Below are 72,089 nucleotides of genomic sequence, written 5' to 3' on the forward strand. Positions count from 1 at the left end.
GATAAATGTATGTAAAAAAAAATGTTGGTGCTCAAGTGTCTGATGTGCTATGCTCTAAAAAGATGAGTTTACTTTATAATTAGAAGCAGTATTGATTTCAAAATAGGTAAGCTAATGGAATATCCAAATGTTACCATAATGAAATTCTACAAACACTTCACATACAGACCACTCTTTGAAGTTAACTGGATTTCTTGTAAACCTTCTGCATGTAGTTCAATCCCCAAATTTCTATCAAAAAATACTACATTCCTGAAGTTACTAATAGCTATGATCAATGCAAAAGTTACTGCAATAATATGTTATTTTTGCTGAAAGTCTTCTTTAGTTTAGTTTTTTAAATATATTTTATTATAAAGAAATTGTTCAAATCTAATATTTTAACAATGTTTGGTGTGCCAGGCCATGGCTTATCTACTTTTTTTTTTTTAATTCCTTAATCATCCCTTTTCAATGCACATATTTGTTAAAACAATATTCCCTTATTTGAATATTACTCTAACAAGTAAGAAGTAGACACCTAAGGAAGAATCAGTAAAGAGGGCTGGGTTGAGAGAAAAATGAGAAATACTTTTCATCATATAAAGTTGTCTGGAAAAATTAGTTAAGTATTGATGGAGTCCAAAGGAATATAGCAGGGAAGGGAAAAGTGGAACTACTGCTGAAATTTTAAAAAATGGTGTTTTTTTATAGTTGGTACAAAAGACTTTAAAGTGTATGTATTCTGAAGGGGGAAGTTAGATAGATGTCCTCAAGGCTGACCTTGTTAACTTCACAAAGTTCCCAGTGGAACAAGAGAAGAGACTTTCTGAGCTTTTGTTAAATACAAGAGCTAAGGGGCAAGAACTAATTGCCACAGCAAACTCACACTCTAAAGGTCTATTAAAACAAACAAATAACAGCATAATTAATATTGCATATGCAACTTCAAAGCAGTAAAGCCTGCATAAGTAGTTTGAACAAGAGTTGAAATATGTTTGAAAGAAATTATCTATACAGAAATATATCTTCATAATTCAGTTTATGATTCAGTTTGGACATGCTTGTTCACTTCATAGGTCATCTTCCTAAGAAGATTTACATACAGGCTTCTGTAGTTAGGAATGTTGTGGCAGGACCATTACAGCTACAGAAACCCGTAATTCATACACAACAATATGTTTTACTAAGTCACACTATTTCATTCTGAGAGGCTGAGTCATCCAATCTGGACAAGAAATAGTAAAATGCTATTTAGAGGGAAAACCACACCAACCACAAAGTCCCAGTATTAAGTCCCTAGGTAGGTGAACTATAGAGAAGGTGCAAGTAAACACACTTTTGAATATGCAGGGGTCCCACAGAGCCTGATGGATCGTCCATCAAATGAGAAGAACCACAGCCCCTTTGTACAAGATGTATGAAGTCCTTGAACTGCTGGGTCTGTGCAAAAATGGGATCAGAAGCTGTTGCTTTGTGTCATGTTAAGGCTACAGCATTTTGAACATGTCAGCCAGCACTGGCATGGGAACTTTTTCTACTGAACACTAGGGCTAATTCTGGACAGCCACTGTAGCTGCAACTGTTAGCATTAATTGGAGCTATTTAAAATATGTTTACTTGATAGGGTTCACCCCTTGGTGACTACAACAGATGTTATTTTTGCATGGAGGATCCCTGAAATATGCACATGAGAAACCATAACTTATTTACAAACCTGAGCAAAAAAGCAAGACTGGTCTCACAAAAGAAAGGAAGCTGATACAAAATGACCAGCATCCATGTTATTTCCATAATCCTTTGGGGGAAAAGGATCCAAAGGAGGCAACAGAGTATATATGTATCATTCTAATTTTGTTTCCTCCTCAAAGTGCTATTCAAGAAAGCATCATTCTAAATAGTTAACCAGTTCAAACAGAAGTTAACTTACTCAGCACGTGCTTAAACCAAAGTCTGTTGACATGATGGATTTTGCACTTTCACACACTTCATTTTATATATGTGTATGTTGTAGCACAGGCCCACTTCTAATCAAGCTAAAGGCATGTTCCTAAGATCTGCAAGTTATGAGACTTCCCATCTTGGTATTGCTGCTTTCTGTACCTGTGTCTGTAGGCCACAACATGGAGTCAGAGCCTTGCAACTTCCAGGCAGAAGTTATGTAGCATTGAAGGTTATTACCAGGCCTTCTACCTCACCCACGATGACTATAGAACATGCAGTTAGTAGATAATCAACAGCATTTTGAAGAATTAAGACAATAAGGCGACATCATTGGGTCACTGATAACTGATACAAATAACTGATACAAATAACCTCATTGTAAATAGTTAAACAGCTCAAAAAGAAACTAATTTACTCATCATATACTTAATCCAAAATCTATTGACATCAATAAATTGTATTACTTCCATCCTAATGGTGTTCTTTCTTCATATATGGACTGTATAAAGATGTCATCCCTCTTCTAAAACAGTGTGTGGCCTATTCCCATCCAGAAAACCCAATACTGGCTTTAAATTTGGCATTCTAGTACAACATATCTTTTCTATTATTTGTATTATTGTGGTGCCTACAAGCTCTATTCAGGGAGCAGGACCCCATTTTTTGTAGATCAAAAAAAAATAGTCTACACCCCATACAGTTTACAAGGCAAGCAGAAGATAAGAAACAGCAGGTGGGTACAGAAAGCAAGAGAAGTACAAGGGAAATATTGGTTAGCATGACAATCTCAGTATAACAGAAGCTGACCTGTTGTCATTTTTTGTAGGCATAGGAGGAAAGATCTTTAAGGAGAGATATGAAGGTGAATATTGAAGTGTCCTACCTGATGCATTTTTGTTTTTTATATCCCTCTGGCTTCAGTTAATCTGAGGTACACAAAATCATTAAGATCTGCAAAAGGAGTTTTCGGAGCCATTACAGATAATTTATTCAGGTGGCAAAGCTGCAAAATGAATAATATTTGTAAACACAAACGAGACAAGGATGTAAGTGCTGATTTGGTCCGTGCACATCTAACATCTGCTTTTCAAAGCAACTCAAGTTAATTCAGCAACATTCAATGAATTTCCATTTGCTATAAGTAACATAAATGTATCTTATTCTAGCCAGTAAAGCTCTTGAAGGCAATGTTGGGGGTGTTTAATTATTGCTGTATGATGTATATCTGGCCAGTAATATCTTGGTTGTATAATGGGTAGAATATGAAATTAGTTTTATGTCAGATGCGTTAATTGTTTGGTGAGTCAGCACTCTGTAAAATGCAAATGTTCTACCATAAACAAGTACAGTACAGCTTGGAACGACTGCCTGTTTATTCTCATGCGCCCACTATATTCTTAGTTGTCTTCATTTTGCAACTTTGCAGGATTTTTATATATATATATATATATATATAAAAAACACACTTTGCTTTCAAGTTGTAGGGACCATACTGAAGAACTCTGTTCCCACTCTTCCTTATAATTATAAACATATGATTTCATTCTAATACTAAGAAATTAAATACAAAGCCAGGCTTTTTAAAAAATTTTTTTGGTGGTTAAATACTAGGAATGGCATGTCTTCATCAAATGAGCAGCTATAAAGCTTTTCTGAAAACTTTGCCAAGAACAGACAAATAAAATCAATATCATCAAGGAAAAATATTATTTCAATAGTTTTGTGACTTACTTTCTGCATTTTTGGTTTATCCTTTATGTATCTTAAAATATTGCATTGCTAGTAAGGCATAAACTCCACTCCTGATGGTAGAATTCAGGTGGCTCTTCTTTTGTTTTTTAAGTTACAGATAGATAGATAAAGATATTTTCACACTGTTGATTTCTTAAAATATAAAAAACGACCTCTGAAAGCTTTGACCATCTTGATATATTATACTTGCATAATATACCCAGGAGGCAGCTCTCTTTACCAAAAATAAAAACATAACAGCAGAGATAATAAACAGTACCAACAGTGCAATCCATCCCACTCTCAAAACTAGTCAAATACCTGTGAGAAAAGATTAAATTATCCTTTATACTCAAAAGATCCACTGGCTAGGCTTTGACATATTGAGGAAAGACACAAATCCCAAAGCCAAGTGTCCCTCAGTGAGCGCATCTACACATGCTACGGTGAAATAGCATAGTATCATAGTTTCATAGTAGCTAGGGTCAGGAGGGACCTGAACAGATCATCTAGCCTGACCCTCTGCCACAGGCAGGAATGAATACTGGGTTCACAAGACCCCAGACAGGTGATCATTCAACCTCCTCTTGAATCTGCCCAAGTTGGTTCGAGATTTTGGCCACCCAAACAGTAAAATATTGCCTTCTGATCTCTAACCTAAACCTATTCTCCATCAGTGTATTACCACTGTTCCTTGTCACCCCAGGTGGTGCTGGAGAGAAAAGGGCTCTACCTATTTGCTGTTGATCTCCCCTGATGAGTTTGTAGGCAGCCACCAGATCCCCCCTCAACCTCCTCTTGCTGCAGCTGAATAGGTTCAGGTCCCTCAGTCTCTCTTCATAAGGCCTGTCCTGCTGCCCTCTCACCAAATCAGTGGTCTTCTTCTGAACCCTCTCCAGGCCGGCCACATCCCTTTTGAAGTGCAGTGCCCAGAACTGGACCCAGTACTTCTCTGGACCGGCTTGAGATGCATCTTTGGATGTACAACAAGGTATGGCTGGCCTTGCTGGCTATGATCTGGCATTGGAACCTCATGTTCATCTTGGAGTCAATGACTCCAGGATCCCATCCTGCCTCTGTGCTTTCAAGAGGGGAACTCCCCAGCCTGTATGGTGGTTACAAACTGTGATGCTCTAGCTGTGTCACCATAGCAATGCACTCCTCGTTATAGTGCATTGCTACAGTGATGTAGCAGCAAAAGGAAGTGCTAAATGATGGTACAGTAACAAAGGTACCATGGAGACACATGTAGGCATGCCCACAGAGATAACCTGCCAGAAGACAATACTTCCAGTGTCTTCTTACATATAGATATTAGATATAACACATAATTGTGTCATAAGGCATAGGATTTATTGTAATGGGATTTCTATACCTCACTCACTGAGGCCACAGTAGCTGGAGGATAGCTGTTGGATCCACAGGATCTTATACTGTGTCCACATGATCATGGATGTTTGGTTTACTGGGACAACTAGCAGTGGGACACTATGTCCCACTGCTAGTTGTCCCTGGGGAACGCCTATGCCACACATCCCCTGGATGTGCAGGTTACCCCAAGCAGGGTAGGGGAGGCTGGGGGCAGCACTGTGCTTGCCTCAGCAGCCTTACCTGGGGTCCTGGGGGCCTCCTGGGGCTGCAGCAGTGGTGACTCTGTTGCTTGGAGCCCAGCCAGTGGCTAAAGCATGGTTCCAGCCAGGCAGGCTTTGATTTTGAGTAGCGTACACTGTCCCCATGTTTGCCACTCCACTTTTTTTTTTCACTGTTTTTTTTTTTTTGACACCTGGATATCCAGGGGTCAAAGAAACCCCCTGCACTGCTCCCTTGCAGCATGGAGAACAGCTGAATGTGCGGTATGTGGCACCACAAATATGTCTACAGCGCCACATACCACACAGCCACCTCACTCATTTGGATGCAGCTTTAAAGTGCTACCAAGTTTTTAATAGATACATGGGAAAGGGAGAGGGGTACCAGCTCTGGCTGTGACTAAGACCTCATCCCCTGATGAAGTCACTAGCATAGAGGGGATTTTCCAGCTACTAGTATAACCTTTCGGGAAAAACTGGCCACTAGGGAGCAGCAACAACTGAAACAACTGCTCCAGTTCCAACAGTGTTACAAGCCACAGCAAAATCAGCTGGACATGATACTAACCCTACTATGAAGATTTAGAGCCTTCATAGTGTGCTTTGTATCTGATGTTAAGGACTCACTCTCACAGTGTAGTTGGGGGAGCAGGTGCACATTGATCAAATTGGTCCCAGATGATCTCTTGCCTGGGCAAATTCCCAAATACCTAGGCTACTTGGCTAAGTGGTGGGAGCCATCAGGTACATTCAATACGTGTGGCTCTGGTTTTGGACAGTTTATACTGCTGCCATGTACTCCTCCCTGCTTTTTTTCATGCAAATGTCCATGCATACATGCTATTTCTGGAATATTCTGGAATGTTTCAAAAGCATATGGGGAAAACCAAGTACTATTTTGTACCCATACAACCCATAAAAGGCAACAAGTTGCTGTGTGATGTAAGCAGGACTGTATTACCCAAACATCTATGCCTACACAGTCCTCAGTCCACAGGGATGTGGAAGCAGAAAGCTTACCTATCAGTTTCACTCCTAGTACAGACCCTGGGTAGTGGGGTTCCAGGCTTACTTGGGGAGGGTAAGGTAGGAGTGGAAGGGTTGTCAGGTGCTGCAGGTGGCTTAGTGACCCTTTGCTTGTGATATCTGGGGGATGCAGAACTCCATGGGCCCCACAAGATTTCCACAACTTTTCAAACCTGGAAGACACTTTGTCAATTTCACCTTGCTGCTACTGCCCTTGAGTGATAGGGTCGCAGGCTCATTTGGGGCACAGGGTGGGAGTGGAAGGATTTCTAGGTGCTGGGAGGGCTACATGGCCCCCTACTTCAATTTCCGGGGGGGCTGGGTGCTGCAGACTCCCCTTCACTGCCCCCAAGAACTCCACAGCTTTTCCAACCTCTGCTCTGGAAAATGACTGACTTTCTCGATTACACCCTCCCACTACACACTCTCCAAGAGTGTGGTCCATTTTGTGTGATGGGGTCCAGGCTGTCCCCTGACTTCCCCCCCCCATATATGGACATCTGTGCACCCCAGTCGGGGTACCACCACATAGATTTGGGGAAAGTGTAATCTATTAGTGCTGTTTCATTTTAATCGGGGAAAAATGTAGATTTGGGATTACTTTTTTAAAGCTGAATATTGGGGATTTTTTTTTATCAGAGAAAACCAGGGTCCCTGTTAATAATTTCTTTATTATTTTAACCAGTACTTTTTAACTCAATGTTTATGAGGAGCAGAAAGTTGGGATATTTTCCTCTTTCTTAGCTTCTAGCCAGTCCTGATCTTCCTTGTTTCCTAGATGAATCCTGGAAAAACTCCAGGCACTGACCCCTGGAAGGCATGCTGCTCTGGGTGCTCTACCATCCCCTGGTGGCAGGCTGACAGCACTACAATCTATTTAGAACCCTTAGCATTGTGTGTCCAGACACATGTGACTGGAGACATTTATGATGCCATTCCCAATTGCTATCATTCTTAGAGTAACAAGCCTTTTTTGTAGGTATACAAATATCCAGTGAATGGAAAATGATCTCCCAAGTTCTGCAACATTTTTAGCATGAATACTTTGAAGTCCTTTTAAAAGCAAATCATACCCAAATGAAAAGTAAGCAGCAAGGAAGGTTAGCTGTTGCTATATGTAGTATTGTTGAAATTCATAATATTACTATAGTTAAAGATGAAACTGTCATTGTTCTGTGATTTGAGCTGTGATAATAAACACATACATAAAAGAAGGGAGAACTGTTTCTTAAGAAATTGAGAACAAATTTCCATTGCCCCATAGAATGGATTGAAATCATGGACAGTGATAAAATTCTGCTGGAGAGTTTTAAACTAATGGAGTAATTTATTTAAGAAGAATGGATGCTGACAATGCTAAAGCTAATTCCTTATGTGAGTATGGGTAGTGAGACAACACAGTGAGCTCTGTTATTTGTGTGGCAATGTGAAGGTGGATTTTGGCCTGTAGGTGGAGAGCATCCCAGGTTATCAGAGATCCATTGCAACAAAATAAACTTCAGCCTGAGAGAAAGAAAAAGTACTCTGAGCACTCAAACCTACCAGTTTTTTTCAAGCAAATGTTGAAAATGATTCGGTGTTAGGCACTACAGGGAGTAAGCATATTGGGATCTGACTCACACAAGGCTTGGATAAATGATTAAATAGAACTGTTGCAAGGGATCCATGAGTATAATGTGGAGAAAGAGACCTCCTGAGATGCATACTCTAAAAATGACAAAGACCCAACAGCTCTGAGAATGGGAGGAGACAACTGAATAAAGCAAGGAGTACTGGAGCCCATCCCAGAAACACTTTGAGAAAGCTTTTGAGGAATGCTGTCAGCAGCTACTCAGAGACAGATAAGAGACAGATTTTTGGACTCCAGAACTAAGGGAACCAGCAGAGACAAGCATAGTTCTGATCTTTTAATTTGTGCATCTAAAACATAAATCTTAAACTCTGTTTTGCAGGTGATCCAGACTGCCATCTGAAAAATCATCAGAGGACCGCAAGTCCAGATGAGTGCAGATGTGCCTCTTGCAGTATTCCAAACCAGTTTGAGACGCTGAAGGAGGCACTCTGTGAATGAAAAAAATGTTCCCCATGCTGCATATTTGCAGTGCAAGCTCAAAATTTGATACCTGGATATCCAGGTATCAAAAAAAACAAACAAGCTGGGCAGGCCTCAATCCTGGACTATGCCCTGAGGTAACCTGGAAGCTGGTCCTCTGGAGAAACACTTTGGTTTCTGGCCGGAGCTTTTCTCTGTGCTTCTGTTGCCCCAGCATGTGGGGCATGCACCCTTAGAATGCTGGAGCAAGCAGGAGCATGGTAAGGATCCAGCGTGACCAGGACCCGGGCAATGTCAGGGATAAGTAGGGACTGGGGATGTGGGGGGCTGTGCTTATGAGGGAGGATTGTGGGGGGTTGTGTGTGGAGAGGCTGCTTGGTGGGGCACGGGTTCCCCGCAGGGCCCACAGCCCCACCTCCACAGTAGCAGCAGCAGGGCACTCAGGACCCACTGCTGTCAGGGTCTCTGCATGATGTGGTGTAGCCCTTGCCTCCACAAAACTGACCCAGCCTGATAGCACATGGGGCCCATGCAGGCAGTACCTAGCCCAGCATGACACACGGTCCCTGTGAGCAGAGCCAGCCCCCGGTTGACAGCCTGAGTAGCATAGAGCTGCAAAAAGGTGCATGTCCATGTGTGGCATTGTGCTGAGCCGGGCCACATCTGCACTGAGCAGCACAAGCAGCACTGGCTCTGAGGCCATTAGGGCTGTACCATGCCATGGGGGAGCTCCAACAGCAATGGGCCCTGAGCACACAGCTGCTGCTGCTGCTGCAGGGGAGAGCTGTGGGACTTGCAGGGGGGCTGTGGGCCCTGTGAGGGAGGGCCTATGGCCCTGTGGGGGCAACTGGGCCCTGCAGGGGGCTATGGCCCTCCAGAGGGGGCTGGTGCCCTGTGGAGGTGGCTGAGCCATGCATGGGTGCTGTGGCCTTTGGGGGGTCTAGGGCCCTGCAAGAGAGCTGTGGGCCCTGCAGGGATGGGCTGGGGCCCTGACGGGTAGGGCTGAGGCCCTGTGGGGGTGGCTAGGCCATACAGGGCTGTGGCCCTCCATGGTGCTACAGTCCTGTGGGGGGGAGCTGTGGGGCCTGAAGGGGGGCACTGGGGTCCTGCAGGGGAGGATCTGTGGGACCTGTGGGTGGGGCTGTGACCCTCCAGGTGGGGGGGTCTGTGGCCCTGCAGGAGGGGCTGGCGCCCTGCAGGAGGGGCAATCCATGTGCTCTGTGGGGAAGCTGCACCCTGTGGAGGGCACCCTTCCTGAGCATCTCTCCAAACACAGTTTCCCCACAATCCCCCACACCTACCCAACACCCCCACATCCCTCCACATCCAACCACTTGCATCCCCACCACATCCTTCCACACCCACCCACAAACCCACCTGCATTCCCCACACTTCTTCCCACACCCTCCTGCAAACCCTACATCTTCCATCAGATACCCATCACGACTAGCTGCTAGACAGGATGAGACCTGCTGGCAGGAGCTGTAGCTGCAGAGTCAGTGTCTCCACGTCCTGGTTACTGAAGGGGGTCAAGGGGACCTCTAACTGTTCTATAAGAAAACCAAAAGCAAACACCAGAACATATAGATATTTAGAATTTATTTTATTATGATGATAGAGACACTAGTAGGCTTCCAAATTGCTTTAAAATTGTAAATATAGCAATAAAACATTGCCCAACTGATTGGCCTCTCTCTCTCTATATATATATCTATCTATATATAGATAGATATAGATATAGATATAAATAGTAGTCTTTTGTTTTAATTATGAAAGAACATGGATTTTGCAGTATTTTATAGAGTGAATTTGGGATTTTTTTTATCAGAGATTTTGCAGTTTTTAAATAGGGAACACCAGAATTCCTGCTGGTGAGGCAAGGGCAGGACCCAGTCAGAGGAGCCTGTGCAGAGCTGGCACCTTGTACCCAGCTGGAGGTGATTGAACTCTTGGCTACTTGGCGCCAGAAAGACGTGCTTCCACAATTCAAAGCAGGCTGCCATGCTGAGAACATCTTCCGGGCTATTGCTACCCAGATGGCAGGGTTGCGGCACACATGGCCATAGTGCTGCACAAAAGCCAACTGTGCAGCCACAGCCCACTGGCAGCTGGCCCAGAGGTCCAGGTACCTCAGCTGTGGCCATGCAGTCCCCATCCGGATCTGGCAGGCATGGAGCCTTGGGACCACATGCTGTCACAGGTGGCAGCAAGTCATAGCCAGGCAGCAACCCCCACTGCCAGACTGCTGCAGTGGGTAGAGGGTGCAGGGAACTCCCAGTTAGGGCTGCTTCAGCAGTCCAGCTGGCACAAGGGGCAGTGTCCCCAGATACCAGTTGGACAGGCCTGAGAACCTCCAGGGAGCAAGTAGTCCTGAGCTGCTTGCCAAGGCAGCTGTTTATACTGCTGGGGCCAGCACAGGTGCTGGCCCCAGGCTCTAGCTATCCCTGGATGCAGATCCAGGAAGAGCTGGGCAGGGTTATTTTGCCTCAAATGGCACAACTTGCTCCACAACAAAGTGCATGTCCAGGCACATGCACTAAGACAAAAATCCCCAGCTCAAATTTGTGCTGCTCCTATTTGAGCTGCCGCAAACATACATGCCTGCATATGTGGACACATCCTACAAGTCAAAACAATTGTTTAATTTGTCAGTCATTACTTCTACATTGTTTAGAGATTGCCTAAAGTTGCAGAACTTGCAGTAAATGCAGCAAAGAGAAATAAAAGACCAAGAACTGATGATTATTAATGCTCCAGCCCTATATTAATTTTTCAGGTTTACCAGAAATACTAAACATCTGTACCAATTATTTTGGATGGACACTGACTAAAAGCTTGATTGTTTGGTGAAAGAAGAGAGTTATCAAAGGACATTATTAACCTGTTAGAGATACCAATATTAATGTTTATGGGTAAGTCTTGCAACCACCATTTCAGATATAATCTGAGTTAGTTAAATAAAATTAAATGATAGGGAGACAGTTTACTAATTAATTGTTTAAGGCTTGGAACTTGCTGAATATAATGGTTGTAAACAAAAAGTATTAAGGGTTAATTTAAATTTCTTTTATAAGAAAAACACACTTAAGAATGCTGGTTCTCTTTTATAATGAGTGCATGGTTTAGAAATGAAGATACTGGTAAATTAGAACTAACTACCATAGAAAAAAGTGAAAATCACCATATTTTTCTAAAAAAAAAAAAGTTTCTGACAATAAAATGTTACATTTTACCAAAACTATTAAAAATATGTAATTGTTTCCATGGCATAGAATTTCTTGCTGGATTTTTTTTTGTAATCAAAACAATTTTATTAAAACACAAATTATTCTGAAAACACGAATAACTTCCATGAAATCAATTAACAATGTTTTTCCTGGAAAACATATTTTAAAGATAACTTTTATTTTAGAACATTTCCAAAGAAAAAAAATCTGGCTGGTCCTCCAGGTTCAGCTCCAGGTGATTTCAGATTTCTATTTAAGAAAACAGCTCAGATTAATTGTTACAATCCATACAAAGAAGCTGAGTAAAACTTAGCAAAACTCAGATGTGAAAACAAAGTGAAGGAAGAAGCAAAAACCAAAAACTAAATTTTAAGTGCACTGCATGAGGAATTTCATGCATTTCTAGTTCAATAACAAGATTTGGGCATGAAACTCCCTACATGCTGAGACAAAGATTTACTAGTAATGTCTAATTTGATTTCTTTATCAGACAATTAGTGGATTATTAAAAATTCACCGCAGGGTCAGTCTCCTGTTGATTTATATAATCAAGTTACCTAAATTCAGTATAGAGGTTAGGGTGCTTTGTAATCATTAGAATACATGGCCCCCTTCCTACGATTTCCAGTACATGTACTTTACCTCTATGGACTTAAGCAAGACAACTCACTTGACTTTACTCACATGCATCAGTGTTTGTATAAAGATGCCTACAGACTCCCATGATGACAAAAATGTCCTAACTCCAATAAAGAATAATGGTAAATGAATTATATGACTCTAAGGGGGGAATAATCACCATATAGCCGGAAATTATTTTTTTTATGGGATATGATAATAACAGATCAAATTATAAGACTCTAGAAGAAGCTTACCCTTCTAAAAATAAATACTTAATTCTAAATTCTTGGCTAGAAATTTGACTTTTTCATGGACAGATAAATAAATGTGTGGTGAACAAGTTTCATGTTTGACTGAGCAACTTTTGAGCCAAACCTACAGAGCCTGAAGAAAACTTTCTTGTAAGACTTCTGGTACTTCTTATTGGGCTAGAAGTAAGTCCTGAGCTAAATCCTATCCCAGTCGTGGTTAATGAAAATCTGCTTTCCATGAGGCATGATTAGGTCTTTGGAAATTGTACCATATAGTAGTAGGATTTTCAACAGCTTCCAGCACTAGCATTGCTCAGCTGCCATTATAGGAATTGGAACAAGTCAGAATAACTTCAATAGGGGGAAAATCAGTCTGACACTGAGCTCTTCTGAGAATCTCATTTGGAATGGCTATGTCTATATTTTTATGGACGATATCTCCTTATGTCACCAATGTAATATCAAAGCAAATAACTTGCTAGCATACTGGGAATTCATAGAAATGATGTTCATGTGCATTCCATGCTATTACTTTCACATCACTTTCTCTCCTTGGTAATCTTTCTTTCATTATCTAGGGCACAGACTTTTCTGACCAGGAATCCTTGATTGAAGGTTTTAAACATTGTTTGTGCCATAACTATAACAGCAACTGCAAAGGTCTTGAAAATAGAGATAGGTGAATAATACACAAATAGTCTGTAAAAAATCATTTCAATGTTTTAATAAATTCAGCATGCCCACATTTATCTCTTTGTGTGTTAGTTTTTAACAAAGTATTCAAGCAGTTGAGTTTTACTGGCAAAACTGAATTTTAAAGACAAGCATTTGCAAAAAAAAAAAAAAGTTAAGCCAGGCAATATTGGTTTTATTATGCAAGTTTATCTAGTCAATCATAACTCAGAATTATATCTCAAATGTCAAATATATCTGGGAAGCTCAAAGACAAAAATAATATTCATGGATATTTGGGGAAATAAATAAGGTGGAAGTAATTAAATCCATTTTTGCCAACTACCTGCTTAAATGAAGTGATAACTACTATCTTTGGAGGAGCGTTTGTACTAGCTATAGACTACATGATTTGGGTGAGGGTTTTTTTAGGTTGTGATTAAACTAATGCTTAACCATGACATTTCCTTATGTTCCAACTTCTGCTGGAGTGTTCAAAAACTTTATTTATTTTGATCTCAAAAGGCCACACTTTGTTGAAAACTTAGAGAAATTCTGTTTATTATTAAAAATGTAGATGGGAAAAATAAACCAAAATACAGTATAAATATAAGGGATTATGAATAACACCGAAATTAAAACCTGTTTCAGTCTTCCTTTTAAATCTCTCATTATTTTCTTCTTTTTAAATTTCAGTCATTAGTGAGAGTCCCCAGCAGATGAGATGGGGACAGAAAGAATTTCTGATGAAAAGTCAGGGGCATCCCTTAAAGGTATGTCTAGAAGACTGTGCATTTGAACTGGCAAAGAGTAAATGATTGACACAGTGCATAAGTACTTTGAAGTCCAAGGCTTTGACCTGTCATTTGTTAGAAACCCTATTATAATAAATGACATCCCTAGCTAGCTCATGTACCACTGAGACATGCCAATTTTTTCCCTACAAACATTAACTATGGTGAATTTTAAAATGAAATGTTCTGCAGAAGGAACTGATATCACTTGTTGTTGTTGTTGTTGACAAGTGTGGGACTATGGGCATTATATGCAAAATTTTGATGCCCTCAAAAATTGTCAGCAATGTCAGAATATATCCAGTGTAACAGGTGACAAATGAAACAAGATTGACAATGTATGGACAACAGTATGCAGGGAAAAGCATGAATTCTAATGTTCTACAAATGAAAGCAGCAGATTTCTATGTGAAGTTATGCAGTAACTGAAACAACTTATTAAAATCAATACCTTTTTAATTTAATATCTATTATTTCTAAAAAACTTTAACTCTTTTTCAAAGCTTTGGATGATGCAATGGATAGTACATGAAGCATATACACCATCTTTCTACTTCCCTGACAAAAAATGTACAACTCTTTTTTTTACCTGTTCTATTTGATAGACAAAAATCAAAGTTGCCCACCTCCATATGGAAACAGACAGGCAAGTGTTTACTTTAAAATAGTAGTGGACAAATTATTTAAAAATAAAACACCTTTTCAAATATGATGTGATTTTGAGCTAGTGCTTTAACAGAGACAATGTGCCAGAAAGCTTTAGATGCAGGCAGGGCAGATCCAGATGTAGGGCAATGGTGCAGCTAGCTGCACCTCCACCTTTTGGACTTCACCACACCACACCACACCACACCACACCACAGAAGTCTCTGTGGATGTTTTTAAAGATTCCCTCCCCTCACCTGCTCAAAGGGAGCCCCAACTGAGGTCAGGAAAACAGATCTCAGAGGTCAGGAAAACAGATCTTACGATGACAGGCTGAGAGCCATGGGACTCTTTAGCCTGGAAAAGCGCAGACTCAGGGGTGATCTGATGGCCACCTATAAGTTTATCAGGGGTGACCACCAGGATCTGGGGGAACATCTGTTCACCAGAGCACCCCAAGGGATGACGAGGTCGAACGGTCACAAACTCCTGCAAGACCGTTTCAGGCTGGACATAAGGAAGAATTTCTTTACTGTCCGAGCCCCCAAGGTCTGGAACAGTCTGCCAGCGGAGGTGGTTCAAGCACCTACATTGAACACCTTCAAGAGTAAATTGGATGCTTATCTTGCTGGGATCCTATGACCCCAGCTGACTTCCTGCCCTTTGGGCAGGGGGCTGGACTCGATGATCTCCCGAGGTCCCTTCCAGCCCTAATGTCTATGAAATCTATGAAACTTCTGCCCATTGATGCCGCTGTCCCTGTTCCCAGCTGAACCCAACCTCACAAAGCCCAGGTGAAGCGGGCAGGACAGAGGGAAAAGCAGTAGGGGAAGGTAGGAGAGCCGAGGTGCCTCTGAGCACAGAGGAAAGGAGGAGGCTTCTTAGCTGCTTTGGAGACTTTTTAAAAGTCCCCAGAGATTCCTGCAGTGCAGTTTGTCCACACTGGTGGGCAGGAGGAAGAAGCTGGGACCATGAGATACAGCCACCTCTGCAGCATGGGTGGCTGATCCCTCAGCCCTCTTTGCCAAATCCTACAATCACCCCTGAGCACCGGTGTATAACTCTTCCTAGTCATTTCTTTCTGATAGCTCCCATGAGATGCACCTTCCAAGCATTCAAGACTGACAGAGCTTGCCACAAGAAGCTCACAATCAAAGACCAAACATGTAAAAGGAGAACAGTAAATGGAGTCTTCATGCACATCAGTTAGGTTCACTACGGACACAGTTACATGTGCCATTAGGAGGCAGTAATAAACTGTGGAGCTTATTGTTCTGTAATTTATTGCTCCCAGGTGTGCATCTGCATGTGTGCCCAGAGCCCAGCACATTGAGTCAGTTCCTCCCAGCTGGCAGGAGCTCAGGGGGTCAGCCTGCCAAGCCCAGGGCTGCTCCAACCTGGCTCAGTGTGCTGCAGAAGGACTGACTGGGGCACAAGGGTACTCGGGGCTAGCTGGCAGACAGCCCTCACACTGAAGCACCATTGTGCCCCAGCCAGTTCTGTCTACACGTGCACTGCTTCGTAGGAAAAAACTCTGCAGCAAGGTAAATACTGCTCCCTGCTGTGGATTTTATTCATTTCCTGCACCCTAATAGGGGCTCACAAGTATATGCTGAGATGTTTACTGTGCAGTTAATTAGTCATCTGCACACTAACATATATGTAAAATAGATATGATGTAAAATGATGCTGCACTGATGTGTCACAAGACTTCAGAAGTAAAACCAAATCCTAGTCTTGCCATCTGTTGTTCTGTGGCTTTGAGCCAATTAATAAAGCCTTCAGTTTCCTGGATGGCCCTATCTTTTTTGCTGCCACAATATAGTACATTTTGCTTTTCCTATCCCTCTTCCTTACGATCACATTTGTACATATGCTTGTGCCACAATCCTGGGTGCTTTTAAAAGCGCCTGGCGCTGCAGCATGTCATGGAAAAACTTTAAGTATATGCTGCCAGCACAGAAGAGGTTAAACTGACATGCGCGGTTTGAAGCTGTGAGTGGAAATTTCCAAGGCTCACCCAGTCCTTGCCCCCTGGGTGACCTGCGGAGCTGTCAATCATTGTTGACCTACTTTCCCCACAGACGCATGCTCAGATTGTGTCAGCTCCTGACTGAGAGCATGCTCAGTCAGAACCTGACATGAGGTAATCGGACTAGAAATTTCTCTGCGGAGAGCACGCTGATTGGCTACCAAATTGATATAAAAGTTCTGTGAGCCCCTCCCTCGGTGTGGTGTGTGTGGAGACCGCGTGGACTAGAGACAGAGGCTGCTGCTGCAGGGACTGTCTCTGAGTCAGGCTTCAGGGCCTATTGATCTCCTCCATCAACTCTGTTGATACTTGCTTCTGTACTCTTCTGGCTTCTGACTTACCTTTGAACGAACTTACGGCTTCCGATTTTGGATCACCCTTTGGACTTTGTTTAACCCGGCTCCGGGCTATCGACCTCGGCTTTCTTTTTCGACTACGACCGGCTCAATCCTTCTAACCTGACATCTTCGCGGCTTCATCTTCTGGCTACCGACCTCGGCTTTTCATATTCGACCACCCGATTGTCCACTGCTGTGGACTGGCGTCACGCGACTCGTCACCTACGCGTTACAGTTTGTTTTATGTTATACCCATTTATGAGCTGTTGACCAGCCCTTGGACTAGGTCTTCGGACTGAACCTCGTGGGCCAACAGACCCCCTTGTTGTCTGTACGTTATCACTGTAACCGAAGAAGCAACTGTGTGCCTCCGCTTCAAAGCGTGAGTAAAATAAACCATCTTTGTTAAATCACTACGCCTGGGTACTTCTCAGACTCCAAAGCCGCTAATCCCACCTGCCCGTGCCAATAGCCACCACCCGGCCAATCCACCGTGACCGCGACCCCGAGCTTGGCTTGCCAGCTCTGCCGGGTTCATTGCGACACAGCACATGCATTTGTACAAATGACGAAATGTGCGTCAGCACTGAGAAAATGGCGGCAGTGCTTTTTTGAACTAAAACATATTGAAGGTGTTTTAGTTCAAAAGCGCACCACTGCCATTTTGTCAGTGCTGACATGCATTTCCCCATTTATACAAATGCGTGCGACACAGTGCCAAATGCACCAGCTCACGTGCAGAGTAGACTCAATTAATCAAATGTATGTGTAAAAATCCCCATTCACAAGAACCAGTCAGAAACTAACAATGATGAATCAATCCCAGAAATGCTGGCCCTTCAATTCTGCCCCCCACCCTGAGCAGCAGCCCAGTTTGTCCGTTGGATAAGTTCACCCTGTAGTTTAAAAACTATCCAATAAGATAGGGTATATCTTGTATTGGGAACCCAACTGGTCACAGCAACCATTTAATTTCCAAAAAGAGAACACACTGAATTAGAAACACTCTAAAAATGTCCTTTGAATTTCTTTGTCTTAGTCTCTTTATCTGTAAAATGAGGATAATGCTCCTTAAATTCCTAGTTTCACTGGTGCTAGTCAAACATAGTTAATGTTCATACACACACACACAAAATTAATGTTATAATTTATCAGTATTTGAACAATATTCATTTTATTCAACAATGTCCCCACATGATTAATAAATGGTCTGACCTAGCAATTATGATGATTTCAATAGCTGTTATAACCCTAACTGAAAACTCACTGAAATTGATAGGATTTCCTTTCAATGACTTTGCTTTCAATGACTTCAGTAAAGTTTGGTCTGGTTCTACATAAGGCATGGTGATATTTGTGGACTCTCTTTGGGATAAGGAGGAATGTGTGTGCCTCTTATGTTCACAGTAATCTTTTCAGTAATTGTGGATATGTGAAAAAATGTAAAATATATATATACTAACTTCCAATTACAGTATTTTATATAAAAGCTCACAAAGACGAAAAAACAATTAAAATATCTAAACAAAAAATTGCCATTAACAAAGAAATCATATTACTACAGGCTGTACAGTCAGAACACTTCCATATCAGTTGCATGGAATTTCAAGTCAGTCATCAGAATCACAATTAGTGGATTACCCTATAGTGTCTCCAGTTAGGCTAATTTAGGCTGGTTTAGTGGCCATAAAAATGTGTAACTAATGTTTAATTGCAAAGGAAGGATAGATAGATGGAGGCACTAAAGAATTAGAGCACCATTAACTAAACAGACCTTTAGGAATAATAAAGGCCAACTGCCATGTCAGCCTGCAGACTCTAGAGGCAGCATTGTACTGTACCTTAAGAATCAATAAGAAACAAAACCCACTATGTTCTTAATAGGTGCAACAAGGGCAAGTTTTCCCCATCCTAATTATTAACATCATGCCATTAGAAGTGCAAGTATTAGAAAGATAGCTTGGTTCAGATGCTGACTACTGTTTTTTTTTAAATCAAGCACTGCAAGTAGCAAAGCATTTTTATAGAACAACAGTGACATCTATTACCCAATTTCAATCTCAGGTGTATATTTTTCATACATTAATTAAATAGTTCAGAAGGTAATTTTTTTAATGTATCAAGTGAATTCTTTACTTTCTTTGTTAATGCCCCAGATTCACTAGCTTCATGTACTTAAAGAACAACTCTGTCAGTACATTATTGCAGACTGCAGGAATGCTACTTCTAAACTTAAATATTTACAGCTAACAGTTGTCTTCTTATACAGCGTCATCATTTCCTCACAAAGTGAATCCAAATAACTAGTGAGATTTGCAAGCAGACCTGTGTATAAACTGAGAGAGTCAACTGCCTGCAGCCTGATAAATCATAGCGGGAAGATTAGCACTCCTCTAAAGATGCAATGCAAAGTCAGAAATTGCAACAATTGCTGATGTTCTGCCTTGTAAAACAAAAAGAAATATGACACATTCTCAACCTATTGAAACAAGTATTTTTATGTTACAAAGAGAAAGGGTTAATCTGTCTAGGAAGTTCAGGTTTTGTGCAATATACTATAATCAAGTTTCATGTATATATGTCTTGTCCTCTACAATTTGTTTCTTTTTAACCAATATACCTATAATCAAAAGCTCCAAGTTCATCTGTAGCTGGAAATGAAATATCCAGAAAACTTATTTGTTATGTATACAAGCAAAAAAATGCTATTCCTAAGGGAGCATGACCAGGTAGCCAAATGAGGTGTACTAGGATTCTACCCTCACTGCTGCTTAAGCCTTTGGCATTAAATAGTCTAGAATACAGATCTCATTCTAAGGATGAGCCCCAAGCCACTCCCAAGCGGGTTCCATGTGCAACATGGGTTATAGATCAGTTGGAATGGTCACTGTATGCAGTATGTCCTGTAGGCATCACATGCTGAAGCGAGCACCACAGATGACGGATTTGACATGGGGGGTAAGGGGCATCTCTTTGGACCCAAGGTAGCCCAATAGGCTGGCCATGTACCATTCTTCCAGCCTGTGGATCTGTCCCACACCTCTCATTTGGCCTGTGGGGCCAGATGAGTTTGACACCTCTGCTCTAGGGCATAGAACCATTCTCCTTCTTATTTGCTGTTCCTCTTGGTTCATGACTTTTCCACTCCTTGCCACCTACTGGCCCAGTTTCAACAGAAGGAAATAAAGATATCACCAGTCCTTCCTAGCCTGTATGCTGGTGTTAAGATACTACTAGAGGAAGTGCCAGATTCCTGGGCAACTGCTATAACTACTACAAAATTGGGCAAAAGGATGATACTTCCTCTCCCTTCTTCCTACCATCCATATAAGTGTCTCTCTAGAGTTGTGATGGAGACAATGAAGGTCAGGCCAGAGTCAGACACCTAACTGGGGGGTGTTTATACATGTCTATGCCTGGCATTTCCAGTAGTTCTGTATGTTCTGGAAACACGTGCAGCCAGATCCTATTTTACCTATTTGCTGCAAAAGTGAACCTAGGCACCTAAGTGCCATTGTATTCTACCCTATTCAAGTCCCTGAAGATCTATATTGCCTACTTTTGTAACACTCTTAAATCTGACCATAAGATTGTGTCACAAGAAAGCAGGAAAGAGGAGGAGAGCCCACTCACTTTGTGCATTAATAGTTTTTCAGGAACCGAAGCAGGGTGGAATACCTTTTCACTTATGTGCTTAAGTCTCCTTCTATACCTAATAGGTGGAATATAATCACACCTGTAAAGTACTCCAGCATAGAAGTGATTTGTGCATCCATAGGACAGAAGTATCTTGCTCTTCTAAAGTAAGACATTTATCATTCATTTTTTTGCCCAAGCAGCCATATAAGCAAAACATTTAGTAGACAGCGTAGGATCTGAATCCAGGTGTCCTACCTCCCAATTGAAAACACTAATCACATTATTCTACCACTCCTAACTATTTACATATTGTATACAAAGCAAATCAGCTTCAGCAGGAGACACTGAGGGAGTCCCCATCCGGGAATGTTCCATAGTCTGGCAATTAATGCACTCACGTAAGTGATGGAAGACCTGGGGTTAAAGCTCTGTTCTACATCAGGCCTAGAGCAGATTTGAAATTCATTCTTCCATCTTCTAAGTAATTGCCCTAATACCTAGGATACAGGCTTCTGATATCTTGGTAATGTTGGCACTGGATTTATGACCCGGTCCTGATATCTTGTTCTGGGTGGACCCAAACCTCAGACCAACCACACCTCTTTTCACTTTGTAATAGGCAAATTTTATTAATACAGAATGACAGCAGATAAGAGAATGCAGGCAAGGCAAACAAAATAATGCACTGCCCCCACACCCACCATTTCTACTTATCTATCAGTTCCAGGGTTCACAGAAGGGATGTCAGCAGTCTTGGAGGTCAGGGGTTGAGGCCCAAACTCCCCTTTTCCCCTGAGCAGGGTGGGTAAGATGGGCTGGTAGTGTGCTCTCTTCCCATGGTGGCCTTAAGATCTCCTCCACCAACAGGGTGGGTGTGACATGCCAGTGGTATGCCCTCCTCTCGTAGTGGCCTCAGGATCCCCCACACTGCTCTGAAATCCCTTCTTTTGTATTCTTTCTCCTCTGATGGCTCTTCATTTCTGAGAACCATTGACTGGTTTCCCTGGGCGTTTGTACATGTGAAAGTCATTGCAATGTACATGTGACGAAAATGTAATTTGTGTGGATAATGGCATCACACATTGCATGTGCATCAGTTTTGGGAGTTTTAAATGAATTTGCATCATTGCAAACTAAACTGTATCTGGATGTAGTTTAGTTTGCAATGTGACAAATTTCAAAGATGCAGCTGTCAGCTAACGCCCTGGCAAAGGGAGAGGCGGGCAGGTTCTGCAGAAGAACAGAATCGGGCCCCTCACTACTTCTGCCTTCAGCAGGCACTGCTGTGGTGAGGGGCCTGATCTATTTTTGGGTTTTTTTTAGCAGAGTCTGCCCACCTCTCCCATAGTCAGGGGATGTGCTACTGGTGGGCCAAGTGGCTCCTGAGCTGTGGGGGCCCTTGGTCCTTCCCCCCATTGTGGCAGCCCCTGAGAGCCACCTGGGCAGGCTCCTAGTGGGCTGGATGCTGCCCCAGCTTGAAGGCAGCACCCAGCCGGATCTAACTCTTGCTCTAGCCTACCTGCTGGAAGCCCACCAGGTGCTGCTCCCCATGTATGCTTGGGAACAAATGAATTGGGCCTCTGAGCTGGGGCAGCCACTGCCCCAGTAACAGCCTGTCCAGATGGCCCTAGGGGGGTGCTGATGTTGCAGAGGGACGGACCAGGGCCCCACGCACCTCAGGGGCTGCTTAGCCGACAGCTTGCCCCCCACCCATGGGCAGGCTCCAGCTCTGACAAAAAAAGAAAAAGGATTGAGCCCCTCACCATAACATGACAGAAAAATTGAAATGGTGGGTTTCAATTAAAAACTCACTGTTTCAATTTAGGGAGCATAAAATAAAACCTTGGGGGTTAAACACCCATCACATGTTCAAGCACCCAGTGGTCATCATACTGTCCATGTTCTTCTGTCAGCATATTCCTTTGTTTCCACAAACTCATCACATGCATACATCTTAATTTGGTCTTTTTTCGGGTATTTTAATTTGGGTGTGCCCAACCTCCTAATTTGGTCCATCCACCAAAAACAGAAAACCCAGGAGCTTTGCAGCTAGAAACTGTGACCTAATGCCAACACTGCAGAGTGCCTTACCTTTGTTCTGGGTTTTCAGGGAACAGTGTGGTACATATTTGCAATTTCCCCAACCTGTTTGTCTGCTAGCTTCAAACATAGTGGGGCTTGAAAGAAACTTGGTCACGAACAGGTTTTTAGAAACCAATTAACCCTTGCTGTTCCCCTGGGCCACTGTTCTAATGCAGGCCAAGAAGATCGTGATCATGGACGTCACCATCCCCTTCAAGAACCGGCACCAAGCCTTCACCGACGCCTGGGCTCGCAAGTGGGAGAAGTACGCTCCACTGGCCGACATCCTGAGGGGCCGCGGCTACGACATGACGGTGGACACGCTCATCGTGGGGACGCTCGGCGCCTGGGACCCCAGCAACAAGAGCATCCTCCATGCCTGCCGCGTTTCCCACCTCTACGCCAAGCTGATGTGCTGCCTCATGGAGTCCGACACCATCCGCTGGTCCCGCAACATCTACGTGGAGCACATCACGGGCCACTGCCAGTACACTGACCCCTCCAGACGAGCCACCGCCGGACCGGACCCAGAGGACACCGCTGCCTGAACCGCCCCCCCCCCCCGCTTCACTTCACCTCGAGAGGATTTCGCCACCACGGACGACCACGCCCCATCCGAAGAGGACCCCCGCGATCGGACTTTATGGACTGAGACACTTTCTCCAGGCCACTTCCTCCAACATTGCGGACCACTGTAACGGGTATGTGTGTATCTATCTCCTTTCCCTCTCAGCGTTGCAACCCCCCGCTCCCCTTCCCACATCCTCCCACCCCCGGGTTTAGTTGGCTAACATTGTATCGTATGTAACCTAGTCGCGTTCCCCTCCTCTCCCCCATCCCTCGATTGTTAGTCCCTCACTCGGGCGCTTTGTATTTCCATCTCAGCTTTGTCATCTTTTTCCTGGATTCCCCATCCAAAACATCCACTAATAAAAGTCAATCTACTCTACCTACAAGCCAATTACTAGAAGCAAATCTCTAAATATTATTTTCTAGCCATCAAGTAATAAAGGCAGTGCCCTGCTTCAGTCCTGAATATTTACACTTTTCCTCTTTGTTTAAAATATCTAACTCTTTATCGAGTGACCCCAAAAGCGACTTCCAACCCAATGATTAGGACACTTACTTGGGAGGTAGGATGCCTAGATTCTGGCTCCTGAGCCAGTGGACGTTTGATTAGTGATACACAGAGAAACAATGTCAACAGGAGAAAATGAGAGTGTTCCTTGGCCCTACAATATCCTGGGTCATGGTAGTAGGAAGGGAAAGAAGGCAGAGACCAGAACTGAACCAGAACTCTCTGATCCTGGGTAACTGCCCTATGCACTGGGCTCCTGGGTAAAAGGGTGATGGTTGGTGATGGTTCCTTTTGCTCCTGCGGTCTTATCAACCTAACCTTTCAGTTTCTTGAACTTTTTTTTAAATGACCAAAAACAAAATGTTTCATTTAAGGTACAAAATAACGTTATCTTTGACACAAAATGATTGGAGGGAGACGGGGGAAACCAGGTATTTTTTTGTTTCAGCAAATGTAAGAATATATAGTCTTTTAAAATTACAGCATTGGTAAGAGTAAACAAGTTAATATGTCTATATGTGCCCTTTTGTTGAAACAGGTACTATCAGCTTAAAATAGATATGCTGAAAAACAGTCACCTGCTCATGTTTGGAAAAAAAATACCTTTTAACAAAACAGATAAATTGTTTTCAAGTGTAATAATATTCTGATTATTCATGTCATATGTTTTCTTTTAGCATTTCACTTTGGACAAAGAACACTGCTGTTTTTCCTGTCCTTTTCTTTTTTGAGTTCTCATGCACTAGCACAATACTACAATGGCAGTGTGGAAGTTTCCAATGAGATAAGGGCAAGGTTTGCAGGATCAGACCTTTCACTGGAGTGTGACCTGCATTAAAGTGAAAAGCTAGTTGGTTATTATTAAGGTCCAATGCAATTCAAAGGTTAAACCCAACTGGAACACTGGTAAAAATCAGAAGATCCTTTATCTTGTCTTGGCTTCTGATTATTTGAGTCTGATAGTTTCCTGCAGAGATGGAAAGTAGAGGAGAAGCACAGTCTGTCAATAGAAAATAAAATGCTGTGTAACCACTACTTAAAATTTGCTTTCTGCAATAGCAATGGTGCAGGACTCTCTGTTCCAATGCAATGACCACAGTCAACAAAGCAGAGCCAATTCATGTAAGCCTTTTTATTTAGTACATGTGATCAAGGCTGGAACGTATATATTTGACTACATTAGAATTACACAGTACATGATCATAAACATATTGCCTATTACTTCCTTTTGCTCTTCTTTTACAATTCATAACTTCATGTACAGAAGAAACATGTATTTTTTATATTCTCTGTCTGGTTTATAAAAATACATTTATATGTAATCATCGTGTCACTTCCTAGTACTTTTTCCCAGTTAGGAGGTTGTTAAAAGTTTCACTCTGTTTCAAGTGTCCTAGTTTGCTGCATGAGCCTGGTTCAAAATCCACAGGGGATCCCAGTTAAGTCCTATTTTTAAGGATATATACATGAGCTTTACACGTGAATGGCTTTTCTGTCCTAATGCACCTGAAGTCATTTACTGGACAAATCAAGTATTGATAAATGAAAAAAAAAGTTAAGCTGTTTTAGTGCAGTTCTGCTGGCAAATCTGTTACCAACAAAGTGGTTTTCATGCCGGTTTAATCTATCACTAAAGGAGCACCCTTGTACAGAAAAAAGCCTTAGGAGATAAGAAGTATAGAGGTGCCTTTATCACCACCACACCCTGCAGCTGTTGAGGGGAAATGTAACTGGAAAAGAAAGAAATATGCCCTGTACTCTACTTGTTTGCAGTTGCTGTAAGAGCTCCTTTGAGCCATTGGCAGCAAAACCTGTTAACAGCACAATAGAGTTCTTAAATTTAACAGCTAATGTAACCTGAAAGAAACAAAAGGTGTATAAAATGCCAAATTCTAATTAAATAACTAATCTGATGTTGCCTGATTAATTTGATTATCATTCACTTCATAAAACATCAGAGTATTTAATGGACAGATATAATGAAATTCAGTAAGGATGGTGGTGCCTTTCATTAAGGTAAAGCAAATACTTTTCCTTGGGAGCTGAAGTAATAAAACCTCAACACATTTTCCAGTCAAATAATTTAAGGCTTGTAGGCCTTTTCTTGAATCCCATGAGTCTCTGCAACTTTATCAAAAGAAAGAATAGGAGAGGTGGAACAAACACAGAGGAAAAGAAGAAGAGAGTTATTGCTGATCTACTGTAATAATAAAGGAAAGAAAGAAAAGGAGAGATTGAGATAAATTTTCTTTCTTCACTAAATGAAAGTAACATCTACACACACACTGGGTTGTGTATTTGCATGCGTGTGTGTGTTTTGATATGGACAAGATGGCCCCTGTTGTTTTGGCCATGTGCTCAGCACATGGCAGGCTGGGGGCCTGTAACTAGGGGAAATGTGTAAAAACCCTCTGGCTTTATTGGCCAGAAAAAGCAGAGGATGCTTCAGGGAAATTGGCTGGTAGAAAGGCTAAACTGTGTCCCTCCCTGACAAGGCTTGGGTGATGTCACACGAGGTATATAAGAACCACTTACTAAGGCCACTTACTTAGTAATCATGTACACACCATGATTTTTGCCTTTTCATGCACTGCAACTGCATGTCTGTTTGCACAAGCAGGATTTGCCAATTGTTTAAAAGTCTTTTTTGTGCATTAAACTAAAACTCCTTGGACATATTTTAGTTTGACTTGACAGGAATTAAAGCGTTGTGTCAATGGATTCATTGTGTGCAAAAACAAAGGCGTTCAATGATGTATAATGAACTTCTTTGTCCACCAGATGGCACTGCAACTTTTTTGTAGTTTACCCCTTCAAATTGTTTTCCCTTTCAAATTGCTTTTGCTTTTTTTTCTTCTTCTGTGCTTTGCCAGCTCCCTGCTTCCATAGTTGCATGGCAGGGAACAAGCATAGGGTGGGTGGGGGGCCCCATGCAGGGTGAGCAGTGCTGGACTGTCCCAATCTCCTGCAGTGCTGGCCAGAGACTCAGCTTAATTCATTTAAAAACCTAGTGCATGTAAACACAGATGCGATGCTCCAAGGCTTAATTCATTTGAAAACCTCAGCCGCGTGTAGATTAAATAAGGGGCATGTGTGCACGGCACTCTAAAGTGGGTTAAGTGCTTTTGCACTGCTTTAATGGTGTTGGTGTTTGCATGCATCAGTGGCATATTGTGTAGTAATTCCAGCTGCTGTAGCAAATTCGGTGGCGTAACGTGCCTTAAATGACTTGGGGTGCAGAAAACTAAAACTCCTCTGAGGAGTTTCAGATTGCTGCCCTACAGCTGTGAAAGAAAGCACCAGGCTCCTTTCAGCTCAGGGGCTCTTCACGAAGCCTTTGCAGGCAGCCTGGCAGCAGCCCAGGAAGGCAGGCTCCACCCAAGAAAACAAAAAGTGGCAATCTTTTTTTCAGTTTTTTTCTGGAGCCTGCTTGCCTGCCTGAGCTGCACAGGAGCCTGGTGCTTCCCTCCACAGCTGCAGTGTCCCCTGGAACCACCTGAGCCGGGTGTCTGCAGGTGGATGCGGCCCGGGGGGGGGGTGCCACTGCCATGAAGGGAAACACTAGCTCATCCCCCACCCACAGCCCAGGGACTGCTCCACCTACTGGCAGTTCTCCCTCCCCTCCCCTCCTTGCTGCCAGAGAGGCAGGTAAGTGCACAGGTGTGTGCATGACATGCAGGTTTAAAGGGCACTAAATTGAAGCAGTGTTTTTAAAAACCCACTGCTTCAATTTACAGCTCCTGTTTCATCTACACACACCCTTAGTACATGTATACATAGATGCAGTGCTCCAAAATAAACAAGTTTATGTTTTATAAACCTATTTAATTTAATGGGGATTAAAACCTGTGGTGTATACAGGTAGCCTAAGCTTCTGACTCTTTCTCTTGGGGCTGCTAAGAGCTGCACTGGGACACAGAAAACCTGCTCCCTGTGGGGAGATCTCCCCCCCCACACACACACACACACACTTTCACTGGAGAGGCAAGCAAACTGGCCCCCTCAGTTTTATAATTGTATCATCTCAGTATTGCATATAGCTGAGACCAGGTGACCAGGCCATAGCCACATGCCTGGGCCTTTTTCTTCTGCAGGTTCTACAACTATGTTGTTGCAGTCAAGCTGTATGGCTCAACCCCAGCTATGTGTTCAGGCCCAGTGCAGTATAGGTCTGGCCAGCTTTCACTGCCCAGTTCGGGCCCAGTGAGGGAGGCCTAGCCTCTCCTTCCAAGTTTTCCTTTTGCAGTTTCTGCCCAGTTAACCCCTCAAGGAGCCACAGTCAACCTCTCAAGGAGCCACAGTCAACCTCTCAAGGCCACCACATGGAAGTGGGAATCACCCTACAGCTTCTCAGGGAGCAACAATGGGCCCCTGGTAGCACAGAAGGACCAACAGTCTCTAGCAGCTTCCTGTGGCTCAGCAAACCCAAGGAGCTGTTCAAAGGACTCTCCAGTGAAAGTCCCATTCTCCAACCCATTGCTGAAGGGCAGATATAAGAGTGCAAGCCCCTGGAATTGCCTTTTGGCTGAGTCCCAAGTCCCAGACTGCCTGGACAAGGTTGAAACCTCCCAAAGAGAATACAATCTATGAACTGTCTTGTAGTTGGTAGTGTTTTAAATTTCATTCAGTGTTTTCTTTGTTTCCTTTGCTTTCTTTTCTGTAATAAGTTTGTTCTCTGTGTTTACACTGCTTGCAAGGAGGGAGTTTTGTCTATGCAGGACACCCTAGTAATTTATTTAGTGTTTCCCAGATGGTCTGGGTGAGGGTTTGAGCCAAGGTAAAATATATTTAGACCCCAAAATTGAAGCTTGCCCTTGTTGCTGCTGATAGGTGCCCGGCAGAAGGGTTACATGTAATTTAAATCTCTGATGCGGGATTTCCCATTTATTACAATATTTCTGAGGGCTTTCCATTGGGCTGTTAGAAATAAAAAACTGGCTGGTATGTGGGGTAGTAGTAGAGTGCTAGTGATCCAAACTCAGACCTCACAAAATCAAATTTGACTCCAAGATGAACATGGGCCGGCAGTGTGGGGATGCAGTCAAGAAGGCCAACCATACCTCGTCATGCATCCACAGATTCATCTCAGGCAGGTCCAAGGAGGTGATCCTCCCCCTCTATGTGGCACTGGTCAGGCTGCAGTTGGAGTACTGCATCCAGTCCTGGGCACTGCACTTCAGGAGGGATGTGGACATCATGGAGAGGGTCCAGAGGAGGGCCACTCGTATGATCAGGGGGCAGCAGGGCAGGCCCTACAAGGAGAGGCTACGGGACCTGAACCTGTTCAGCCTCCACAAGAGAAGGCTGAGAGGGGATCTAGTGGCCTGTTACAAACTAGTCAGAGGGGACCAGCAGGCATTGGGGGAGTCCCTGTTTCTCCGAGCCCTACCAGGAGTGACTAGAAATAACGGTCACAAGCTGGCAGAGGGTAAATTCAAACTAGACATCAGGAGCCGCTACTTTACTGTCAGGGCAGTTAGGATCTGGAACCAGCTTCCAAGAGAAGTGGTGCAGGCTCCTACCCTGGGGGTCTTTAAGAGGAGGCTAGATATATACCTTGCTGGGGCCATTTGACCCCAGTACTCTTTCCTGCCATGGCAGGGGGTCAGACTCGATGATCTGCTCAGGTCCCTTCCGACCCTAGAAACTATTAAATGAAATACATTTGATCAGCATGAGAAGAAAAAAAGTAGGAGCAGATTCTGGCTCAAATTCATCAAGTTACTGAACCAGATGCTTAATTTTATTCACCTGAATAGTCCCGTTAAGTCAGCATTACTATGCACTTTGTTTCAGTTAGGCACCTTGCTGAATGGAGATCAGCATGATGAACACGAAGTGACACAGAGAATCCCAGCAGAAGTGAAGCTTCCAGGAAGGATTCTGGAAAAGAGTGTACCCCTAACAGTATAACCTCTGTTGTAGCATTTCTTAGTGCAACTTGTTCTCTTCTACATCCATGACAAGCACTGCACATTGTCTGCTTCCCAGTCTCTAGGCATAGTGTGTCCCCCTGAAGACACTAGGAAAAAATAAGTGTCCTCCATCTACACAGAGACATTGAACAAGCTGGTCTTTAACTTGTAATATATGTTAGGAAAATTTTAAGCAATGATGATTATAGCATAGATATCTTCGTAAAAGAATATAATAATACGAAAACCCAAAAGATATGGACAATGTCTTTGAATGTTTTTCTAAATAGACCTATAGTAGCATTGATTAATATCAGAACAATTTCATTCTTTAATCTCCTTTATTGCCCTTATTCTTCAGTGAAAACAGGGCCACTTCAATATCATGACTCATAGTTTAAAAAACACTTTTTCTTCCCAACCATGCATCTTTGTAATGAATGTTTAGGAATCTGGCTCCTAACTTTTACATACCATAAATACAGATATGCCACCAGATGCTAAAACAACAATAATTAAAGAATAAAAATACTAACAGTTGGAATTTTACAGCTGAGGGCTACATTGAGACTATAATAAAAGATAGTTTCTCGATTCTATGGGATAAGAAAGAGAAACAGTAGCCTGAAAGAAAACCTGTGAAGTTTAGTTCCTAGTTGAATTTCAGATACTTGGGGAGAAAGCAAATAAACTGAAAGGGCTTATGGGATCTTAACAGATTATTTAGGTGCTTGCTGCCTGATGATAACATTGGTTATGACACTGAATCATTATAGATATATTGATGTAATAATATCATAAGATTGCCTGATAAACACTACAGAAATACTATTTATGCCTTGGGATGCTGTGCAAGCAGCTTTTCAGTTACTTGGAAATTAAAGCAAACCCCACAGTGTATGGGATCTTGGAGAAATTCAGCCTGAGATAAGCAACCATAAGATAAAGAAAATGAAAGAACCTGATTCAAGTTCAAAGAACAAACAAGCACATACATACATAAACACAAGCATGAATGCAGTCACGCACAACCGACTTTATGGAAGGAAGATGGAGGAGGGAGAATTGGAGGCTACAGCTCAATGAAGAACCTTAATTGATTAGAATGCCCACAGCAGTAAAAGACAACTGAAAGAATCAATTAAAGATTAGAAATGCATTATGGCAAGCAGAAAACTCTTAAATAATCAAGCACAGAAAAAGAACAAAGGCAAAATGGAAAAAAAGCAAGGAGCTGACATACAGTTGCTTTTGTGCCTTTTACATTCAGTTGCTTTCCTTTCTGCTATATTCCATTTCTTCATTTAAGATTGCTCTCTGTGGCAATTAACGCCCCCCCACATTAACTTAAATGCTGTGTTTAGTACGACTGTCACGTTCAAGAATACCAAGAAGGTGTGTATTACTTTCTCTAGCTCAGTCTATTGGTCATGGGAGGAGGAAAAATTCTCCTGTGAAATATGGTTTTAAAAATTTACATAATAAGGTTCTATATCACCCCTTTACACAGACATCATAAATTGCTGCAAGCGTGCTATAAGTTATCCTAACATAGTTATGTGCTAACTACTGACATTTTAGCTAGAGGTAACTCAGAGCAAGCTTTAATAAACCCTCATGAATCTCACAGGGGATTGGCAGGTATTTCTAGCTCAGGAAGAAACTCAGAGGAAGTGATAAGCAAGTTGTTTAGAGACACTATACAGGCCTAGTAATTGTATTACATTGTATAAGCCTTCCTACATCTTTGGAATTATTATTTTATAAAATATTGGTTCTATACATAAGTCAAGGTATGTGCTTTGTTTTTAAGCAAAATGCAATATATGCAGTATATGCATTTACTTAACAACAGTAATGACACAATAAGCAAAACACTTTAACTTGAGAAATTTTGATATCTGCTATACTGTAACAAGGCCCCTGCCTCATTACTGAAAAGGGGGAAAGAACCCAGGGCTTGCTAACCAACCTGGCCCTTTAAACAACCTGAATGGGGAAAAGGGACCTTAAATAAGATGGCCACCTGCCCCAGGTGTAAGCTGTGATTGACAGGCCTGGGGTGGAAGTAGAGGGTCAGGTGACCCAGGGGGAGGCTTAAAATCCTAGGGCTTGATCCAGAAGGTGTAATTTAGCTGTAGGAGTTATAGGAGTCAGAGCTCCAGGGGGAGTTATTCTAGACTGCCTGGAGGAAAAGACTGTGTGTCACAGAAGGATGGAAGAGACACTGTGTGGCAAGTAATGTGACATAAGTACTTTGAACCTTTTGCATTTCTGCTACTGTGGGGTGATGTTAACCCCAGCAGGAGAACTTGTGTTTGGCAAGCCTCGGGTTTGGGAGTAGATGCTCTTACTTTTTACTTATATTTGGACTGGAGGACCAGGTTGTCTGTAAGGGATGGATTGGAGGGTGCAATCAGAGCGCTCCTGGGACCAAGAACCCTGCTGTGTTGAGTACAAACAGGAGTCTAAATACATTCAGAGGGAAGACTGTAGTGTGTCAGAGGACTGTATATCTGATGGCAAAGACTGGGGAGTGCACCTCCCATGCCCAAAAGGGGCTGGCTTAGTGGTTGAATAGCCCAGAGCCTGCAAGGGGCTAGAGCTCAAGCCCTAAGACCCCAGGGTCCTGGTGTGGTCAACTCAGCCAGATTAAAAGTGATCTCAGACCAGGAAGGGCCTGGGTTCTGACAAGGACCTGCCCCAAAACCTGTATCCTCCTCCTGAGGCCACCTCCCTATGAAACTATAGCTGTGTGTAAACAAAAGGAGAGGTGTATGTGCACAACACTTTAAAGTGAGCGAAATGCTTTTGCACTGCTTTAATGGCATTGGTGTTTGCACGCCTTAGCAGCATATTGCACATTCATTCCTGCCGCTGTAGGAAATTTGGTAGCGTAATGCACCTTAAATTACTTGGGGCACAGCAAACTAAAACTCCTTTGAGGAGTTTGAAGAGTTTTAGTTTGCTGCCCCTACAGCCGTGGAGCAAAGCATCAGGCTCTGTGCAGCTCCACAGCTCTGCAGAAAGCCCTGCAACAGCCTGGGAAAGCAACTCCACCTAAGGAAAGTGGCAAGCCTGATCTTTCCCCCCCTGCCTGAACTGCACAGGGCCCAGTGCTTCCCTGCATGGCTGCAGTGTCCTCCAGGACTGTCCAATCCAGTTGCCTGGGGGTGAGCACCGCTGCCATGAAGGGAAGCCAGCCCACACCCATGCAGCCCAGGGACTACTCCGCCCACCAGAGAGGAAGATAAGTCGATAGCATGTGTGCACAACATGGGGGTTTAATTGGCCCCAAATTGAAGTGGTGTTTTTTTAAAACCCACCACTTCAGTTTAGGGCCCATGTTTTGTCTATACACACCCTAAAACATCAAGTTGTGATACGCAAGATAACCATGGGGGGAAAGACCCAGAGTGCCCAGAAGGAAGGGTGAAGATGTTAGAGCACAGTGGCAAGCCAGGCCAGCAAAACTGTCGTGCCAGTGTGAAATATTCTGGCTACATATACATAAAGCAAGACTATCAAGTTAGTCTCACTATATGCATGTCACAAAGCTTTTGAAATGCTACAGTGAAATTACAAGATGCTTTCTCTTACTATCATTATAATAATGTACATTTATATAAATGCCTTTTATCCAGGTTTACAAAGCACTTTAGAAGCTATATTCTACCTGCAAAAGATATCTGTCATAAATGACCAGTAACATAGTCTTATGCAGATTGTCTTATCATTCTATTCAACATTTAGTTATAGTCCAACAATGTCCAGAGGAAAGCCACTCGCATGATCAGAGGGCAAGAGAATAGACCTAATGAAGAGAGGCTGAGAGCCATGGGACTCTTCAGCCTGGAATAACACAGGCTCAGGGGGGATCTGGTGGCTACTTATAAGTACATAAGGGGTGTACATCAGAGCCTGGGAGAACATCTGTTCACCAGAGCACCCCAAGGAAAAACAAGGACAAAAAGTCATAAACTCCTCCAAGACCATTCTAGACTAGACATAAGAACAAATTTCTTTACTGTCCAAGCCCCTAAGACCTGGAATAGACTTCCTTCAGAGGTGGTGCAGGCACCTACTCTGGACTCATTCAAGAAACACTTGGATGCTTATCTTGTTGGGATCCTTTGACCCTAGCTGACTTCCTGCCCTTGGGGCAAGGGGCTGGACTTGATGATCTTCAAGGTCCCTTCCATCCCTAATGTCTAAGAAATCTATGAAATGCTTGGCAGTCATCTGAAATGAAGAAAACCACCAATTAAGGAAACATGAATGCTCAGAATAACCACATTGCATGTGCAGTACCAGTCAACTTTCATTGCTACATATACTCCACTCTAGCAAATTCCCTTTCAACTTCAGTAAATAAGTGGTTACAGTGCTCATAGCCATTTACTCATAATTACATTCAAATGAACCACCTGATTTCTGACCCGAGAATTTCACCTTCAAATGGTACATTACAGGGCTTAATTCTCCATTGACCTATATCTTGTGAAAACAATTACCCTTTTATGCAACATAGGTATAAAGCATTACTATTCTGATTTAGAAGCATTCCAAAAGCAATTTCCCCACACTTTTACACAAGTTACAAAGCAATGAAGAATCCTATCCTGTAAGGTATCCCACATACAGTACATATGAACATAGAAAGATAATATTCCTCCTATTTTGTTTCTGTGTGCACATACATACACACAAATCTTAGTCATGTGGATCCAAGAATCCACATGGCCAAGATTTAATTCAGTGAAGGCCCTTCCTATAAGAAATGAAGTATAGCTTTAAAATCTGGTAACTAGTAATGGTGAAAGACAAGGAATAGATAGGGTGACCATATATGACAACAAAATCTGGGACACTGCCCTCCACCCCCTTGCTGCCTCAGGCAGGGACAGGGCACAACCGGTATTACTATTCAGGTAGCTAAGGAGTCAGTGGCCCATTAATGACTCATTGTTTTTTACTTCACAGGTGTTAACAATGCCCCTTTTAATGGTCATTCCTATTAGCGTAGTTAGGACAATTTTGCTGTCTGCTAGGGCTTCCTATTTTACAGCTCATGTCCAGGATGCTCATTTTAATTTTTATCAGATGCCCAGGACAGGCCTCTAAAATCCAAGATAGACCACCCTAGGAATAGATATCCATTGAAAAAAGAAGATTCCAGCATCTCTCTCAAATGCAAAATCAGCACTCTTTCCTAGTCATGAAAAGGCCTATGATAATAGATTGGAAACGTGACATTTTGGGACATGAACAGACATTTAGGGAGGTTGGGGGCACTAAACAGAGTTAAAAATGTCCACCCAATCTCAGGTAAATCAGAATGGTGGGGGCTAACAAGGGGCTGTAGGGATGAGGGCAAGCAGGCATGGGGGGTTTAGGGGATCAGGGGACAGGTGGGATCTGTGGGGGAATTGGGGGGATCAAGGTGACTGGTGGGGTCCATAGGGGATAAAACAGGCAGGCAGTGTAAACAGGGGGAGATTAAATTGGGAAAATTGAGGAGTAGGTGGGTGGATGGAGGGCAAGTGGGGTCTGTGAAAGGACTGGGGAAGCAGGCAGAATAAGCAGGGGGACTGGGGAAATTGAGGGGACAAGCAAGGGGGCAGGCAAGGACTGCAGGAGGGGAGACAAGCAGAGTCTGCAGGGGGGAATTGATGGGGGCAGATGAGGTCCATGGGAGGGATCAGAGAGGGCAGGGGAAATTGTGGGGGCAAACAGGATCCATGAGGGGAATCAGGTGGGTAGGCAGGGTCTGTGGGGGGATTGGAGGGTAGGCAAAGTATGTGTGAGTTTGGTGGGGTCCAAAAACATTTGGTGGGATCAGAGGGGCTTGTGCGCTCCATGGGTGGGGAACTGAGGGGGTCTTTCCCACGCCCTCGAGACTAGAGGCTATTCTGAGCTCCCCAACCTCCCACCTCCAGATGAACACCACCCTCCCCATAATGTCTTCCCCATCCCCAACCCAGACCTGCTTGATTAGATCCTGGCACTGGTGAACACTGGTAAAACCAGCACCAGGAGTGGTTTGTGGGATGGGGAATTGGGCTGGCTTTTCTGCAGGGGGTAGGGGTGGTAAAAGGGCCAGGAGAATAAAAATAGCCTGAGGCCAGGGAGGGGGGCTAGGAAAAGCACAGCCTCAGGGCTGGGACCAGAGGCTGGGTTTTCCTAGCCATAGGATTGCAATGAGAACTGTCCAGAAGTTCAGGACAGTTAGATCAATCTAAAAATAGCCAACCCAACATAAGTTAGACTACCTTGGAAGCAGGTTTAACTTAGATCAGTTCAGCCATTTTAGACTGATCTAAATGCCCTTAACCTCCGTACAGTTTGCATGTAGATCCATCTAACTAGTTTAACGTCCATAGCTGGGTGAACTAAGTTAGTCTGCATGGCCATTTTTAATGCGCTTTAGCCTCCCCAAACAGCTGTACCCAGCCTTTAACTACAGCTATGCAGCAGTTACACAGGTTTCCCAAAGTCAGTGTAGAAAGATTATTTTTATTCCACCATCAAATATCTTGTGTTTGTCAATATGTTGCAGGAAATTGGTTGTCAATACACTTTAGAATGTTTGTAGCATGTTTTTTGCTACAGCGTTGCATCTTACATTCTTGGTCTTCAGAGTGAGGTGCCTTAATTACCATGCATTTCTCTGTACAGTGAAAGCCACAAAGCACTCCAAAAGTAAGTCAGAAAACTATTTTCCATGCACAAAATCATGGCATTATTATGGGTACAAAATCTCTGTTAGATAAATGTAGAAAACTCAAAATATGATGACTTACCATTTTTCTCTCCCTGGAGTAAATATACTTGGTGCTTGTTATCAGGACAGTTTGGCTTTGCAGAAGAAAGTGATACCAAAACATTGGAAAGTATTTTTTTTAAGTGTCTGAAATGTGTATGAAGTCCGGTTTCAGTGAAAATGCATAATAAGCAAATACAAAATGGTTTGAAAATGTATAAAGACTTTAAGACCCTGATTCAGCAAAGTTCTTTAGCAAGGCTTAGAAAATGTAAGGCCATGCATTCTCATAGTAAGAATTTCTTCAGTAAGTAGGGAGCTTATCAATTAGAAACAACTGAAAAGAGAAGGAGCCCAGTCTACTAAGTTATAAAATCAGTATGATCAGCCCTAGAAAAAGGCAAGTGCAGGATGAATAAGAAGTGTTTCCTTCATAAAAAATAGCAGTGTGATTATATAAGGCATTGATAAGACCTCACCTGGAATACCAGTAAAGTTCTGATCAGCCATGTATGAGAAAGATGAACAACAATTGGAATGGATAAAATGAAAGGCTACCAGGATGATCAGGGAAACAGAGGAAATCATATAAAAGGAAAATAAAAGGGTTTGCCTTCTTTCACATAGCAAAACAAAGGCTGAGAGGGGATCAGATTGGTGCTGAAAAATACATGGCCTGGAGCAGGGAAGGGCAGAGATTGGAGGGGGGAAGGGGATAAATACCAGGAAGAAAAAGAAGCATTTAAGATGACGAATGCTAGAACAAAAACAAAGAAGTATAAACTGGTCATAAATTAAATATACACTGGAAATCAAAAGAAGACTTCCAACCAACAAATCAGTGAGATTCCGGAACAGATTTTAAAAATAGAACTTGACTGTTTATGAGAGAATTTATATGAAGCGCCTGCTTTTGATAACTGGGGACTGAACTCAGTGACCAAAGTGATCCATTCCACTCATTTGATGCTACATTCTTAATGTCTTAAGATTTATATGCAATGAAACTTAAGCATGAGTTTAAAGATCCACCCAAAAGGAGGAGTACCCTGCACTGGTCTGGACCAGTAGGGAGCGAACCAGGAAAGTCAAGGCTGTGACTGAACTCCAAGGGTGTGTCCACACATGCAAGCACATGCACTTGCAGCAGCTCAAATAGAAGTGGTGCAAATTTGAGTCGGGGCTTTTTGCTTCAGCACACATGCTCGGACACGCACTTTGGTGTGGAGCAAATTGTGCCACTTGGGGCAAAATAACCCTGCCTGACTCCTCCTGGATCTGCAGCCAGGGGAAGCTAGAGCCTGGGGCCAGCACCTGTGGTATAAAAAGTCAACCTGGCAAGTAGCTTAGGGCTACTAGCTCTCAGGAGCTTCTGGGGCCCAGCCAATTGGTACCTGGGGACACTACCCCTTGTGCCAGCTGGACTGCTGAAGCAGCCCTGAGAGTTCCCTGCAGCAGTCTGGCAGTGGGGGCTGCTGCCTGGCTGTGACCTGCTGTGCCCCTGCCAGGGACTGCACACCAGTAGAGGTATCTGCCCCTCTGGGCTAGCTGCCAGTGGACTGTGGTTGCAGGGTTGGCCTCTGTGCGGCACTACTGCCATGTGTGCCCCCTGCCCGGCCATCTGGGCAGCTATTACCCAGAAGATGTTCCAGGTGTGGTGACCTGGTTTGAACTGTCAAAGCAGGTCCACACGGCCCATTTGGCCAGGAGGTCAGCCACAGCCAGATGGGTCCAGGGTGCCAGCTCTGAGCAAGCAGGGTCCTGCCATTGGCCTCCCTAGCAGGAATTATGGTGTTAACTATTGCAAAACTGAAAAATCCATGATAAAAAAAAATCCCAAAGTCACTCTGTAAAATACCCCCAAATCCATATTCCTCCACAAGTAAAACAAAAGACCACTATCAAGAGAGAGAGAGACAGAGACAGCGATCAGTTGGACAATGAATTCATGAATGCATATTTTGCTGTCTCCCACAGGTCGATGGCCCTTACACAAGGGGTTTGGCCCCCCAACATGGGGTTCTGCGCTGACACAAGGGATTTGACCCCCCAACAGGGGATTCAGCTGCTACACAAGGGGTTCGGCCCCCATACAAGGGGTTCAGCCCTCCAAAAGGGGGTTTGGCCCTCAAACAAGGGGTTCAGACCCCACACAAGGGATTCAGCTCCCACACAAGGGCTATGGCCCCCCAACAAGGGGTTTGTCCCCCCAACAGGGGCCAAATGGCTCCTGCAGGGGCTACCACCCCCCCTGCAAGGCCCACATGCCCCCCCAGCCCTCCAATTGCTGCCTCACCTGGCCCCATCCCCCACCAGCTGCTGCAGCCCCCAATGGATGTCCCACCCAGCCCCACACCCCGTTCCCCCAGACACCCAAATGGCTGCCCCACCCAGCCCCACCCCATTCCCCCAGACCTCCAAATGGCTTCCCCACCCAGCCTCCCCACCAACGTCCACCCCCAGGCCTCCAAGGCTACCCCCACAATCCCAGGCACCATCACGTAAAAAAAAAAAAAAAACCCAGAAAAAAACAGGAAAAATGGGGGAAAAAAGCCTCTGTTTAACTTAGAAGCAGGGGTGGAGGGGGCTCCAGGGCCCCTTGGCAGATCCCCCCCAGGGCTGCAGGGGGGCAGCAGGGGCTGGGCTGGGGCCGCTGGGGCTGTCACCCTGGCCCACACTGTGTGTGTGGGACCCCAGTCAGCCAGACAGCAGTTGGAGCTGCTGGTAAGTGCCAGGGGATGTTTGTTTTTTTTAAACTATAGGGTGGGGGGCAGAGATGGGGAGGTTTGGAGGGATGGGGCCAGCCAGGGCAGGGGTTGGGGGCTTCAGGGGGCTGGCAGGGAAGGGGCTGGCTGCAGCAGGGGAAAGGGCCTTGTGAAGGCTGTTGGGGGGAGGGACTGGCCATGGCAGGGGTTGGGGGCTTCAGGGGGACTGGTGGGGGGAGGGGCCAGCCACAGCATGGGTTGGGGATTCAGGGCGGCTGATCAGGGGAGAGGCAAGCTGCAGCATGGGTCAGAGGCCTCTGGGGAGCTGGCGGGGGAACAGGCCATCCGCAGCAGGGGTCGGGGGCTTTGGGGGAAGCTGGCAGGGGGAGGGGCCAGCCAGGGCAGGAGTCAGGGGGGCTGGGGGAGAGGATGGGGCCATCGGGATCCCCCCCTTGGTCCTCTCCCTGCTCCTGCAGCCCCCCTGACCCCTTACTCACCAACACCGGAGTCCTGGTTCTGAAATATGTTTCAGAACCAGGGTGAGGGGCCAACCATAGAGTTGCTCTGGCAACCAGAGCATCTTCATGGAGGACCCAGCCTCCAGTTGCTCCACTTTTTAAAATTTTGATTTTTTTAGACCCAGGTTTGCAGCACAGGGAACATTTTTTCATTCCCGCATGTGCCTGTTGCCCCGCCTCAAAGCAGTTTGAGGTGGGGCAAGAGGCACATATGCGTTTGTCTGGACACACCCCAACTGGCTACATGTATCAAGGACAATAAAAAGTCCTTTTTTAGGTATATGGGGAGCTGGAGGAAAAGCAAAGGTAATGTTGGACCCCTGCTAAACCATATGGGTTAACTGACAACCGATGCCCAGGAAAAGGCCAACCTGCTTAACGGGTATTTTCTGTCAGTTTTTCACCAGCCCCAAGGAACTATCCTGCTCAATATGGTACAGGATGACCAGAGTGAGGGAGAATTGGTACCCTTCATCAGTGTTGACCAGGACCCTGAGAGGCTGGACACCTTCAAGTCAGCTGGCCCAGACAGCTTACACCCCAGGTTACTTAAGAAGCTGTCAAGCATTATAGCTTTGCTACTGGCACAGAACTTCATGAACTCATGGCACTTAGGCAAAGTGCCCAAAGATTGGAAGGCCAATGTGGTGCCTATCTTCAAGAAAGGGAGGAAAGTAGATCCGGGGAACTACAGGACCATCAGCCCAACCTCTATCCCAAGGAAGATCTTGGAAAAAATCATCGAAGTAACCATTCTTGACAAACTAGCTAAAGACAACTTCCTGAGGGATAGCCACCACGGGTTTGTTGTGGGTAGGTCTTGCCTAAACAATCTCATCTCCTTCTACGACCAGGTGACATATCACCTGCACAAGAGAGAAGAGATTAACATCATATATCTTGATTTTAAAGAAGCTTTCAATCTGATATCCCATGATCAACTCATGGGAAAACTTGCCAACTGCGGCCTCAGCTACATCATAGTCCACTGGCTGGGGAACTGGCTTCGAGGTCAGACCCAGAGAGTGGTAGCTGATGTAAGTCAATGATTGTGGTGTGCTGTGACCAGTGGGGTTCCCCAAGGCTCTGTCCTTGGGTATATTCTTTTCATCACCTTCATTAATGATGTGGACATTGGAGTCAGAAGCAGACTGGCCAAACTTTGAGGTAAAGCGTCCACACTGAAGGACAGGATAGGGATCCAGGCCAACCCTGACAGGTTCGGAAAATGAATGATGAAAACCTGATGGCCTTCAACACTGAAAAATGTAAGGTACTCCACCTTGGGGAAAAAAAACCCCGCAGCATGCTTATAGGGTCAGCAGTGCTATGCTTGCTAGCACCACGGCTGAAAGGGACTTGGGGGTCATGATGAATATGAGCCACCAATGTGATATTGCAGCTGGCACAGTGAGAAAAACTCTGGCTTGCATCAATAAATGCTTCTCTAGCAAATCCCAGGATGTCATCCTCTCACTGTACTCGGCCTTGGTGAGGCCACAGCTGCAGTACTGCATCCAATTCTAGGCTCCAAAATTTAAAAAGGATGTGGAGAAGCTTGAGAGAGTCCAGAGGAGAGCCACATGCATGATTAGAGGACAGGAAAACAGGCCTTATGATGAGAGGATGAGAACTATGGGACTTTTCAGCCTGGAAAAGCACAGGCTCAGGGGAGACCTGGTGGGTGCCTATAAGAATATAAGGGGTGTTCACCAGGATCTGGGGCAACACCTTGGGATGACAAGGTCAAACAGTCACAAAACTCCTCCAAGACCATTTCAGGCTGGACATAAGGAAGAACTTCTTTACTGTCCAAGCCCCCAAGTCCTAGAATGGTCTGCCACCAGAGGTGGTTCAAGCACCTACTTTGAATGCCTTCAAGAAAAACCTGAATGTTTTTCTTGGTGGGATCCTATGACCCCAGCTGTCTTCCTGCCCCTGGGGCAGGGGGCTGGACTCAATGATCTTCCAAGGTCCCTTCCAGCCCTAATGTCTATGAAATCTATGAAATATGCTTATGAAATTAAACACATGCTTAAGATCTTTGCTGAATTAGAACCTGAAGTTGCACTGGCACTTCACCAGAATGAAGTGCCTGCTTATGGCTTCAAAGTGCATTAGACATGATTAAATCTGGATTCAAATCAAGACACACATTTCCTAACCCTTATAATCTACTCTATGCTCCTTTGGAGAGGGAAAAATAGTCATATTTAACTATGGTCACAAGGGCACTACTGTTTAGGGCCACATTTTAAAAGGTAATTAGGTGCCTAACAATGATGTCCACTGAGATTTTGAAACGTGCATAAGCATCTGACTCCCATTGATTTAACCAGTTCCACTAGATCCCTATCTACATTGTTAGACATCTAAATGTCTTTAAATGTCTCATCTTCACATATTAGGATGACAAGGATGAAACTAGAACCTTAACAGGATGGATAATAATAGATATAAACCAAACCAAGCATGCTGTGTGACCCTCCACATACATTAAGTGATGAGGGGGTGGAGTTATCTTGTCTTCCAGGTGCTGGAACAGGAATCTCCCACTAAAAAATCAATCTTCCCATTAGAGAGAGAATAGGCAACTGGTGGCCCTTTATAATTATCCCATCAGCTAGAATGTGCATCAGGATCCTGGCTCCTTGAGCTTTTTCCTGTCCTACCTGACATGTGATATTCTGGATTGGTGTTCATGAGAGAAACTCCAGAGAACTGAGGTGACAGCAGCTATTATCTGAGTGTAAAACACACTAGCTAAACTGCTGTAAGCTGGTCCATATGGGGACCAAGTACAGAATAGATATTATAGAACTGTGGACAAACCCTGAGTCTTGGCATTAACACTTCATTGAAAGGTATGGGTTAGTTTCCCACTTCAAACCTCTTGTTTCACAATGGCTACAATGGAAGGTAGACATCCATACATAGGTCATGCTTTTCTTAGGTTTCATGTGGGCAACTCTACCTTAACCTAATAAGAACCTAATGGCTATAATCTTTGAAAACTCATGGCTATCAGGAGAGGTCCTAGATGATTGAAGAAGGGCAAATATAGCATCCATATTTCATAGAGAGAAAAAGGAGGATCCAGGGAACTATAGGCCAGTCAGACTCACCTCAGTTCCTGGAAAAATCATGGAGCAGATCCTCAAGGAATCCATTTCTAAGCACTTGGAGGAGAAAGTGATTAGGAATAGTCAGCATGGACTCACCAAGGGCAAGTCATTTCTGACCAACTTGATTGCCTTCTATGATGAGATGACTGGCTCTGTGGATTCAAGGAGACCAGTGGATGGTCTCCAGTGGTGTACTTTGATTTTAGCAAGACTTTTGATGTGGTCTCTCACAATATTCCTGCAGGCAAGCAAAGGACGTATGGGATAGATGAATGGACTGTGAGGTGGAAAGAAAACTGCCTGGAACATCAGGCTCAGATGGTAGTAATCAATGGCTTGATGTCTAGTTGGCAGCCAGTATCAAGTGGAGTGCCCCAGGGATCAGTTCTGTGGCTGGTTTTGTTCAATGTCTTCATCAATGACCTGGAAGATGGCATAGAGTGCACCCTCAGCAAGTTTGCAGATGACACCAAGCTGGGGGGAGTAGATGTGCTGAAAGGTAGGGCTAGGATTCAGAATGACTTAGACAAATTGGAGGATTGAACCAAAAGAAATCTTATGAGGTTCAACAAAGACAAGTGCAAAGCCCTGCACTTACAACAGAGGAATCCCATGCACCAGTACAGGCTGGGGGCTAACTGGCTGAGCAGCAGCTCTGCAGAAAAGGACATGGGGGTTACAATGGACAATAAGCTGAATATGAGCCAAGTGTGCCCTTGTTGCCAAGAAGGCTAATGGTATACCAGGCTGCATTGGTAGGTGTGTTGCAAGCAGGTCAAGGGAAGTGATTATTCCCCTCTATTCAGCACTGGTGTGGCCACATCTGGGGTACTGTGTTCCGTTTTGGGTCCCCCACTACAGAAAAGATGTGAAAAAATTGGATAGAGTCCATTGGAAGGCAACAAAAATGCTGAGGGGCTGGGGCACATGACTTATGAGGAAAGACTGAAGGAACTGGGCTTGTCTAGTTTGGAGAAGACAAGACTGAGAGGGGAATTAATAGCAGACTTCAACAACCCAAAGTGGGATTCAAAAGAGGATGGATCTAGACTGTTCTCAGTGCTGGCAGATGACAGACCAAGGAGCAGTGGTCTCAAGCTGCAGCAAGCAAGGGAAGTTTAGGTTAGGTACTAGGAAGAATTTTTTCACTAGGAAGGATAGTAAAATACTGGAACAGGTTACCCAGAGAAGTTGTGAAATCTCCATCCTCAGATGTTTTCAAGACCCAGATAGACAAACTTTGGCTGGGATGTTTTAGTTGGGGATGGTCCTGCTTTGAGCAGGGGGTTGAGCTAGATGATCTCCTGAGGTCCCTTCCAACCCTAATTTTCTATGAGTCTATGTTCTCAATCACTTGCATACAAAACATGGGCAGTCCAGAGTGAGAAGAAGACTAGAGGATGTAAATATCAAGAGGGTGTATGTTTCTGCAGCCCAGTGATGTAGCTACTGATTTACATAGATGTGAGCCGTAGTTTATGCTCCCAGTGCTAGTTATTAGGTCTGAGCAAAGTGGATAGTTTTCCCTTCAGTTTCAGATTTGGCCAATTAGGGGAACAGTGATTCAACTTGATGATTCAAATCACTGTCCCAAATTGATTTGGCTGAATCTGATTCAGAGATTCAGCCACCACTGAATCGGCCAAATCTCTGAATCAAATAGGCCCCATCCCCTGCCTGCTCTCCCAGGCCCATCAATGGCTGCCTCACCTGGCCCCAGCATTTTGGCTCTTTAAATTAAAAAAAAAAAGTCCCACACTCACTGCCTGCTGCCAGGTGTAGGGGTGATCCCCACTGCACTCCACTGCCCTCCACTGAATAGGGAGCTCTCTCAGAAGGTCCCAGAAGCCCTGATGACCACTCAAACAGTTGGTGAGTGTGGGGCTTTTTATTTTATTATTTTCTTTTAAAAGAACCAGGAGCTGGGGCCAGGCAGGGCAGCTCTCGATGGGGCTGAGAGAGCATGCGGGGGATGGGTGCTCATGACAAAGCCCTCCACACATTATGGGGCAGTGGGGGGCAGCAGCGGGGATTTTCCCCCCTCACACACACATCTGGCAGGAGCCAGTGAGTGCAGGACTTTTTTTTTTTAAGAGCTGGGATACTGGGACCAAGCGGGGCAGCCATCGACAGGGCTGGGAGAGCGGGTATGGGTTGGGGTGGCTAAGGGGGCCTGGGGCAGCAGGCATGGGATGGGGTCTGGTGTGGGTTCCTCCATGGCCCCTGACCCCCTCCTCCAGCCTGCCCCGCCAGCCCCCTACTTACCGACATGGAGTGTAGGTTCAGCTCCCTGCAGCAGCAAGTGGGGACTGCCCAAATCTCCAAAGCTTTCTGAATTGATTTGGACCTTTTATTTGGTCTCCCAATTTGATTTGGATATAGAGATTCAGCCGGCAAATCAGGCCGAATATCCTCCAAATAGAATCAGTACTCAAGCTTCGCACAGCCCTACTAGTTATCCACTTTATCCAGTGACTATGTAACAAAAAGTGTATAAATAGCCAAGGGGGAAAACAAGAATGAAACTTGTAGCCCTATGACAACATCATTCAGCCAGGAGAAAGGAGTCCTGAGTAAGAAGAAGACACTGGGTAACATGGGGCTCCTACAGGATAGGCTTAGCAATCTGGTGATTGTGGTAAATGAAAAAGCTGACCTCTTTAATGAATTATTTGCCTCTATATTCCTGAACAGGGACCGGGACATCTGCCCCACTAGAACTGCGGACGGACCCAGGGGAGGCATCGCTATGCCTAGGGTCAGGGATGACCTAGTTAGGGAACTTTTGGAGGGGCTGGACGTGTTTAAATCAGTAGGTGCAGATGCTGTTTACCCAAGGGTGCTGAGGAAATTGGCAGGGGTGATAGCAGGGCCCCTGGCACAGCTCTATGAGTGCTCATGGGGCACTGGACAGGTATCAGAGGATTGGAAAAGGGCCAATGTGGTTCCCATTTACAAGAAGGGGAGAAAAGAGGTCCCCAGCAATTATAGGTCAGTCCCTGGGAAGCCCCTTGAGAAAATTATCAAGGAGCACGTCTCCAAGGCCCAGCAGGGGAGGTAATGCTTAGAAGCAAGCAACATGGGTTCATTGAGGGCAGGTCCTGCCTGACTAACCTGGTTTCTTTTTATGATCAGGTCATAAAGTCCCTGGATGAGGGTGTAAGGGTGGATGTCATCTTCCTGAACTTTAAGTAGGCCTTTGACAAGGTTCCCCACCACATTCTCTTAAAAAAACTTGGTGACTGTGTCATTAATGCCTACACATCCAGATGGGTGGCAAATTGGCTAGATGATCACACCCAGAAAGTGGTGGTGGATGGGTCATTTTCAACCTGGAGGGATGTGGGCAGTGGCATTCCCCAGGACTCAGTCCTAGGGCCTGTACTGTTCAACATCTTTATCAGTCCAAATTTGCTGACAACACCAAGTTGTGGGGCAAGGTGAGAATGCTGGAGGGGAGGGACAGAATCCAGCTGGATCTAGACAAATTACAGAGGTGGGCAGATGAGAATAGGATGGAATTTAACACAGACAAGTGCAAGGTGCTGCATCTAGGGAGAAGGAACCAGCAGCAGGCCTAGATGCTGGGGAACACCCTTCTGGTCAACACAGTGGCAAAAAGGGATCCTGGAGTAATTGCTGACTCCAGGATGAACATGAGCCACCAATGTGAGGAAGTGGTCAGGAAGGCTAACCGCACCTTGTCATGCATCTACAGATGCATTACAAGCAGGTCCAGGGAGGTGCCCTCTATGCAGCATTGGTCAGGCCACAGTTGGAGTTCTGCGTCCAGTTCTGGGCACCACACTTCAAGTAGCTAGCATTGAGAGGGTCCAGAGGAGGGCCACTTTTATGGTCAAGGGGAAGCAGGGCAGGCCCTACAAAGAGAAGCTAAAGGGCCTGAACCTATTCAGCCTCCATAAGAGAAGACTGAGATTGGATCTGGTGGCCATTTACAGACTCACCAGTGGGGACCAGAGGGAATCTGGGGAGGCTCTGTTCCCTGGCACCACCCGGGGTTACTTGTAATAATGGTGACAGATTGTTAGAGAGAAGGTTCAGGCTGGACATTAGAGTTAGGGCTGCCAGGCTCTGGAATGGGTTCCCAAGTGAGGTGGTACTCTCTCCTACCTTGGGGGTCTTCAAGAGGAGGCTGGACAGATATTTGGCTGGGGTGATATGATCCCGGCATCCATTTCTGTCCAGGGCAGGGGGTAACACCTGATGATCTGTTTAGGTCCCTTCCAACCCTAAGTACTATGATTCTATGATACTATGAGTTCCAATCCTTCTTGACAGAACCAGTAAATTTTTGAGCTATGCATGGCCCTTCTACTTCTTCATCTATATGTTAGCAAGGTTTGCTATCTGGGCCTATAGGATCTGAAAAAAAATGCATCTCCACTTAGTGAATCTGGGCACGGTGAATTATGAATGGGTAGAGGTGTGTTACATGCTATATAAGATTTTTCTTTTCATAAAATGGAAATGATATGAGTGCAGATGGGGTGTATCATCTTGGGTGGTATAGGGCTAGCTACGTAGAATACTATCGTCTTTTGGAGGTAGCCAAGCTGCTGCTTTCTGATTCTTAAGATTAGATTGAATTGGGTAGAGGGGGATTGGGGTTTTGCTAGGTTTCCATAGGAGAATATAGGAGATTAGTTCATTATAGAAGCAAAAGAGGTAGCCTTCTTGAAAGAGGTTCATAAATGTGAAGTAAGCAGCAATTAAGTCAGAGACATTTTAGAGACTTAATACATTTTGGTTCTAAGGCTCAGATCGTATTCCCCCTCTAAGATGTTTAAGGGATCTTCTGGCAACTTTTAGGCAACTGAGTCACTAACTATGACTATTTCACCCCAGGTAGAAAACAAAACTACTGAGTTCACTGAATTCCTTATAGGTTTTTTTTCATTTGTTTGTTTGTTTGTTTCCAATATCTCTTGGAAATACACTTTGGAAACCATACTTGACCAACTGTACATGCTCAGAAGAAACCCAGCATGGCCCCCTGGATACTTACCTCCATGTCAACTGTGTTGTGATTGAGTTGCAGATGGAAAGTTCATAAACTCTGTAAATCCTCACTTCCTTAGAAGGAACAACCTGATTAACTGACTGAAGTTGAAACCAGTGATAGTAGTGGTAAAACCCACTAGTCTAATGCAAGTGTATTAAATATACAGCCTGTGGGCAGAATTGCTCATCAAGCCATATCATGGCCCATGGGTGGCTGAGAATTTGGTGGTGGAGTGAGTGGGGGTAGGGCCACTGCCGAAATCTAGGTTATGGCGACATGTGTTAGAAGCAGAGGGTCAAATTGCTGCATTAACTCCCACAGCTCCCTAATGCCACTTGCCATAATACTTGCCCTACTTCCACCTTTACTTGTACTACTGCCTCTAGCACCACCTCTCACCCCATTGCCACTTCATCTAGATCTGGCCTTTGAGAAGCCTCACAGTTTGAATCAGGACCACAAAGGAACCCCACAGTATGGGGAAAGAGGGGAGGATGTGGGGAGAAGGTAGGGGAGAGTTTGACGCCCCTGATATAGTGAATAAACTCTTGTCCAGGAAATGGAAGACAAAGTAGTATTTACATCTTCCACTATCCTTATTCCCAAACTATAGGCTATGCAGGGCTGAGGACATCCCCCATACCTCTTGCTGAAGCTGGTCTGTTAGGTGGAAGGCATTTCAGGAGTTATGGGTCCAAAATGATCCCAGGGTTCTAATATTTGTCTTCTGAGCATCATTTATGCATTTAAAGTTCCTAGATAAAATTTATAAAGTGCTGTGAGCAGCAACTGCTAGAACCTAGGCCTCCCTTCCTCTCTCCCCTCTTCAATAAGCTATGTAATCAGTTCCCCTTTTGCTTGCTATCTTCTTTCTGCCCCATGGCTTGCTCTTTCATTCTTTTCTAAGCAATGGCCCAAGTTCAACATTTCCCTTAGCCCTGCCCTAGTACTCTGTGCTTGAGGCTCTTTCTTGTGAAGTGGGAAATATACATTTAAATCCTTGCAGCATGAAGTGGGTCTACAATACACATTTACCACTTCCAGAGCATGCTTCTCCCCAGTAGCATAATAGATAAAAAATGGGAAGCAAAGTTAGAACCACTGGCTATGCTGAAGTCAGTGCTGTTGTGTATCACTTAGATTTGTCAGCTGGATCACAAGATGTCTGAAGACTATAAGGCTGCCCATTAAGAGTATGGCAAAGATATGGCAGTCTTCGTGGGTCAAATAGAATCATCTTCTGGGGTCACTTAAATCAACAAGCTTCCTCTCCCTAAAATGGAAGAGCTATGGACAGAATTCTACTTCATCTAGTGGGCAAAAGGTAGCTTGCAGCCAAATTAATTACCCTGATAAAATATATCAAATTTTTACACTCTCTGGGATGGAAATGTGGCCTAAGGCTTTGATCTTAAATTGGCCTTGCTTTCTCCAAATTATGCTTGTAAAACCCTTCATGTCCTTCCTCTCTCTCTGCACACATAAACACACTAGTCAGAGAGAGTGAGAGAGAAAGGAAGAGACATATTTAGTTTCTATTTTCTTGTCCTCTGTGTTTTTCAAGGAAAAAAAATCTCTATTACATTTCATTTTATTTTCAATCTTTTCCTCAGCTGGGTAGCTGGGATTTGTGCTTGTGAAATGAACTGCAATATAAATTCCACTTCATACTGATATTTTTTCTAGGGTAAAACTTTCCTGTTTCCTGATTTACTGTTGTGTTCAGACATCCTATTGTTCAAGGCTCTCTTATTATATACAAGAGGAAAAAAATCTCTCGTTCACTAACAGCCAAGATGTGTTTGGTGATATTTGGGTTCTGTCACTTTATTGATTTGTTGAGGCCGTTGATAATTTTTATTCAGGGGATGAAATATACTAGAATTTACATTTCTGGATCATGTTTTTTATATTGGAAATATTTTCCATTCTATAAAATATGGTCAAGTTACATAATCTTGCAGATCAAAAAACAGAAAGCCGTGCAACTTCTAAAGGACAGCTACCCAAAGTTCTAGACAAATTAAATTAAAGTCTAGATAGAAAGCCCAATGGATGTTTTCACTGGTTTCAAAAGTCATTAGATCAGGCACACACTGACACTCTGAAGGGCCAGGGTGAGATATTATTCCACCCATTATCCTAATATAATAAAGAACTTAGTCTGTCTGTCCATAATGCTTTTGGGCAACTGCGCACCGTCGAGAGGGCCAGCAGTGACTGGCTGCAGGAGCTCTACCTCCTCAGGCAGGAAGGGAGTTATTGCCACCTCAGGCAGAGAGGCAGGAGCCCCATTGCTTCACAGGAGGAGGAGATGGTGATCAGGTGGGTATATGGGAAGGAGGAGCTGCCACAGCCACCGCCACCTCAAGCAGAGGGAAGTCCCACTGCTCCATGGGAGGAGGCAAAGGTGGAGGTGGGCAGGAGGGAAGGAGCTGCCGTGTCAGAGGCTGGAGGAAGTGATGGTGGCAGAGGAACTGCTTATACAGCTGACTCCAAAGCATGATTGGAGGGCAGCGAGGGGGGCCATGTAAACACTCCCTTAAATGCTCCATCATTCATGACGGACAATTGATTAGTATATCTATAAATGGATCATCAAAAATGAATAGCCACTTAAGTGCCAAAGTATGATTGTATTCCACCCTGCTCAAATCCCTGTACAAATATTAATGCAAAAGGTGGATGGATCCTCCTATACCTGCTGCCTTTTGTAACTTAGTCTTAATGCTAAGAAAATGACACTTTACAAAATATTTTCCAGGATGGAAGAGGATCACACTTAGACATTTCAGGCCAAATTCTGCTCTACCACAAAGTCATTTCTGACTCACTCTCTGCCTTCTCCAACTCCCCTGGCATATGTTCATTTAATGGCATGATGGGATCTGATCCCTGATGCCAACACTCACACCCCCTGCTATGCCACATGTTCATGGCAGGAGATGTGATTTTGAGATCATGGATCAGATCCCAATAGCACCATTGCTACTTAACCAGTGCAGGGAGCAAGTTGAACCCCAGGTGCCTGCATGCAGGACTATCAGCTGAGTGTGGGCTGCCAAACAGTCCCAGGGCCATGTGGGGGCTGGGGCCAATAATCAGCTAATAGTGAGCTTCAACCCCAGACAATCCCAAATCCAGTTCACTTGGGGCTGTCAAAGAAGACAATCAGCTGATTTTCAGCCCCAGACAGCCTCAGGTCTCAAACCAGGGGCTGTCTGGTCTGAGGCAGACAATCATCTGCTATCAAAACTCCACATTAGGCAGCTCTGGTTGGGCTACCCAGCATGGGAGAAACAGAGACTTGCAGTGAGGGGAGTTTTCAGCTTTTTCCACTGGGAACTTAAAATACCACTCTGGGCATCTCTGCCCAGGCTGCCCTGTATGGTGGAGTAGAGGCTACTGGCAGTGGAAAGCAGAAGCTTCCCCCACTGGGGACTTTAAACACCCCCCTTCCAGGCAGCTCTGGGAGGGTTGCCCACTGGGGAGGAGCTGAGGCTCCCATACTGAATATTTTAGGGAATATACGGTAGGACAAGCTTAGGCCTGTCAGTCAGATTTAGGCCCTTGACAGATTTGGATATTTTAGTAGGGTTTAAGCAGGGGTGAAGTAAGATTTCATTCCATGATTTAGATGCCTAAAAAATGCATGCTTCTTAGATGGTCTTAGATGTCTAAACGATACTCAGAGATGTAGCAGGTAGGTGGTAGCAGGTGGCTGATCACTGGAGAGTGGAAGGGAAGGGAGAGGGATGAGGAAGGGGAAAGTGAGAGGAGCCTAACCATCTGTGGCTCTCCTCACTGGCAGTTGTTATTGCTGCTGCCATAGCATCATGAACTTGGGCTGCTGCTGGTGAAGGACAGGCAGCAGCGCAGGCTGCCTGCAGACTGTTCCTGGTTCCCCATTCACCCTTCCCATCAGGTGCAAGGCTGGTCTCCCATGGTAAGCCATGCAAGGTGGCGTCATTCCATCCCCTTTCCTCTGCCAGATACACTGCTCACCATGGAGCTAGGCCTGCCCACCCCCTATGGCCAAGGTGTATCTGGTGCAGCAAAGACTCCTGATAAATGAGGGCCCATCCTAGCACCCCTTTCAAGTTGGTGCCTGAGTAACTAGATAGCTAGGCACCATCCACTTCCCTTGCCATCATACTAGTCTTTTGTGACCCTTCCCCAGTTCCAAAGGTCCGGATGCAACTCTAATTCCATTCTTGTACTCCCTGTTGGTTCTGCCTTCTGCTTTGGTTCTGCTGTCTGCAATTATATGTCTCCCAATACTCACGGACGGCATCATTGTTCTGGTGAAGTAAGATTGCTGAGTGATGCTACCATTGTGGAGGGAAAGCCAGATAGTAAGGACCCCGGAATCAAAACAGAAAATTGAATTGGATTTTGTGCTCCATCCAAGGTTGTTCCAGCAGACAGCAAAATGGCAACATGTGGCAATTTGCATTACTGAGTAAATTGCCTGCTGCATCTGGTACCAGTTGGAGGTTTTCAGGGAGACTGGGTCTAACTTTCAGATGCATGTAATTTTCAGTAGTCAATACTGAAGGTAAGTGGTACTCTTTTCTTCAACTGAGTTCCAGTCCTCAGTGGGAAAGCCATATATGAAACATTACCAGGATAAGTCTCCGAGGAACTACTCTTAGATGGTGATTTCTTTTATTTTCAGAACAAAAGAAAGTGAGCCACAGAAAAGAATAAGAGAAACCACACATTGTGGAAAAATCTTCACATTATGATACCTTGTTTTGCCATAATTAGTTGACCTAGAACCAGGGTGGACAAAATGGTGAATCCAGCCACTGGCCAGACTCCATATCCCAGCAGCCCCTGCCCACGTCGCTGCAGCCAGTTTCCATGGAGACACCAGCAGCAGCGGGGTTGCAACAGCATGGAGCCAGGGTTTCTATGGAGACCGGCCCCAGCAGTGCTGGCAAAATGTGCAGGTGGGTGGGGAGCTGCTCCAGGGCTGGGCTGGGCTCTTGCAGAGGTGACAGAGTGGTCCAGAAGCGAGGCAGAGCTGCGATCTGCTGCCTGCACGCCCCTTCCCAGAAATTCCTAGAACAGTGACTTTTGGGAAGTTTCCTTACATCATTTTAATAAACAGCATACTTTTTTGTTCTTTCAAAAAAGAGATGCACTCAGTTATTATTCATCACATACAGTAGGTCTCTGCCTGTGAAGTTGTAGTGAACTGTGGCTTTTTTCCTTGTTTGATTTTATACATGCAAATGGTTTAACAAACACTTTGGAGGTAAATCTCAGAAACCCGATGAAGGGAGCCCTTGATACAAACAATTGCTTGTGTGAGTAGTAGCTCCTTTTGCAGACTCATGCTTTAAATTATATTTTCCCATTAACCTTATTACTAGTCCTACCAAATCATGAATACTGTAACTGTTGCAGCCAATAGAAACAGATTAGTACTCTCCTCCAAAAGAGAAATGAGTTGAATCAAATCATCATTGTTATTATTACAGGACTGTCTACAGGCCACTTGTGTGTTCAGGGCTCCATTGAAGTAGGCACTGGATTAACATGCATATACACTAAAGAACTTATAATCTACATCCCCTTTGAACAGCTTGTGAAAACTACACCTTCAGATTCCTGGGGATTTCTTTGGAGGAACTAAGAAAAAGCTCCTGAATTTGCAGCTTAATGTATCTGAGTAAAAGAGACTAGGAGTTTAAATGATATTTTGTGAAAACTGTACAGTGCAGATATGCCAGGGACAGACCTTCTGCTGGTGTAAATTGCTGTAACTCTGCATATCAATGGATAGTTTAACTACTTGTGTTATTGTCCCATAATTAACCCCAGAGTTACATACCTGCTACCAAGTCTCAGTGCTTTAATATAAGAAATAGAACTGTGCAGAAAATAGTTTTTGTATCTCAGAAGAATTGTGGAAAGGGAGATTGTAGAAAGGGACAGTGTGAAAATACCAATGCCACAGGAAAAACTGGGAGCAATTGTGTGTCAAGAAGCAGAATCTGTTTCAAAACTTCTGGGCCAGTAAAGACAGCTTCCCCATTCAAGAGAAGAGGCAATGGTCACGCTCCCTAATTTCTAAAAGTACTCCCCCCCTTGCAAAAAAAAGGCTTCCTAGATGTACTCTGGGGGTGAAGCTTTCCAGGTCAACCAGAATGGCAGAGGTTGGCCCTTAGGATTTCATTTAAATTATGCATAAGGTGTTTGATACATTATAATTGCCTTGGTGCCGTCATTTGTATGATAGGGATGAAGATGCTCTTCTGCCTTTGTAAAGCATTTGGAGAGCTATGAAAGAATAAAAAATAAGAAATAGCAAGGCAGGTCTGTGCCCAGGGCCGGCACCAACACATGGGACAACACTAGCTCCTGCTGTGCCGGTTGAGATGGTGCAGTCAGCTGCCAATGCAGTGGCAGTTTCACTTGCGTCTTCTCCAAAAAGGCAGCACCCAGAGCTACTGCCCTGGTTAAACCCTTCTCAGTTACACTGCTGCTAGGTATACTAGTTCTTGTCGTTTACATGTTCAGACAATTGGAATAAGTATCCCACTCAACTTCCAGTTTCATTCCTCATATTCCCCCAGTCCTATTTCAGAAATCAAGCCACCATAATCTGAAACATCAAAGTGCTATACATTTAAACTCTTTTTCTTGTTTGCAGTATTCTGTGCAGTTTGTTTTGATTCCATTCCAGACTAATTGAAAAATCTCATTAGCTACAATGCTTGGTTTGTTTTTTTCTTCATTTTATTTTGTTTTTCCCTATTCACTTTACCCCTTTATTGCAACCCAATTCACTCTGCTCTAATTTATGTATCCTTGTGCCCAGCATTGAAGTACCATTAAGCTAACAGGTCACACTTGAAATTAAATTTGTCAAATAAGAGTGTAATTTAGATCAAATAAAATAGTTATTACCAGTTTTAATTAGGAAAAGTTGGGGCCAGGTCTGTCTGAGAGACAATCCTCCACATGTCCAAGCCAAGAACCACATTGTACAGCATTCAGGCAGAGTCATTGTGGTAGTTCTATTCAAATTCAGCTGATGGTGCATTCATCTGTCGTCAGAACAAACCTCAATTCAAAAAAGAGATATTTGGAAATTATAGTTTCAAGTGTTCAGCAGATCTGAAGTTTCAGCTGATCACAATGGTTCTGTCTCAAATTTAATAAATGTGCAATGTCCCTTTTGAAAGTGGTTATAGAAGCAGTCTCAGAACAGGCCTGATCAAGCTATTGGGATGAATGCCAATATTGATCAGTCTAAAAGCAATGGGGTTTTTTCTTCAGTTGGTTAGTCGCACCTGTCAATCTCTGAACAACAACATATTATCTGTTCATACCTGTCAGTTTATAAAAGGTAAAGGTAAATACTGGCACAATTTTCAGTTGCTGCTCAGAAGGGAGACAGGACTGGAATAACAAACAAATATCCAAGATGTTCCAGAACTAGATTCAGTGTTAATGATTTAGCTGTGAAGGAAAGTTTGCAAAGCACCTATTCCTGCCACCTCTGGTTAGACCCAGCATACATCCTGCTTTTGATTTTATTAGCATTAAAACATCAATGTATTTTGAAGGAAATTAATTGACAAGAATTTGAATTTTACAGTAAAACAAAAATAAAACAAAAAAATGCTTTAATATAGAGGGTGACTGTGATTTTACCTCCACTGATTTTAGACCAGTGCTACTCTATTAACTTCAATGGACCTTCATTTGATCCACCAAAGATGGAAGGGAATCAAGAGTACATAGTGTACATAAAGGGCCTCCTTTTTATTTATGGGTGCAACTGTGTCTGCCAAATTCTTCAACACTGAGACATTCTGCAAATCTCAGAGGTGCATGTGTGAGAAAAGACACATAAAAGAGGTAAATGCCTACATTTAGGAACACCTTGTCATGAAGTTAATCTCTGTGGCATCTAAAAATCTTTATGTGCTTGCAAATGCATGGAGAGCATATGCAAAATTTATCACTCATGTTTTAAAAATGTAGCTAGAAAGTTCCAGGACCATCCATTATGTTAAATGTAATCCTGAGGATGTCATCCAGCATTGCTCTACAGTACCAAACTGTATATATAATGTTTTGTCTTTCATCACATAATTTTGAGGGGTCGGGTCCCTATTATTCTCCTTCCATTGAATTATATAATTATCACATGGATTTCCAAAACTGTAGGCTTCTGAGTATACTTCAGCCTGCTGCTTTGCTGGGAATTGAATTAAATAATCTCTTGACGTCCCTTCCAGTCATACAATTCTGTTATTCCATGAAAAATTGATAATATGTTCAAAGAAATAAGCATTTAAAGAAGTAGTTTGAAAATGTAGACTTTTTCTGATATACCTTGATTCACCATGTACACTAACTCTTCAGTATACTGCAGTGGACAAATTTATTGACCTATCTGTAGCTACAGTCCTCTATGATAGAAGTAATTACCATACTTCTTTAATTCCTTCTGTATATTAATGTGTTTAGTGCATTATTCTGGCTGAATACATAACATCATAAAAAACCTGTAACCAGTAAAAAATAGGGAAACATAATTTAAGAGCTAGAGTCTCAGAAGGTGTGCACTGTATTAAAATTGAAGGACTTACCTTCATTTACATCAGCTGAAGTTCTGGTCAAATATTTAGGATGTATTCATAAAATATACTTTCAGATATAGTAAGTCATAAATACACACCACAAGCAATGATTCGGAGAAGGCTGTCCCTACTGTTATGATATTCACATTCCATTTATGGGAGATTCTAAGTACAAAGCAGAGAGGAGAAAGAGGGTAGGCATCATGAATGAAAATTACAGATTATGAAAGTGAAGCAGAGATGGGACTGAGAAATACTTGCATTAAAAGTAATTGTAGTACAAATATTATAAACAGGATACCTTTTTGTACCAATGTCGCTATCATAGTTTTCCTTTATACAAAATAATATGTTTACCTTTTTAAAAAGAAAGAGAGAGAATAATCTTTTCAGAAAAGCATGGAGTTAAATGACAGGAAATATAGGGTTTGCAGGTGCAAACTGATTATATGAATAACAGATCCTGAAACAAATTCTCTTCTCAGACTTGTTTAAGCTCAAAATTTTAAGTAGGTAGAATTTAAGACTCTGAAGGATCATTACATCATGCAGTTTAATCTCCTGTTCGTCAACTTTCATTCAGTTAATCCTCTATTGGGCCCAATAACCTAAGTGTAATTGAAACACAGCTTGTGTTTGGTTAAAGCATCTCTTCCAAGAAAGCATTCACTTTTGATAGGAAGACAAAGAACTTCCTTTGGCAGTTTGTTCCAATTGTTAATCATTCTCATTGTTAAAAATGCATGGCAATTCTCATTTGAATTTCCCTGGCTTCAACTTCCAGTCATGGTTTTTATTATGCCTTCCTCTGCTATTTTAAAGACACAGTGGGCACATCTACACAAGACGCTTACTGTGCATTAGCCTAATAACACTGTGCAGTACTATGCCAATCAAAAACCATGCTAATACGCTACTGTGCAGTGTTATTAGGCAACTGCTCAGTAACTGTCACAAAAAATGTGTGCCAGTGCTATTGCACAGTAATTGTAGTTACTGAACATTTAGTTCGTACTTCACTAAGGCAGCAGTAAACTAAATGTGCAGTAACTACTCCACATTAATAAATGTGTAGACGTGTCCAGTAAGTCTGTTGACTTTGTTCCCCTAATTTGCACCAACATAACTAAAAGATGAATCTGGTACGGTGGTTTTAGCAGGATCAAACAGAAGTAGAAACTAAGCTGTTAAAAAAGAATTCTCCTATTCAGGCACAAATATCTTCAATAATTAGCAATAACAGCAAGGGGAATACAATTACAGGCAGACCAAATTGCTTTTTATTTAAATGTTCTCTTTTTAAAATGTATCCCAGTGTGAAAGTCCCTCTTTAAATTAGTAAGAGCATGTATAATCTCAATGTCTCCACTGGGGGTTGTAGAAATATATGTTCTCTCACTTGCTTAGTTGTGCATTTGGGGGATTAGAACAAAATTATACAGCCGTAGGTACTTTATAATGACAGATATCAATAGTAATTTAGCTAATTGAGTATATTCCAGCTTTATTTTAATTTACTGGTGTTTTTAACTCTTTCTTATTTAGTTTTGTCTGAACGTACGGCCACAATTACAGGCTTTAACCCTACTAACCCCTTCTCCCAGAAGCAGCCCTCATTTACTTATGTGAGTAAGGTTTAGCAGGGTTGGATCCAGAGCCATAACAGAATCATTAACAAAGTCAGTTAGGGAGGCTGCAATCTCAGTTTCTGAAATATGTGGACTTACCAAAAACATTGAAAAAATATTATTAAAAAAAACCATTTTAAAAAAAACAATTCTCTATTTGGTTCAGCTCAGTCGATTTTGTGGCCCCTTGTTCTGTATGATAGAAAGGTTAATTGGTTCGAAGAAAATTACTGAATTTATATATTCAACAACATTTGGAGAATTTTACTGATCATTTTTGTCAAGCTTACACAAAAATAAAAAGCTATGTATTTTTCAAGAAATTTTCACTTTCATAGGTGGATATTTTGTGGATTATACAAACTAAATACAACAAAGATCAGTAACAATACACTCAACAAGTCACTATAGATCTATTGGACAAGACCGGGGTTGTAAGAGTGAATAACTACTTCAGCAGTGTCTATTTTGGGGATAAGTTATCCCAACTACCATTGAATACACTGGAAAAAAACAGATAGTCATTATTTATATTTATAAAAATGCAAATAAATAAACAGTAACCAGACTTGATGTAGCTGTGCTAGATTTTAGAGCTTTCATTATTACAGTATTTGAGTTCCTCACAGTTTCTAAAGTTTTTATAATCATAATCTGTGAGGTAACCCAATACTAACTTAGTTTTATAGATGAGGAACTGAAGTAGAGAGACTAAAAGACCTGCTTGAAGTCACACAGGAAATTTGATACAATTCAGACCAATTCCCTACTGTTATGGACTGTTATGGACCAACATCTAACTACTAATCCATCTTGAAATTACAAAACACAAATAAACGTGCAAAACTGAATCCAGAGAACATTTTTTTCCTCCCAATTTGATACCGCTGAAAAGTCTGTCACCACTATTCTACATAAATAAATTAATCTTGCAACCTGAGGTCAGTAGATCCAGATTATTCTGGACCTAGAAGAGTAAAGTTTATTTCAAAGCTGAAAAGAATCTCTCTCATGAAGAATATTTTAGTAGTACTATTTCTATTGTAAATCAAATGAGATCCCACTCCAGTGCTTATGCTATGAGATTACAGCCTCATAAAGTTCAAGATTCTAAATGTGCACATATAGCAACAATTTTGGGTCCCACAATTCCATTCTGGCACTCATGACTACTGCCAGTTAGGTTACAACTGTGTGCAACCTCCATTTTCTGCCCAAGCCCAGGGTAGCTGAATGTCTGAGGGACTCATCCCACTCATAGGGCCACAACCCAATTTGGAGTCAGGCATCTTAATGTGGGAACTGATTTAATAATCTTTTCCACACTGAAGGACACATATACCAATGTGCTCAAATAACCATATGGACTGAAAAGAATTTTGGATCCAGATGTGCAATCCAGTTTAGCTCTATTTCAATTTTTTTTTTAATTTTTCTCACGTCTAAGGACACCCCATGGTCAAACTTCCTATAAGCATTTGTTACAGTACCATTAAGGTTAAATTACAAAGTTTCTAGTTACAACATTTCACACTTACAACATTTATAAATTGACACCATTTCAATTGTATGATGTCAATTTCAATTTTACAGTGCTTGATCCGATGCAACACCATGCCAATGAACAAGTTTGCTGCGTTGCCCATTTCCCTGGGATAATATCTGTCCAAATTTCCTTAGACACTTTCTTTAAGAAAGCACACAAGACTCCAGAAAATCCTGCAGCCAAGACTCCTGAGAAGACTCCAGCCAAGAACTCTTCAAAAAGTCCAACAAAGAGCTTTTCAAAAAGGTTAGCAAAGTTACCTCAAAGAAGTCCTTCCAAATCAGTGATTGCTATTTACAATATAAATGCGTTAATGTAACTATATTACTTATGTATAATTGATCAAGTACAAAATTCTGGGGTATTTTTGGTGAAACTAAGGTATCAGGCTTTGGTTCAGGAACAGTCCTCCATTTATAACATTGTTTCTTATGAGAAAATTGGTTCCAAGTTACAACGTTTCAACTTAAGATGCAGTTTTCAGTAACCAATTGTGTCATAAGTCCAAGGACCATCTGTACTGCATCAACTGTAGTGGCTTCCTAAGGATTCTCCAACTGGCCCGGAGTTGCTGGATTGCAAGACGTCAACATCTTCATTAATGATGTGGACATTGGAGTCAGAAGTGGACCGGCCAAGTTCACCAGTGACACCAAACATTGAGGTAAAGCATCCACACCTGAGGACAGGAGGGCGATCCAGGCTGACCTGGGCAGGCTCAGTAAATGGGCGGACAAGAACCTGATGGTGTTTAACACTGAAAAATGCAAGGTTCCCCACCGTGGGAAAAAAAACCTGCAGCATCCTTGTAGGCTCAGAAGTGCTACATGGGCTAGCACTACAGAACAAAGAGACTTGGGGGTCATCATTGACCACAAAATGAACATGAGCCTGCAATGTGATGCTACAGCTAGTAAAGCAACCAAAACACTGGCTTGCATCCATAGGTGCTTCTCAAGCAAATCCCAGGACGTCATTCTCCCCTTGTGCTCAGCCTTGGTGAGGCCGCAGCTGGAGTCCTGCATCTAGTTTTGGGCTCCACAATTCAAAAAGGATGTTGAGAAGCTTGAGAGAGTCCAGAGAAGAGCCACACGTATGATCAGAGGTCAGGAAAACAGACCTTACGACGACAGGCTGAGAGCCATGGGGCTCTTTAGCCTGGAAAAGTGCGGGCTCAGGAGTGATCTGATGGTGACCTATATGTTTATCAGGGGTGACCACCAGGATCTGGGAGAACGTTTGTTCACCAGAGCACCCCATGGGATAACTAGGTCAAATGGTTATAAACTACTGCAAGAGTGTTTCGGGCTGCACATAAGGAAGAATTTCTTTACTGTCCAAGCCCCCAAGGTCTGGAACAGCCTGCCATCGGAAGTGGTTCAAGCACCTACATTGAACACCTTCAAGAGAAAATTGGATGCTTATCTTGCTGGGATCCTACGACCCCAACTGACTTCATGCCCTTCGGGTGGGGGGCTGGACTCGATGATCTTCCAAGGTCCTTCCAGCCCTAATGTCTATGAAATCTATGAAGACACTGAACATGACCACCTTCTTACTATTTGAACAGGGGCAAAGGAGTTATGCCAGTGGCACAGGATCTGGACCCTGGTTTTTAACATTCTTCTTTAATGCTGTCCTCTTGTTCTATCAGTATTATATATGATGCAAAGTCTAATCTGGTTCATTCTTTATACTGCTGAAAGTTTATTGGAGACTTAAGAATTTTGTGACTCCGTGTATGTTTTCCCCTCATAAATTAGGATATTACAGGCCAAAGACTTGATAGTTAATGGCCTTGAAAGTTAAAGCAATTTATAAATATGTGCCACTTTAATATCAGCTACACTAACTCTCCATTTAAAAAAAAAAAAGAAACTAAGGTAAGAATAGGTGGCAAATGATCCGAATAGCCTTCTCTGAAATGGAAGATTTCATAATTATTCTCTCCAGCTGGTAATGTTAAAAACATGGCTAATTTTCCTCTAATAGGTTTGGGATACAACTTGGAACTATATAAAAATATTCCAAATTCTTTTGAAAACAATTTTTAATGGACTTTATTAGACCCTGGAACATTATTTCAAGGCTGACACAGAATAGCTAATATGTGGTGGTAACAGAAATAATAGGCAGCTCACCTGACTTTTATACTGCCCTGAAATTTTGTCCATCTCACAATGCACACAGTAAAAAAGGAGAAGCAAATTGCTCCAGTAGGGATAACATCTCCCCAAGCACAGGCTGTTGGAGACTCACTGATGGAGAAAACAGCAGACGGCTGCATGCAAAAGCACAGCAAGTTTTTGTTGCAGGGAGAAAAGTTGGTGTAGTGTACTGGAATGTACTCACTAACTCCTTACAGCCTGACCCCCAAATCCAGTGGAAATTCAGTGCAATACAGGCATGTAACTTATCCAGCTATAAGCTATAATAACTCAGTGCAGGATTGTTCCCTACAGTATATTCTCAAGTGCTTTATCCAGTCTACTATTAAATTATTCAAGCGATGGGCTTCCAATACTTCCTCAGGGAGATTACTACAGACTAATAGACCTCACAGAAAGTTTTTCTGATGTAAAGCCTACATTTTTCTTAGTTCATTTTCATTCCATTATTCCTAGTTATGCTCCCTTGGACCTCTCTAAACAAATCCTATACCTCCTAGGTGTTTACAGAATTCAAATACTTGTAGACAAATATCATATCCTCTACTAGCCATTGTCTAGCCAAGCTGTATATATTCAGTTTTTTAGCCTGTTTCTCATATGTTAATCCTTGCAGCATCTTAATCAGTTTGGTTTGTTGATTCCCTTGACAGTATAAGGGAATCATTGGGCATAGCTTGCTGCTCAAGGGTTTTGAATATTAGGAAACTTATATAAACACCTGAATGTGGACTGAAGAGCCCAAATGCCTTCTCTTCAAAGACACTTTAATAATGAGCACTAAGAATGAAACAAGTTTGATTTCTTAACAAAAATGGGAGAAGACAAAGGACATCCCAGCTGGGAGTATGTATAAGACACTTTCGGTAGTCTCCCATAACATTAATCTTCTAGCATTAATTTTCCCAGACAGTATTGACAAATCTGTCCACAAACTACTCAGCCATATGTTGCTGGTTTTGAGTCAGTTGTGCTGAATGAGGGCAAAAAACCTAACTTATTTTTAGATGGAACTCAATACATTTCAGAGTAAAATAATATGACACTGAGAGATTGGACTTAAGGGACATTTTTACATATGCTCCAAGGCTGGGTGGAAGCGCTTTAATTAGAGTCTCTCCAATTAAAGCACCTAAGGCATCTTGTGTATTTAACATCCAGCACTTCAAAATGGCAGCAGGGACACTTCAACTAAAGCTCATTCAGCAAGCTTTAGTTAAAGTGTCCCTGCCGCCATTTTGAAGTATGAGATGCAGAGGCTGTTAGAGTGCACTAATTAACCCACTCCAGCAGACTTGACTAATTGAGTCTGCCCCAATGTGCTGTAATTACAGTGCATCAGAGCCGTGTTCTGACACATACCCTAGGAGGTGCTCCAAGTCCTTTCTACTGCTACACTGAAGAACTTTCTGAGCTCCAAAAATATAAGTTATGAAAGTACTTCAAGTGACAACAATATTGGAAAACTGTTACCCTTTACTTCCATTTTTCTTTAATATAGGCTTTAGAAAACAGTAAATTATTAAATCTTAAAAACATCTTAATATTTTCCTTGCTACTTTATCTTGTTTAGGTCAAAGAATGGATGAGGTAAGATTATATTGCTGATATTAATAAGAGAACAAAGAAGGAATATTTTAGCATCAGCCCATTAAAAAAAATAATAATTTTGTGTATCTGCTGTTTTCTTGTTTTCTTCTATAACTTTTCTGGAAGTGCCTTCAAATTTGAGTTTTAAGATTTTGTAACCAATTTTAGCTTACATTAATTGATCAGCTTTGGAATACCACATGTTGGCAAGATAATATAGGATTGAAATTGGTAAGTCCCAAAACTACAGAGCAGTGGTGCTCAACCTCAACCTATGAACTAAATGAGTGCCACAAAGCCAGTCCATGTGTTGGATCGAGCCCCGTGCCACCTCCCTTCAGCCCCATGTCCCAGGAGCAAGCCCTATGCACTAAGAACAGGCCCTGGACCACTTTCCCTCAGCCCTGTCTGCCATGATCAAGTTGACCCAATGTCACATGATTGGTTCCCATGCTGCCTCCACCCAGCCCCTTGCTCCAGGATTGGGCCCCATGCCACTTCTGTCTGTCTATGCACAAGAGGATTGGACCCCACACCACCTTCCCTTAGCCCTATGTGTAACAGGATTGGACTTTGTCCCACCTCTAGCCAGGCCACGCACCCAGATTGGCCCTGCACTCTGGGATCAGATTCTGTACTGCCCCCCTGGCCCAGGATCAGGCCCCATGCATCCAGGTAGTTTGGGGGCTGGGGCATATGTTTTATGAGGAGAGACAACTTACTTAGTCTGGAGAAGAGAAGACTGAAAAGGGATTTAATAGCAGATTTCAGCTACCTGAAAGGTAGTTCCAAAGAAGATGAAGCTAAACTGTTTTCACTGGTAACAGAAAAAGAACAAGGACCAATAGTCTCAAGTTGCAGCAAGGGAAGCTTAGGTTAGCTATTAGGAAAAAACTTTATCACGAGGAGGGTAGGAAAGCAGTGGAACAGGCTACCTAGACAGGTTGTAGAATCTCCATCCTCAGTGGCTTTAAAGACCTGGCTAGACAAAGAACTTTTAAGGCCTTGGCTGGAATTATATAGTTGGGGACAGTCCTGCTTTGAGCAGGGGGGTTGGACTGGATGACCTTCTGAGGTCCCTTCCAACCCTAATTTTCTGTGATTCTATGATTCTAAGAAATTAAGCCCTGTGCTGCCCCCATGGCCCTGCATGCCTAATCCAATGTGCAGGGCCACGTTTTCTGGCCACAAGTCTCCCCACAGTTCCAGAAATGTGACAGCAGAGGATTGGCCACCACTGTCCCATGACCGCATTTTTTGACTTATGGGGAGCCTTGTGGGTGAGATGACATGACTTTGTAGGCCGTATCTGAGCTGCAGGCTGGGGGATGAGCATCCCTGCTATCAGGCACTGAAAAGATCTTGCTGGTTGGAGACAATCAAGATTTCCTGATTGTGACAGGAGTATCAATATCGGAGCCTTTCCAGGAGTGGCTCCACCCTCCTGTAATAGGCCAACCACCTGCTTACTGGCCTGCCATGCCCTGATCTTCCTTGATTAGTAGATTGTTGTAATCAGCAGGAGGATGGCCATTTTTCGCGCCCCGGTGACAGGGGGTGCTACCTGCGGCTCCTTTTCCTTCCCTACACCACAGCCCATGCCTCGCAGATGGTGTTGACGTGGTTTGACCTATGCCCTGTTATCTCTTGGCCCTCCTCTTTACTTCTGGGGCTCCTCACTTCCCCCACTCTCGCTCTGGGGCTGAAGCCAATGTATCCCGCAAATGCTACACCTTCTCTGGCACCAGGAACCACCACGCTACTGGTGAGTCCCTAGGAGGCCTCCTCCAACCCCTAATAGCCTCACCCAGTCCTCCAGTTAACAAAAATGAATATAAAAACACAAAGCCCCTGGGCTATAACATAAAACTAAACCGTCCAGTCAAACCAGATTCACTCCCTAGTAGAGCGTGAGGGAGAGAGGGAGGGAGGGCTCCCCAACCCCAGCAGCAACCAGGGGATGTTCATACTGCCAGAGTTCTCCCCTCTGCTTGTCCTAGCTGAGTTGCTACTCCTACGACCGCAAGAGAGGAACTGCTCTCCTGGGCTTCTACCTGGGCTTAAGAAGGGCTAAGCCCTGCCCCCTCCTGTCAGCTGGTTTTACTGATTGCCTCAGCAACCAGCACCTGTGCAGCCCAGGTGACTGGCAGCCAAGCCTCCCCCTTCCTGCCACTAGGGTTCTCTCCTGAGCCATACCCACTTTCAGGCACAGGGCACCTGAGTGCACTGCAACACACCTCCCCCCCTTTTTGCTCCTAACTCACTGAGCCGAGTCTTCCCTTTCAGTGGGCACTCTGTCTCTCCTCAGCCATTCCTTCTGGCACCCAGCCATTTAGGCACAGGAGGGTGGAGGTTTTTAGGCACCTCCTACTTGCCTTTTACCCAAAGCGCACCGTGTGGGATTTGTTGGGAGTTACCCACTACAGGTAGTCCCCCCACACTAGCCAACCTTGGTAGGGTACCTTTTTGGGTTGTAGGATGGTCCCGGGCAAGGCGTGCCCCTCTGGCAGAGATGGCAGGGACCTTATTGTCATTGTTGGGGGTTTGTCTCCCTGCCACATCCCTATCCTTCACTAGCCACCCGATTGGCTGGCCCCACCTGGTAGATCTCAGAAAGAGGGGGGGTCACCCTGCCTCCTAGCAGGGTGGTTAGGGCCCCCAACTATATGCCATCTTCTTCTCTCTCTGGGGATCCTCCTGTTCCTCCTGGCCCCTCTCCTTCTTCATACTGTCTTGATAGAAAGTCAGCATTTACATTCTGGGTTCCAGGGCGGTGTTCCACCTTAAAACAATATGGTTGAAGACTAAGGGCCCATCTCATGAGTCTTGTGTTGTCTAGCTTCATGCTCTGCAACCAGCGCAGGGGCGTGTGATCGGTTTTCAATGTGAATCTCCATCCTAACAAATAATACCAAAGTGTTTCAATAGGCCCTTTGATTGCCAAACACTCTTTCTCCACTGTGGCATAACCCCATTCCGGCAGCTGTAACTTAAGCTATGGGGTGCTCGTCTTCTACTTCTCTCTGAACCAACACTGCACCGATGGCCACGTTTGATGCATCAGTCTGCACCAGGAAAAGCTTCTCAAAGTCCGGTGTGTATAAGAGTGGTTGTAAGCACAGCACATCTTTTACTGCTTGAAAAGCCTTTTCTGCCTCCAGTGTCCATCTTACTTTGGTTGGAGCCCCTGCTTTTATCATCTCCATCAACGGTACAACCAGAGCCACGAAGCGAGGCACAAACTTCCTATAGTAACCGGCTAACCCCAGGAAAGCCCTTACTTGCCTTTTAGTACAGGGCGCCTGATACCTCCGCAATGCCTCCACTTTGCTCAACAGCGGTTTCACCTTCCCACTTCCTACTAGAAACCCCAGGTATTGTGTTTCCACTTTTCCTATTGTACATTTCCTTGGGTTTGCTGTCAGCCCAGCCCTCCTCAGATCTTGCACCACTGCTCTCAATGCGGCAAGGTGTTCATCCCAGCTCTCAGTATATATAATAATATCATCAATGTATGCTGCGGTGTAACCCCCATGGAGAGCTAATACCTTATCCATTAACTGCTGAAACGTAGCCGCAGCTCCACGCAATCCAAATGGCATGCATCAGAACTGGAAGAGCCCCCATAGGGTGGTGAAAGCTGTCTTTTGCTGGTCTTCAGGTGCCACTGGGACCTGCTAGTAACCCTTTGTCAGGTCTAAAGTGGAAATGTAGTGAGCTTGCCCGATGTTTTCTACCAATTCATCCACTCTGGGCATTGGATAGGCATCGAACTTGGCCACGGCATTTACCTTTCGATAATCGATGCAGAAGCGGATTTTCCCATCAGATTTTGGTACTGCCATGATGGGGCTCCGCCAGTCGCTGTGGGATTCGCATATGATCCTGTTCTCTAACATCATTGCAATCTCTGCTTTTATCTAGCCTTGGACCCACTGGGGGATCCACCTCCAATTTTCCCGTATCACCTGGCCCGGAGGAGTTTTTATCTGGTGCACCACATCCCAGGCTTCCCCAGGGGTTCCCCGGAACACTTCTCCAAAGTCTTTGACTAGCTCGGCTGCCTGTCTCCTCTGTTCTCCCGACAGCCATGGAGCCAGTTCTACGTCACCCAGTCCACTTTCCTCAGTCAACGTGGGTCCCAACTCTAATTCCTCGGGGTGAAGGGCTAAGTACATACAGTCCCGGTCTTCCTATTTTTTTAACATATTGACGTGGTGTACCTGCTTCTTTTTTTTCTTATCTGGCTGGTATACCTCATAGTCCACTAGTCCCACTCGGCGTGTGATTTCGTAGGGTCCCTGCCACCGGGCAAGTAACTTGCTTTCGCTGTCTGGCAATAAGACCAACACCCAGTCCCCCACATCAAACTTCCTTTCCTGGGTGCCTTGGTTGTAGTGTCTTATTTGCCATCACTGGGCTTCACTGAGATTTCCTAAGACCATGCTCTGAGCTGCTTCGAGGCATTCTCACAGTTGGATTATGTATTGGATGATGTTCTGGTCTATACTTTGCTGTTCCTCCCAATTTTCTTTAATCAGATCCAGGATCCCCCTGGGTTGCTGACCATACAATAATCCAAAGGGTGAAAACCCGGTGGATGCCTGGGGTGCCCCTCTTACTGCGAACAACAACGGGGATATCATTTTGTCCCAAGTTTGAGGGCTCTCCACCACAAATTTTTTTAGCATCTGCTTCAATGTCTGATTAAAACGTTCCACAAGCCCGTCTGTTTGGGGATGATACACTGCTGTCTTCAGGGGTTTAATCCCCAGCGCTTTACTCACTTCTTTGAATATGCACAATGTAAAGTTTGTTCCCTGGTCAGTCAGTAATTCTCTAAGGAGTCCTACTCGGGAAAATATCTTCAGAAGTTCATTCGCCACCTTTGGGGCAGATACTGTCCGCATTGGCACAGCTTCTGGCACAGTGTTGCATAATCCAGCAGAATTAAGATGTACTGATTTCCAGTGCTGCTCCAGGGCAGTGGCCCAACAATGTCCACCACCACCCTCTCAAAAGGAACCTCTACCAGCAGCATTGGGATTAAAGGGGCCTTTGGGGGTGGTCTTGGGTTTACCTTTTGGCAGGCAAGACACGAAGTGCAGAAACTTGCGACTTCCCACACTAGACCTGGCTAATAGAACCTTGCCCGAATGCACACTTCTGTTTTGTCCCGGCCCAGATGCCTGCCCATGGAGAGCTCATGAGCCACCTTCAATAAGGCCCGTCGATACTGCCACAGGACCAGCAGCTGCATGACCTCCCCTCCTTCTGACTTCCTTTGCTCAATCCGGTAGAGGAGGCTGTTTCTTACTTCAAACCTTGGAGTAGTCCTCATCAGTTCTGGCCTCAGCACCTCTAGCTCTTTGGGCTAGATGTTCCTGCAGCACCGCCCAAAAGTCAGTCTCTTGGCTTTGCTCGAGCTGAAAGTGTTCATCTTCCCCCAAACAGGCGACATTGATCCTTTGTCCTGCTTCCTCTTCGGAGGGGGGCTGTTTGGTTTCCCCCACAAAACCCTCCACGGTCTCTGCACCCCTCACACCAGCTATCTCTTCCAGCAGCTCAGGCCAGTCGCAGCCCAATACTACTGGGTAGGGTAGGTGTTCTGCGACCCCCACTAACATCCGGCAGATCTTGTTGCCTACCTGTAGGTCGACCCTCACTCTGTCAAAGTTGAGGGGGTCCCCACACCAACACTGCACCCTCACATGATCCGCTTTCCCCTTCTCCCATGGTGGTAGCATGTCACTCCGCACCATGGTCTGCACTGAGCCTGAGTCCAGCATTGCCACTACACTTTTTCCCTCTGTTATTACTTCTGTCAGCAATGGGGGTGGCACCTTTCCTGCCCCGGGGTCGATTCGGGCTCCATAGCTGCACAGTCCTACCTGCATTGTCGATCGGAGCTGGGTGTTCTCGATCATGGCGGCCAACTGGGTCTGTTGTCGCACGGCTTTGTCCAGCGGCCCTTGCATCTTTTGACATAACTGGTCCATAGGTTGTTCCTTTTTCCGCATGGGCCCAAGGGCTCTCTTCTTTACTCGGGTAAACCAACATCTTCTGATGCATAGTGCCGTGTAAAAACTTCCCAGCCAATGCACCATTGTGATAAGAGTATCAATATCAGAGCCTTTCCGGGAGTGGTTCCGCCCTCCTGTAATGGGCCAAACGCTTGCTTACTCATCTGCCACGCCTTCATCTTACTTGATTAGTAGATTGTTGTAGTCAGCCAGAGGCCGGCCATTTTTCATGCCCTGGTGACAGGGGACGCTACCTGTGGCTCCTTTTCCTTCCCTACACCACAGCCCAAGACTCACAGATGGCACTGACGTGGTTTGACCTGGGCCCTGTTATTTCTTGGCTCTCCTCTACTTTTGGGGCTCCTTGCTGCCCCCTCTCACTCTGGGGCTCCTCACTGCCCCCCCTCCTGCTCTGGGGCTCTTCGCTGCCCCCCCCACTCTGGGGCTCCTCACTGCTCCCGCCCTCACTCTGTGGCTCCTCACTCTGGGGCTGGAGCCAATGCACCATGCAAATGCTGTGCCCTCTCCAGTGCCAGGAACACCCACACTACTGGGGAGTCCCTAGGAGGCCTCCTCCAACCCCTAATAGCCTCACCCAGTCCTCCAGTTAACAAAAATAAACATAAAAACACAAAGCCCCTGGGCTACAACATAAAACTAGACCATCCAGTCAAACCAGATTCACTCCCTAGTAGAGTGTGAGGGAGAGAGGGAGGGAGGGCTCCCCAACCCCAGCAGCAACCAGGGGATGTTCATACTGCCAGAGTTCTCCCCTCTGCCTGTCCTAGCTGAGTTCCTACTCCCACAGCTGCAGGAGGGGAACTGCTCTCCTGGCCTCCTACCTGGGCTTAAGAAGGCCTAAGCCCTGCCCCCTCCTGTCAGCACCTGTGCAGCCCTGGTGACTGGCAGCTGAGCCTCCCCCTTCATGCCACTAGGGGTCTCTCCTGAGCCATATCCGCTTTCAGGCACAGGGCACCTGAGCGCACTGAGACACTGATTCTCAAATTTTCATGGAAGTCTTTTCCACAAAAAATGGAATTGTGATGACATTTTTCCAGTTTTTAATCAGCCCTGTTGATAGTTTTAGAATCAAACACCAGTATGGACTTTCAGCCAGGGACTGGCACCTTAGTTGAAACAGTATGCAACATAATAAGATGGCAGTGTCCTGACCCAAAGCCTATTGTCATTATTTGTAGTCTAATAATTATTTCCAAGAATCTTTGGGACAGCTCCAGGTTACTACAACTAACATGTCAAACACGTGCTTCTTTTACTCATTTATAAAGTACAAGATTCATATGAATTGCAAATTGGGATTCAATGGCTTCTCCATATACCATGAAGCACAGGACAAAACACTGCCAAACCCACCTCTTACCTGCAGGTCCCAACATTTTGCATTTTCTCGTGGAACTATTTCTTCCTTCCCTTCAGCTATTATCTTAAGCCAATTTTTTGTCTCCTTTTCAGAAGTTTGTTCTTTTCCTTGAAAGGAAGTTACTACTTCCCACAATTAAGGGAAAATGCTGTGTGAACATTTTTTGCTACCAAAGATTCTGGACCCACTCACAATTGCATATAGCAAAATTAAAACTCTATCTGCTACTTACATGTGCACACAAAATAGATGATTTGTGTCTAACACCAGTACATTTTTTATTTATTCTGCACAGTGTTTGGAAATTATGTGGCAGCAGCTTCATAAACAGCTGTGAGCCCCATCTTAGTAAATCTCGTCACTTAGCATGTTTTTTTTTTTCCTCAGTAAGACATGATTGAAGAGAGAGGAGGGAAATGCCAAAGCAATGTGGCTTGTTATTAAACGTCAACAATCACTGTTTCCTCAAATTAGTTGAAAGCACCATAAGCAACATGCACTGCTTTGTGCACCCACACCCATCTGTGAGCACCTGCTACTTTCTAGTTTTTCAGTCAGTCTTGATTGTAGGGGGAAAAAGCTGACAACATACAAGGTTTGTTATAAATTCCAAAACATCTTTGTTTTTCTTCTTGTTCAGAATAGATTAAAACTAAACCCAGTATATAATATTAAAACGTAGGCACTACCACACTAGATCAGCATAAGAGTTCATCTCTACCAGTATACTGCCTCCAGTGATCAACCAATACTAACTGCTTCAGAGGCAGGTGCCAAAGACTGCAGGTGAGTTATGGGATATTCTGCCAGGAGATTTTTTTCCAAATCCTAGTATGTTAGGGTTCAGTTCTGACTTGAATTACCTGGATTTCTGTCCTCTTCAAAGCATTCTTTTTAAAAAAACCTTTGCTATTGTAATTCTGGGTATTCTCATTATCGGTATAAATATCCAATCCTTTTTCAATCCTATGAAGCACTTGGCCTCAATGATAGCAGGTGGTAAGGTGTTTTATAAGTCTGTCATGCACTGTGTCAAAAAGAAACTATTTGGCCACAGCCACCATTCAATGGTGTCTAAATGACCCCAGTTTTCTTATACGTACGATAAAGGTTGACTTCTAATGGCTTCCATTGAAACTACCACCCTCTGGCATCAGTCTGAGTGTCCTTACCCACCAGAGGTCTAATATTTTCTCCCACCCTAATGATTTGTTTGACAAGTTGAAGCTCAAATTCTGCACTTGTATTTTTTTTTATTGAATGAATTGAAAAGAGAGATACAGGCATTTCTGGGTTCCTGCTATGACCTCCTGCGTTTTGGAGTACAGATTGTTCTCAGAACAGAAAGAAAATCTTTCTTGACCAATATAATTTATAATAATACATTGTAGTCAGTG

The 72,089-nt window shown here is 43.9% G+C and overlaps 1 long non-coding RNA gene across 1 annotated transcript; it reads right to left on the reverse strand.

Annotated features, from left to right (window-relative positions):
• Positions 1–2,671: 2,671 nt before the first annotated feature.
• LOC149874942 (uncharacterized) lies at positions 2,672–56,503 on the reverse strand. Its single transcript, XR_016439993.1, has 3 exons — positions 56,366–56,503; positions 54,672–54,828; positions 2,672–2,926 (listed from the first exon to the last, which is right to left on the reverse strand). It is a non-coding gene; the product is annotated as an uncharacterized LOC149874942 (long non-coding RNA).
• Positions 56,504–72,089: the final 15,586 nt, after the last annotated feature.

The sequence above is a fragment of the Crocodylus siamensis genome, chromosome 1 (genome assembly GCF_052110815.1).
Source record: "Crocodylus siamensis isolate JL-2025a chromosome 1, ASM5211081v1, whole genome shotgun sequence".
Classification (NCBI taxonomy): domain Eukaryota; kingdom Metazoa; phylum Chordata; order Crocodylia; family Crocodylidae; genus Crocodylus; species Crocodylus siamensis.